Consider the following 72,089-nt stretch of genomic DNA (forward strand, 5'->3'; position numbering starts at 1 on the left):
ACAGGCAGTATAGTGGAACGCAATCGGCACTCTTTATACAAGAAGAGAGCATTTCTCTATCCTGGGAGTATTATTGGTTTAGAGCACTTTGCAATCACAATTTCTCAGAATATGTGACACCAAGGTGCAGTTATACGCAGCAAGCATTTGATTAAGCAACAGAGCAAGCGTTTCGTCTTTCTTGTGGCACAAAGAAAAAGGATAAACATTCACATTGCTGCATTATTGTTGTAATTCCGCAGAAATCATTGGGTGTGTTTTCTTTTAGTTACTGTGGACAGAAGGTGTCCTAGGGGGTCATTTACGGAGCAGGGGTTTATCTGACGTCAAAGCATCCCAGGCAACATTACTGCCACCTGGGCCCTTGCTAATAATGCCCCAGACAAATCGACTAACTCTTATGTTGCCCAGCGCAGGGCTGCAAAAACGTCACCAAAGGCTGACTGTGCCGTCCGCGGGGACTCGCTGATGACGCTCAACGAGATCTGATTTCGATTGTCTAAGATTAGACTGCGTACTCACAGGGAAATGAGCGAGTCTCCATTGAATCGCGATCCCAGCTCGGGCCCTGCTTTTAGGGGGAGAGCACAACAAAGAATATTAAGCGCTACAAATGTTTTAAAAATAAAATGAATACTTTTATTCAGCAAGGACTCAGAGGCATTGCATTGATCAAAGTGTCAGTAAAGACATCTATAATGTTACGAGATTTCAAGAAAAGATTTTCATTTCAAATAAATGCTGTTCTATTGAACTTTCTATTCATCGAGGCAAGGGCGTAACCATGTCTTAGACATGTTTTTTTTGTTTTTGTTTTTTTGCCGCATGTGTGTGTGTGTGTGTGTGGTGGTGGTGGTGGGGGGGTATTTAAAGGAATTAAATGATTAAAGGATTAAAAGGGATTTAAGGAAATAAAAAAAAGAAATAAGAACGGTAAAAGTTCCAGTTCTATTGGAGTTATAAAGTAAACTGTTTTCAAATAATGGTAGTGATATGAATGTAAAAGTAGATATATGCATTTAATTTAAACCCAGATAGCAAAAAATATCGGCACGGCTTCTTTTTGCCGCCGGCTCTAAGCTGTCGGCTATAGGTGCGTCCCGCTGGCGGTGATGAAACGTTTGCCGCCGAATACGTCACTCCCATTTCTTGCGAGATGCCGCGGCCGACTAGCCGGCGGGCCGCCGGCTTCATTTTCTCTGGCGGTTGCCTCCGCCTAATGGACCGCGGCCGGCTGGCGGCAAGCCGCTGTGAAATACAAGGATTTCTACTCTCAAATTCGACCAGCCACGTTGGCTATGTTTGGCTTGTTGGGAAATAGAGTGGAACTGACAGCATTTTAACTAGTTCTCACATTTGAAGCGATTATAAAATCATAATAGCCTATATGTGAATTATATCAAATATTAGTTTTTTTGCTCCAAAGCCATTAGGGTTTATAACAGATTCTTGACTCTTGATTCCATGATAAGGTTAGGTTTAGGAAATTACATTTAAATTTTCACTTGATTATTTGCATGTCGAGTGTGTTTAAACAGTGTTGGTCAATTTGACCCATGAATGTAATACTTTTGTTTTTTTTTAGCATAATAGGAGGGTTAAGAAAGTTTGAAAGTTCATTTTAGGATAACACTTATTTTTGTATTGCCCTTTTTTTCTATTTCTTTTTGGACTGACTTTAAAATAGACATGACAAAAAATTTGAACTAACTTCATGACATTTTACTTTGTTTTCAAAACCCATATTTTTCTGAAAAACAAAAATATATTGTTAATTATTTAGGAAAAATTCTACATTCATAAGACAAGAATAACTCAAAAGAAGCCCTCTAATATTACCTCTTATAAAGCTGATTTTTACAACTTTGAAACCCTCTCAAACATGAGGTCGCAAAACAAAAAGCTTACAAAAACAGAAACCTGAAAGCTTTTCAATTTCATGTGACTGCCTTAATATTATAAAGTATTTTCTATCTCAGAATTCTTATTTTTATGATTTATTTTATATACAGTGTTACATTTGTTGTTATTCTTTGTTCTACATATTCGGAACTGTACCACAATGCTTTATTATTTTTATTTTTCTCTCATTGTACTTTTTGTATTGTACTTGTCTATACATGTACTAATTTAAATAAAAATAAAAAAATAAAAAACAGAGAAGTACCTCCACCGGCCGAGAGGGGCAGTATACCTAAAAAAGGCGGAAGACAAACCGGTAAAACATACAGATTTACCAACAGCGGCCGCTCATCACATGGTTTTAGTATTTGAAGAGAGGAGATCAGAAAATATCCTCGACTACGAGCGTTTAAGTAAGTACATGTTTCCTTTTTGTGTCACACAATATTATGTTCATTTTTGATGTATATACCGGTAGGTTGTTTTAATTAGTTTGTTCAGACACGCACGCTGATATAGTGCACAATGCACAGTGTTGGCTAACACGTGCTGTTTCGCCTTTTTTACACACTGAGTTCAAGCATGTTCTACATGTTAAAATGTATCTAGCTACTGTAGGTAAGTTAGCCAAAGCTTTACATCTAGAAAGACTTAAGTTTAACTTTTGGTGTTTTCTAACAAAACAGAATGATGTATATAGGTTATTTAAATGATTGAGTTAGTCCGAACAAGCATGCTGCTAGGTCAGTTTTAGCAAGTGTTAGCTAACATGTGCTGTGTTGCTACTGTTCTTCTAGCGTTTAAGGTCATTTATGAGTTATTTCTCTGAACTGCTGTACTTTTTATGTTTGAGGACAATGCAGTTTACTTGAATCACTATACTGAATGAATACATTTTACTGTTCCACATTTGGCTGACCAGTTTTTCCCCCCACAGCATAGCTACTGTATATTCTGTATATAACGTTAACAATGCGGTTTTGTTCACATTTTCTTGCAGATACCTTGACCAGAGCACAATCGGTTATCTTCATCCACGAGACCTACTGTTGGACAATCGTTTCGGCTTTCAAGGTAAATAAATTGTTAGTCACAATGTCTAGTTACTGGGCTATAAGGAGAAGAATATTGAAAGGAGTTGAGATGGACAAACAGGAAATTGCAGATGTTGGAAACTTTAACAGTATGGAAAATTGTGCCTGTAGTTGTTGTTTTATATATATATATATATATATATATATATATATATATATATATATATATATATATATATAATATAATATAATATAATTAAAATAAAATATTTTTTATGTAGATTTCCAGAATGAGAACCAAGCCCTGAGGGAAAGCAATGCACAAGCAGGTGAGAACATGCACTCTTTCTTAAATTTTACTTTTTTGACTGTGATATAGGTCCAAAATTACCAAATGCCTTTCATTTTGTAGCTTCGGATGACAGCGGCTCACTTCATGAGCAGGTGAAGCAAGTTGGGACAATGTTGATGACGTTTGCTCGTACTGGGCAATCAGGTACAACTTGCAAACAACACCTGTGGTTGTTGGTTTAATTCCCACTGGGGCCACCTGTACATGTAGTAGACCTAGTTGTAAATGTCATAGTTTAGTAGTTGAGGGACCAGGACTGACTGCTTTATTCTTTTATTCTGTGAACCCCTGTAGGTGCAGATCAGACCCTAATGCTGCGACGTCTTGGAGAGTTTGGCGATGTTGTGCGTAGCATGGACAACAAAATGGACACTATGCTGCAACATTTCAGTGCCAATGTGTCTTTTGGAGAGTTATCCCTGCCAGGGGGCTTGACAACAGTTTGAGGCAGGATAAAGAGCTCCAGGAACGATTTGTAAGTGTGCTGATTTTGTTTATAATGCTTTAGGGTAATCTAAAAAGTAAAATTTAAGATTGTACACTGCATATTCTACAGTCTGAATCCACAGCCTGTCACATTTTTATATTTATGTATGAGAAGCTTCAGAGATATGTAATTTGTAACACTTTTTTGTATTTTCAGCTTCGGTTTTTGGCAATCAAATGTGGGAGGGACCTAAAGACAACCGTGTGGCGAATACTTCAGAGTATCTTCTCTAATCACCTTTCCATTAATACAACCTGGACGGGTGTAGGGGATAAAGCATGTTTTATCCATGTTCCTGAAGACCATTGTTCAAAGTAATATATATAAATATATAAATTTGTTATATATTTAAGTAGATGTGTGTGGCCTTATGACATTCACATGGAATGACAGATCTGTATTTTCTACAGGAGCCATCCGGAAGAACCCGGCAACCCAGGATGCCACTGATGAGGCGGTCCAGGTTAGCGCCATGCGTTACCTGAAAGGAGCATCTGATCGTGAAGGTGGAAAAAGACGCCGCACAGCTGAGAGGGACCCACAGCCGACCTCTTACACCTAGGCTGACTACTGACACCTGGAACCCTTTCTTTATCCTGCAGTCAGTAACATCAAGACCCCTAAAGAAGCCAGAAGTTTCAGGCTACACTCACCCAATCCACACTGTTCACTGTGGAAATTACTTTTTTTTTATTCCCTGTGACCCTGCCTTGAAGGCAGCTCCTTGGATAGATATGGGATGGCGAGGTTGTTTGTCCTTTATATAGGCGCACAAGAAATCACTGAAGATAAGCCAATTTGCGCTGCCTCATTCTGGAGGTCGGGGAAAACCGGAGAACCCATAGTCAGGCTTGTTATAATGTTCTGTTCTACTACTGTTCTATTCTTCTCCAGAGCTTTACTCTAAATTATTACCATTTATCCTATTGTTAGAAATGGCTTGTTAAATGTGATGTTATACCTCGATTTATTTGGTATCCTGCACATTCTTTGGTACCAAATATCCTCATTATTTGATATAATATTTAATGGTAATTCTTTTCATCCCAGAGCTGACCTATTTGTTATTAACAAATATTGTAAGTGTTATAATTTGCTTGTAAGGCTGTTTTTTTTTTTTTTTTTAACCAAAATTTAATTGGAAACATGCAGGTTCTTTAGTAAAAATGTTTTGTTATTTATAGGCCTATTTAAGCTTATTTATTGTCTGTTATATTTCATTTATATTATCTTGTATCATTGACAGTTAATGTACTTTGAAATGTGGAATAAAAATGCCAAATGGGAATTTATCTGGTTTGTTCAATTATTATCCATCATAAACTGCATGTTACAAATATATGAATAATAAATAAATATATATATTATTTATTACACAATAAGCGGAGGCAGATCGCTCGAAAATAGCGTTTGCCTCCGACGGGCCGCCTTTTGGTATAAAGGCGGCGGAACGGCGGTTTGCCTGCGGGCCGGCGGCGGTACGAAGGCGGTAGGAAGCCGGCTGCCGCTTTTAAAAAGCGGCTGCCGCCGGCGGTGCGCCGTCAAACGTGTTTGCGATTACGCAATTCTGACGCTTCTACAGCCGCCGGATCACCGCCGGTGGTCCGCCGACTCATTGCTATCTGGGAAGGTACACTCTAAAAACTTTTGATGAGCAGCAATACAGTATATATTACTGTTTTTTGACCTGTATACAATATTACCAACAGTTTAAACTCATGTAACAAACATTTTAGAAGTAATAATTAAACATTTAAAAGTAATTCAGGTGTAATCAACCAGTCTGTTGCTATCCCATTTCCACCGTATCAACGCTGGTCCTCGAGCCTGAGATGGACTCACGCTCTGCGGGTGGACTTTGAACTTCAGACCGCAGTCCTGTGTCGTAGCCGCTGCGATGCGCCTGACTCCTTAAACCGCCAATAAACAAACAGTGCACAATTCTGAGAACATTTTATCTTCTGAATTAATTATATTAATTAACTTTAGATATAAAGTCGTGTTTTATGCAAGGCATCATCAGGTGTTTGAATCACGCAAAAAGACGGACGAGACACTCGTTTAGGTGACTCACATTGCGTCCCTGTATGTTGTTTTGCATTAAATAAAATAATTTTAAGCACAGTAATGATTTTATGGATAAAATAAAACACACAAACCTGAATTTCACATAGGAAGTGCTTCAATTCTGGAGACAAAATATTGTCTTGAGTTTAAATATTTTATTATGCAAAGCTTCCGCGAAGAAAAACAGTTCCAAACAGTTTTAAGCCTTTATCTATTGCTGAAATTTGAAGATTTGTTTTTACCATACATGTTGAAAAATAAAAATTAGCCCATGATTTACTCATCCTCAAGTCATCCTAGGTGTATATGACATTCTTCTTTCAGACGAATACAATCAGAGTTATAAAAAAAGTAGACACGTTTAAGTTCACCCAAAAATGAAAATTCTGTCATTAATTACTTACCCTCATGTCGTTCGACACCTGTAAGACCTCCGTTCATCTTCGGAACACAAATGAAGATATTTTAGTTGAAATCCGATGTATTTCAAAACACGGCATCATGAAGCTTCGAAGCATTATGAATCAGCGAGTCGAATCATGATTTGGATCGCGTGTGAAAACGGCCAAACTGCTGAAATCACGCGACTTTGGCGATTCAAACCGCTGAATTCACTCACTGAATCATAACGCTTCGAAGCTTCATGATGCAGTGTTTTGAAATCGTCATCACTATATAAATCGTTATTTAGGGTTTTTTGGAGAAGCTCTGAAGGGAGGGTGGGATCTCATGCTTTTAAAGCTAGCTTGCTTTTGCTAGCCTCTCCCAAATTGCCCATTTAAGAGTAAAAGATTAAGGGCCAGATTTACTAAACAAGGCAAGAGTAGCGCAAATTAGCGTCTTGTTTAAGACTTGCTTTTTTGAGGCGGTAAATAATGGTGCAAATACCAGTACATTAACAAGTGCAAACTTAGTAAATCACCTTGCGTGATTCATTTAAATACTCTCCTTCCATAAATGTTGCGTCTGAAAGGGAAACTCTTACAAATGCATACGCAGTAAGGTCAGCTGCAAAAATAACCCTGTCCACGCCTTTTCAGCGCTAATTTTTCACTGCGTGTCTTTAGTAAATCCCGATAGTAGTTTAACGCCAAAAGAGGGTTTGCACTGGCGCAAGCTGTGAGTAAATCTGGCCCTAACTGTTTTTAGCCATTTTAGCTATTTTGCCAACTACCGCCAAACTCTCCAAAATTCCAAATCAAAACTTTAAACCACATTTGCAAACTCAGCATCAGCAAATCCCAAACAGGCAGACACCTGTACAGATACCTGTAAATTCCATCAGCTAAATAACAGTGACCTGTCATCAGATTCTTCTTTGCTGTTTCCAGAGTTTAAAGCTGTCACAGAGACTGGTGTGATTTCCCAGGACACCTATTTCAATGATAGCTATCAGGCAGTGAAGACATTTTATGTGTGGTATTCCACAAAAATAAATAAAATTCACTTCAAACCCAGCAAGACATGGCACAGCAGTCAAAAATGTAACTCCAACACATAAGTACAACAATTATAAAACAAAAATAGCACAGAAAGAAGCAACAGACTCAAAAACATATGTGACCCTGGACCACAAAACCAGTCATAAGGGTCAATTTTTTAAAATTGAGATTTACACATCATCTGAATGCTGAATAATTAACCTTTCCTTTCGTATATGGTTTTTTAGGATAGGACAATATTTGGCTATTACTATCTGAGAGTGCAAAAAAAAATCTAAATATTGAGAAAATCGCAAAAAACTTTTGAAAACAGGTTTCATAGTGTTTTTGAAAACAATATGTCATGCGCATGCATATCACGTGTTCAGTCTATAGGCACATAGTTTTATTTACAAAGTGACATCACCAACTACTGTCCTGGCAGCAGAATACAGCATTTTTAATCATTTTCGCAGATCCGTGTGAACAGGACCATTTTAAAAACGTTGTTGTTTTTACGTGAAAAACATTCTTTGTAAAGAAACCCTTCACGACTATAGACTGAACACGTAATACACATGTGCATGACATCAGTTTTCACAAATTCGTGTTTTTGTTTTTGAGATGATAACGTATTGTTTTTATAAACCTGCACTTTGAAACCCGTTTTCAAAAGTTTAAGTTTTCAGGCCCCCAAAATGGTGTTGTCATGTAAATGAACGGCCAAAACAGATAAAAAGTTTGTTAGAGCCATAACTACATTAATAATTTTGTAATATTTTGCCTTATATTAAGAGTGATTATGTTTTTGATAAATGTATATTTTGTGTTATTTGTATTGTATCACGTGATTTTGACTAGTTTATACGTGTTAAGTGTGCGTAATAATTCTGAAGAAGAAAAATGAAGAAGGAAGGGTTGGTGCTTTTGACCGTGGACAGAATTGGACCGTGGATAGAATTGATGTTTTTGAACATGAATAAGTGTCAATAGTTTTTGAGCTTGATTTCTTGTAAAATGTAACTTGACCCAAGAAAAAAGTAAAGCTTTGCAAGTAAAGTTATGAATTCACACGTCAAATCCTTTGTGCTACACCCTTGTGGAAATGGCTAACAACAAATGGCCATTACAAAGTTTTAAGTTGAAAATGGCGTCATGTAAACAGCCCCTAAATGAACGGTCAAAACACATCAATGTTTTGTTTTTATCTAAAAGCGGTGTTGTGTAAAGGACCCCTAAGTGGAATGCACTATTGGCATGCATGTTTAATGGCTTGACTGGGTGATTAGGAGCTCACTTACAGCAAATCATCCACCTGTGGTTAATTGATATCAAGCATAGCGTCAGTGCTGGCAGGTCACGTTAGTCAAGCTCGCATCAGCCTATAGGAATGACATCTACCTATAGGAATACGACGTCTAACACAGCATGAGCATACATATACACTCTCAGAAAAAAAGGTACAGTGGAGGTACAATTTTGTTCCTTGGGGAACAAAACGTATAACTGTACCTTTAAAGGTACACAATTGGTCCTTAGGGTACAATTAAACCATTGTTTTCCTCTACTTAGAGCAGGGGGGTAGGCAAGTTCGGTCCTAGTCAGCCGCTGTCCTGCAGCGATTGGCTCCAACCCTGAAAGACATCTATAGAAGCTCTTATTGAGAATTAACATCGGTTTAGATGCTGATGTTTTATTGAAAATATGTGGTCACCACCATTATGGTGATCAGTGTTTCATTTAGTTGGCCAGTTTGACTATTGGCTTTTTATTTGAATTTGTGTTTTTTGTTACAGTGTTAACAAAACACATAATCTGTTCAAATCAAAAGAAACCATAAACAAAAATTGCCATGAAGAAAAATGTTTGTCTTAACTCATCACTGACTAAAAATGTTAATACAATTTTTTCGCCAACAATACTTTTTTGCCACAGATCAGACATTCTGCATTTTGATTTTTAAATACGTTCTAGGAGGGAAAAGTTTAGACACACACAGATATCAAGAATCAGCATATGAATCTCAACAATGGTGACATACTTAATGCTGCAATGCATGCTGGGAGCCATGAGTTTTATAGTATGGTGGCTTAGAAGGGGAGAGCAGGGACGAAAGTACCCTTTTTCAGAAAATCGTAATTTTAAAAGATAATGTTTTAGACCGAGATATATTTTTGCTGTGATCAATAACTCACAAGTGTGGTCTATCAATAGCAGGTGGTATTTTGTACAAATGTAGAACGACTACAGTATAATTTCACTTTGAACATAAGCTGCACATTGTTACTTTTGACCTCATTAGGTGGGTCAAAAGTAACACAACAATACAAGCTAGATGTTTTTGGTGCTACTCTTGTTTTTATTAAACATACCTGACTATGACCTTGTTAATATGTAACTGCAAACATATTTTGTCCTTTATCTTTGCAAAAAAATGATTAAATTACATTTTCATTTTAAATGTTAAAGTTCATCAAATGTTTCAAATGTAATATGAAAAAGTAACAAGTGTTACTTTCGTCCCGACAGGAAGTCCTGACATTTAAACACGATTTACTTTTATACTGAAAAACTCTGAAAAGACAAACCTTCAGGGTGTGTAACAGCACTAAATAACCTGTAGATTGATCATCACTGTGACACATGAAACAAGAAACACAACTTGTAATTAGAAAAAAAGTACCGCTTCATTAATTTACTAGCCGTACTTGAAAACTGCATTTCGGACCTAACCGCGGGAAACGATGGCAGAATCACATGATATTTGGCAGATCCATCAAGGGTTGTGTGCTGAACGTGCTGTCATAGCTTGGAATGTAAATGTATTCAGGGCTCTGAGAAAAACACTTTCGTCCCGTGTTACTTGCGCCCCGGTTCTCCCCTAGGGTTTGAGCTAAACTCTGCAGGAAATCAGCTCTCTAGGACCGAACTTGCCTACCCCTGACTTAGAGGTAAAAAAACCACCCCTGTGACGGCCACATGTACCTTAAAAGTTACAATTTTATACTCTTTTTTTTAAGAGTGTATAAGCTCCTTCAGTACTATCAGCAGCTATCGTGTTCTCCAGAGCTCATTTACCCTCCTCCATCCCCAGCTCCTCCTCTCATCCAGTCAGGATTTGGTATTCTGTTTCTCCTCGAATCAGACTAAATTCCAGAATATTTTGTACATTTAATGAACAATACTTTCGGTTCTGTTTACTCTAAGGGGGGTTATTGCTGCTCTCCCTGCTCTTATCCATGCTACGCTGCATGGATGCGCAGGGAGTTCTTGCCCAACACAAAACCATACCACCAATCCAAACTTTATGATAATAGTCAATCAATCATCTTTTAACGATAGTGGTCCTGACAGAAGTGATCTTTCCTTCCAAAAGAAGTTGCTCTGAAGACCAATCACGACCTCCTGGGCGGGGAGTTAAAAGCACACTTCAGAATATGCAACAAGGCAGTCATTTGAACAAGACTAATAAAAGCAAGGACAAATTAGGGTCCTGTGAGGCCATGGGGCTCTTTGGAGGCCCTTTCTTGCCACAATTGTGATGTCATATCTAAAAGCCCGTTTACACTGACAGAAATTAAATCGCTGGAGGTCAGCGAGCCTCTGTGCTGTTGGTTTCTAGTAGCCGTTCATACTCTTCTGTCATGGTTTCCCACCTGTATGATGAATCCCTTTCTGCCACATCATGTTGCTGCTCATTTGCATCAACCAACATTCTGTCCCTCATGTCGCTGGAAATCACCAACTCTCAATGTCGCTGCAGATCGCTGTCAGTCCTATTATAGAATTTTAAAAGAAATGATAGAGAGAATACAAAAGTTGCAGTAAGAATGAACACACCATATGTGTAATACATATGGCAAAAACAAAACATAACAGTTTACCAGACCTACTATACACCATCTAAAATGCAATATTGTGTTCAGAAGGGTTATTTCATATAGTACCACTACCAACAGACATGTTTTACGTTAAAGGAATAGTTCACCCAAAAATGAAAATTCTGTCATCATTTACTCACCCTCAAGTTGTTCCAAACCTGTATGAGTTTCTTTCTTCTGCTGAACACAAAATAACATTTTGAAGAATGTCATTATCCAATCAGTTGATCCAAACCTCATTGCCTTCCATAGTATTTTTTCCCCATTCTGTGGAAGTCAATGGGGTCCATCAACTGTTTAGTTCCCCATATTCTTCCAAATGTAATGTTTTTGCGTTCAGCAGAAGAAAGAAACTCAAACAGGTTTGAAATAACTTGAGGGTGACTAAATGATGACAGAATTGTCATTTTTGGGTGAACTATCTAACTAAAGCTGGTTGATACAGACTAGTTCCTTCAAGATTCAGAGGTGAGTAAACAAGCAAAGTGCATGTGATTGTAGATGCATCTGTGGTTGTGTCTGAATGCAACTCAACATAAAGGGAAACATTTATTTTTGGATTTTTTAATGTAGTTTGAAAATGTTTATTGGATACTAGTAAGTTAAATAACTGTGGTTCTGTTTTGAGTGTCAGGACTACAGAGGTTTTTTTTTTTTTTTTACAAAATGAAACACTGTATTTTATATAAGGTAGCATCTTTTTGTGATTTGAATTGGTTCCCAACTTGCTGGTTTAAGTCTATATAAAAAGGAACATAGCAGACAGCTGAAAAATAAAAAGTATGTGATTTTATTATTATTACTTTTTCTATTAAGTGTGTATATTATAGTAATGTATATTATGTATATTAGTAGTACCTTTCTCTCCAAACATATCTCAGATAATGGTTAACGTTTGTGTGAAGTGAGACAGTGGTGTTACATCGCCACCTAGTGGACAACAGATAGCAGCAACCAGGTATTAACAAATGCATGTATTAAACCGTATTAAAAATATGAAATAATTAAAAATTGATAAATAAGCTATCATGTCACACTGTCCTTATTGCAACCTTTCATAATAAGGCCTGTGCGTGGATAAGTACTGGATAACTAACTGTTGCATTTTGCCCTGTTGTATAATATTGTGCATGTTCTTGCAAATCAACAATCACAATTTTCCAGCTGTCTTTTGGACCCCAACTAAATGTTTGTTAGACATTTAAACTTACTAATAAACGATAGAAAGTATACGTTTTATACAGGTTTACGTTTGATAAAAATATAAAGCTTTAAGGTGTATATGTAATATAATGCAGATATGATGCCAAAGAATCATCACAGGAAAATAAGACACTGCCTCCGGCCGTCTAAAAATGAATGGTTCACACAGTATTTGATTCATCTTTTGTAATTTTAATGTTGTTTTGTTTGTTTGTTTCATATTGCAATTATTTTCTCATCTAAATTCTTGAGGAGACCCTTAAAGGAATTCCAACTTTGAGAAAACATCCTGCGTGCTGTGTGTCCACAAAAATATTAACATGACAAATGATACAATAAAAACAAAAATAAAAATGTACGAAGCACAATATGAATAAATATACTAAACATCATATATAAATATAGTTTCAGTTATGAAGTTGGTTTGGCTATCAAAATATATAAGTTATTGATGAGTACGCAGTAATATTCACGTGTTATTAAGTGTTAAGTGTCATTAACATTGTGCACATTGATTGTACATAGCCTATCTAATAAAATAGAGAACATTGCGGTAGTTTTCTTGTAAGGGAAAGTTTAGCAAATTAGCATAGCATAAGCGCGTTTAGCATAGTATTAGCACATTGCTTTTAGGTTTTAGGTTTACTTGTTAACGATTCACTCACGGGAACACATATTTCGAGTTTTTGGATGTTTTTCCTCTTATTTAACTGCTGATGATTTAACTGTCTGAGACGATATGATTCATCCGAGTGAATCACAGATGACATGAATTTAGAGTTGTTTTTGGAAAAGCTAACCCAGTTTTCCTCTTATTTAAATGCTGATGGTTATGTGTGCACTTCTGAACATGTCTGAGGCGTAGCGAATCATGTGATTCATCCGAGTGAATCACAGATGTGTTCACTTTCCGTAAATTGACTATTTCACCTACTTTGTGAGTATATGATGTGTCTATTCCTATAATACGCTGGAATTATGTGCAAATTGATTGTACATACCTGAAAAAAAGAGAACATTGCGGTAATTTAGTATCTATCTCATGCAGGGCCGGCCCAAGCCCTAATTGGGGCCCTAAGCAGAATTTTATTTGGGGGCCCCTCTGCGCCACCAATACAATTGACTATTGTCAATTCTTGATAATTCGCACATCAATGTTAGTAGTTGTAGCTGTGTTGCTTACATCATGTCTGGCTGTCATGTTTTTACCCTTATACGGTTTTTAATTCAGACAGCAAACCCACAAGAGGGTCAGGTGTTAATATTCAAAGCCTTAAAGTACTACAGTTCAGACTGGGATATGAATGTTTTTAATTATTTTTTATTTATTTTTATTCTTTTAAGTAGCCTAGTCTCTTATGCTGAATATGCTCACTTTTCCCCAGGGTTCTTTGATGAATAGAAGGTTCAAAAGAACAGCATTTCTCTGAAATAGAAAGCTTTCAAAAAAATCCAAAAAATATTGTACACAACTGTTTTTAACACTGATAATCATAAATGTTTGTTGAGCATCGGATCCTCATATGAGAATGATTAGTGAAGGGTCATGTGACACTGAAGACCGGAGTAATGATGATAAATTCAGCTTTGATCACAGGAATAAATTACACTTTACTATATATATTCACATAGAAAACAGCTGTTTTACATTATAATATTATTTCACAATATTTCAGTTTTTACTGTATTTTTAATCAAATAAATAAAGCCTTGCTGAGCAGAAGAGACTTCTTTTAAAAACAAGAAATGTTGATTTCTTTCAAACATTTAACAGAGCTTTTATTTTGGCGAAAATAAAATATTTTTTTTTGCATTCCATTCGATGTGTTGAAAGAACCTTTTAATTTTCTAAATAAAACTTCCAAAATAGGCTACACAACTTATAATTCCAAGGGACGATATAGCACTCGCAGAAAAAACATTTACTAAGAAACTGGAAGCTCTGCTGTACTCCGTCCAAAACATGCAACACATCAGACAAGATATTCACACTAAACCAGCGCATTCTCAAATCCATCCATTCATAAAAAGGTTACCGGGTAACTGACGAGTAACGTTTTAGCGCTGGTTTTCTCGCACTTTGGACTTTGAACCCTGGCTAACAAGCGAATAGTGTCGATGCTTGTGCAGTGCTGTCAGAATAAATCCTTGCATATATTAGGAAACTTAACTTTTTGCAGTTTATTTAGTAATTGTTTAAGGCCATTTCGCGATTTCAATCATCATAAAATAACATATAGGCTACAGCAATAAGTCATTTAATGTGCTCTCGGGGGCCCCCTGGTGGCCAAGGGGGCCCTAAGTAGCCGCTTAGTTCGCTTATGCCTTGGGCTGGCTCTGATGTCATGGGAAAGTTAGCAAATTTGGCAAAAAAGAGCTAAACCAGTTTTTGCTATTAACTGCTGATGATTATGTGCGCTTCTGAACATGTCTGAGGCGTAGCGAATGAGTATGCATATGATTCAATCATCCGAGCGAATCATTGTTTAATTACATACTCGCATATTGTGAGTGATTTTTTCCCTCAATTCTACAAACAATACCCCATAATGACAACGTAAAAGAAATTTGTTGAAAATATTTGCAAATTGATTAAAAATAAAAAATGTGCATAAGTAGCCTATTCACAGCCTTTGCTTGATACTTTGTTGAAGCTCCTTTGGCACCAATTAGGCCCACAGCCTCAAGTCTTTTTGAGTATGACAAGCTTGGCACACCTATTTTTTGGGCAGTTTCTCCCTTTCTTCTTTGTTGGACCTCTCAAGCTCCAGCAGGTTGGATGGGGAGCGTCAGTGCACAGCCCTTTTCAGATCTCTCCAGAGATGTTCAATCGGGTTCAAGTCTGGGCTCTGGCTGGGCTACTCAAGGACATTCACAGAGTTTTCCCGAAGCACTTGTTATCTTGGCTGTGTGCTTAGGGTCGTTGTCCTGTTGGAAGAGGAACCTTCGCCCCAGTCTGAGGTCCAGAGCGCTCTGTAGCAGCATTAATAATACAAAATGATCAGAAATAGCCAATATATGGAGATTTCTGCAAAAACCTTGAAATGTCTGCAGGGAAAACTCCTTTAGAAAATATTTTTATATTGGAATTAAAAGAAAAATTGGAATTCTGTCCTAAATCGGTAAATGTGATCTTTGAAAAAAAAAAATCCTGAAAATCAGACTCTATGTAAGCGACTAACATGGACATATTGTTGATGCATTTAACCAGTCACAGCGTTATGAAAAAATCAGTTGAATCAGTGAACTTTGTCTTCGAACTGTATTGATCATTTCAATCTTTATTTATGCTGCGTCAACTGACTAAGCAAAGATATCAAATCTGTTTGCTTTCTCCTTTTTATTATACATGTTATCTTAGTGTGTGTGTGTGTGTGTGTGTGTTTTCAAGGTTTTAATAAAACTCCACACAGGGGTCACGTAAAACAAAGTATATCATAGAGTAGACCAAGAGTAATCAGGGTAATAATTGACAATACATTATTGTTGTTGAGATAAAGAGCACGTGTCTGAGTTTACTTTAGGTTATTGCAGTACTGATACAAATCTTTACTGTCTTAATATACAGTGACAGTGTTTTGTTCTGGCAGCCAGTTAAACAAATTCACCCTCTATTATGTTTCAGATTTTGTGCATATCTGTACACATGCTTATCGTGTGAAATTACACCACACTTCAGGGTCAGTATTTTCCTCTGATAACAGCAGTAAAGGCTCAGTGTTGTTTCACTGATATGCATGGTTGGGTAAAAAGAAAAGATACTTATACAACTGAATTCGTTTATTCCTTTGACTTTTGTAAAATCAGCATGTACAGTTAAACCTTTTAACGCAATCCAATAAAGGCATTTAAAAAGACATTAAGAAATATTACACTGAATTTGTAACCAACATGACAAAAGCTAACTCATGCAATTGATCAATTAAAATAGCATGTAAGGACGCTAACATTATATCATAATGTTTCAAAGTTTTGTATGTACTTTGTACATATAATATATTCACTGATGGTACCTATTGACAATTGTGATATATTCACTGTAGGATATCATTTCCAGTTTGCAGTAAATACTTTGTACATTGCTACTGAGGCAGATAAAGTTAACTGATATTTTAGCACTGTTAGATCCAGACACTGATATTTATTTTTCATATTTACAGTCAAATGAATGACAATGTCTAACATTGACTGTTTTTTTTTTCATGGGAAGTTTCAGGCCTACAGTGAAGGTATCATTTTATTATGCAATGAGCAATGTCTTGTTTTCTTCAGGTTTATGAATTATATCATTTTTATGTAAATTGTAAAATGTAAATTTAGCTAAATCAAAAAATATACTGTATATTAAGATAATTGGTATAGCAGATATCATGTTCAGAATTTATCTTTTTTCTCAAGGCCAATGTGTTCCTCTACTGGACGTTTATGTTTCTTGGATGCCTTGACAAGTCCGAAAACTAAGAGGACAACAGCGACTGCTGCAATAATGGTGAGACTGAAGAGCACATTAAGAGCCAGTTCAGCATTCGGACCTGACACTTCCAAACCCAAGAAACTGACTGACAGTTTCCCACCAGGAGGAGTAGTCGGACGGATAGTACCTGGTACCTCATCTTCAGGTTCATGGACCTGACATTCATGGGGACTTTCTCCTGGGCTTATGAAGCCATTGCAGTTGATTATTGTTGCATAGTTCCAGACAGATTTCTTAGGAATGCGCGGTAAAGTGGGATCTGACCGATTCACATAGAAAAAGCCAAATTTATCATCATAACCCGTCGCCCATTCCAGATTGTCCATTAGCGTCCAGGCAGCATAGCCACGGATGTCCACACCATCCAGCAAATATGCTAAAGAATGAAATAAAAACAAACAATACTATTAAAAATGCATGGAAAGGCATCACAGAACTGTGTTGTTTATCGCTGTCCTGTGGAAATCTTTACCTTTCAGTGCCTGATTGATATAGTTATCATAGTAGTGGATACGGTGGACGTCATTCAGATCCATTGGCCCTCGTTCTGATACGCCATTCTCTGTAATGTAAACAGTAGGGTTTCCATATTCCTCCTTAATGAAATTCAGAATTTTCCGAAATCCCACAGGAGTTACTTTCAACCAGAAGGATCCAGAGTCCAGCCATGTACGATCCGTTACAGTTCCTGCACCCCTGGAATAGATGGCAAAATAAAAAATGTATTCCATCAAAAAATGTGACTATATTATTACTCAACTCTTTATATAAATTTGGATGTACATGTCCAACTTTATTTGCATACATACATTGTTCTCACGTAAGGCGGTATAGATTATATAGCAGTGGACCCCAACCTTTTTGACTTCAAGGACCCCCACCCCCCCGCTCACAATTTCTACCCGATCAAATAATTTAAAGCTTGACATAACTAGAAAGATGTACATCGATCAGGCATAACATTATAACCTAATATTGTGTTGGTCCCGCTTTTGTTGCCAAAACAGCCCTGACCCATCGAGGCATGGACTCCACTAGACCCCTGAAGGTGTGCTGTGGTATCTGGCACCAAGATGTTAGCAAGTCCTGTAAGTTGCGAGGTGGGGTCTCCATAGATCTGACTTGTTTGTTCAACACATCCCACAGATGCTCGATTGGATTGAGATCTGGGGAATTTGGAGGCCAAGTCAACACCTCAAACTCATTGTTGTGCTACTCAAACCATTCCTGAACCCTTTTTGCTTTTGCTTTTCAAGTTGCTTCTTGAGCAACTTGAGCTACAGTAACTCGTCTGTTTGATCAGACCACATGGGCAAGCCTTCGCTCTCCACGTGCATCAATGAGCCTTGGCCACCCATGACCCTGTCCCCGGTTCTCCACAGTTCCTTCCTTGGACCACTTTTGATAGATACTGACCACTGCAGACCGGGAACACCCCACAAGAGCTGCAGTTTTGGATATGCTCTGACCCAGTCGACTACCCATCACAATTTGGCCCTTGTCAAACTCGCTCAAATCCTTACGCTTGCCCATTTTTCCTGCTTCTAACACATCAACTTTGAAAAAAAAAATAAACTTTCTGCCTTATATATCCCACCCACTAACAGGTGCCGTGATGAAGAGATAATCAGTGTTATTCACTTCACCTGTCAAATAAAGTTGTTTTAGCTAATTTTTATGCTTGTTTTATCTTATTTTAAATCCTTTTAAGTCATCTTGAGGCTCCCTTGGACATTTGTTGAGGCCCACTGGTTTAGAATCACTGCTATATATATAGGAAATCTCAACTGTGTGATTGCTTGTATCGTTGCAAAATGTAAACTATATTATCACCCAGCTCTATTTTATTTCTAAATGTGACTATAAGGCATGAATATATTAAGATATTATAAAAATTAACATCATGATTTTCTGTGAAGCTGCTTTGAAACAATGTGTATTCTTAAAAGCGCCATACAAATATATATTGATTGTTTTAAAGAAATTGGGCCTACAATTATGGAAGCTTCACTGAATAAAAAAATAAAAAAGGTAATTGCGACTTTTTGTCTCACAATTGCTAAAAAGTTGAAAATCTTTGTTTTATTAGGGGCCAAGCACCGAAGGTGCAAACTCCTCCTAGGCCGTTTCTCCAATTTTCACAAAAATTTAACCAGATCATCTTCAGACCATGCTGATAAAAAGTTATGGAATTCAAGTTGATTCGTCAAATCGTTTTTGATAATCGCGCTAACAAATTTTACGTAGCGGTTGCGAAAATACACTTAAGGCTATATCTCCGCAACGCTTTATTGTATTCAAACCAAACTTGGTACATGTCATCACAAGCATGACCTGAGGCAACCTGCAGCGTTTCGGCATTTTTGCTTATAACTTCTGTTTATAGGGCGTTTGTCCTAAAAGTGGTCTCATTAGATTCAGGACGGCATGCCGAGTCGACTGATATCCAATTGTAGCATATCGACCATTTTGGCTGTCGGCCATTTTGAATTATGTGCTAAAATGCTGTATTTTAGGAACGCATGAACGGATTGTCACAAAACTCTGTATGGGTCATCAGCACGATGCCCTGAAGGAGCCTGAGAAGTTTCTCTTTCAAGGTTATCTTCAAAACCGCTAGTCCGATCGAGACGAAACAGCATCAGAAGTTCGGAAACATAGATCGATAGCTTTAAGATAATGCCCAAATGTCAAAATATTGATAGTAAGGGGTAGTAAAATCCAATCAAAGTCAGGTGTCAGTCATTTTTTACTTGTTTTTTCATATAAATGTCTATAACTCCAAAACGAAACAAGATATTTTCACCAAAATTGACACACACATGTATGTGCTCACTCCGAAGACACATACAACAAATGTAGGATTGTGCCTCTTGGTGGCGCTATTAAACAAAATATGAAATTGGCTCTATACAACTCATTTTTTCAGTTGGTCTGCTGCTAGCTTCCTTGTTTGCTTCTGTTGCGCTTGGCCCCGGTATTGCTGCTTGCAGCTATATTTGTTAAATGGTTTTATTCTGTGGCAGAAACAAGCTTCCATTTGAAACAGTTTGACTATGTGGATTAAAACTAAAAGTCTACCTGTCTGCATCATAGTGCTGGAGGTCTTTGTAGTCCATGTTATAGGCTAAGACAGTGGTGTAGTGGTTGAATCCGAAATAATCATGAGTCCCCTTAATCCTTGCTACTTCCGCAGGGGTAAATTCTGGAAGCCTGTTAGATTTGAAATGCAAATGTAAAAGCATGTATAAGTACAGACTCTTTTGAAATGCAAATCTTTAAATTACTCACAAACAATATAACATCTTACCTTGACTGAGGTCGGCCAGCCTCTAAACTTCTCTCTCGAATGATGTTTTTCATTAAATCACTGTAATCTCCATTGAACACAGGATGAGCGAACCAACCAATCTGGAACTGTTTCGAGAAGAGCGGTGGCTCATTGTTTATTTACGCACATGGTTACAGACATATTCATGTGGTTGAACTACAAATCTGTACCTGAATTATGCGCACGGCAGCATCCACATCTTCCTGTTTGTATGGGTTTCTTGGTTCAGCCCAGTCAGAGTTTATAGTGATGCCAACAATGCCACCATGTTTTGCACGATACTTGTCATTATACAGATGCCAGGCCTCAGCATGAGCCTTGATGAGGTTGTGTGCCACGATATATGGTGCAGTCCCCGGTCTGAAACTTATACCTGGACACAAATAGATCATCAAGAAGCTTATGTTGCATTATTAACTGTTAACACTGATCAGATAAATCAAAAAGTATCATTTTTAATGCGGACAATACCTGGTGCCGCACTTCCATAGCCATGTCCGATCATTGCAACATTGTAGGGTTCATTTATAGTGATCCAGAATTTGACTTTGTCCCCCAGACTGTTATATACAACGTCAGCATAGTCTCTGAATCTATCGACAATAGTGTCATTCTCCCAGCCACCAACATCCTGGAGTGCTTGTGGGAGATCCCAGTGGTACAAAGTCACCTGTCAGACAAAATGATTAAAAGACTGTCAGAAATAAGTAAGTTTTAGGTTACCAGTGCAATTTTTTGCATGCAAATTATTTCAAAATAGTCTACCTGTGGCTTGATATTGGCTGCCAATAGAGCATCTACTAGTCTATGATAGTAGTTAAGTCCGGCTTCATTAATTTTCCTGTTTGTTCCATCTGGCATAATTCTGGGCCATGAAATAGAAAACCGGTAGTGGTTGACCCTCAGTGTTTTGAGACTATTGATATCCTCATCGATCTTGTTGTAGCTGTCACAGGCAATGTCACCATTTTCATCCAGCGATATCTTTAAAGCTGTGTGTGTAAATGTGTCCCAAATGCTGAGACCTTTTCCATCTGCTCTCCATGCGCCCTCTATCTGTGGTGTTGGAACAGAACACGAAACAAATGTCCTCATTTGAAGCAAATACATTATTATAAATATGATCAAATAATAATACAAATATATTTGTTTAAATGTATTGTACCTGATATGCAGCTGTTGCTGTGCTCCATATAAATCCCTCTGGGAAATGTCCATATAACATTTCTTCCTCAACTGGCATTGGAAAGCCGTTATTTCTCATTATATCGAAGTAGAGGTGTGCAGAGCGTTTTGGAGTTCTCGGCCGATTTGGATGTTTAAAGTTCACATGGTGAAGTCCATAGCCAACAGTGTAGCCATTCAGCCACTCAAAGGAGTCCATCAGAGAGCTAGCAATGTAACCCCTAATACGTACTCCATCCAGGTTATGCGCTAAAAAGAGAATACGTAAATGTGCAACAAAATTACTATTACAAAAATGAAGGTCCCTATTTTAATGATCTGAGCACATGGTCTGATCCGCATGGCGTAGGTGAACTTAGGGCGTGTCCGAATCCACTTTTGCTAATTTAACGACAGAAAAAAACATTGGTGCGCCAGGCACGTGGTCCAAAAGGGTTGTACCTAGTCTCTTAATGAGTCATGGGTGTGTTTTGGGCGTAACGTGCAATAAACCAATCAGAGTCTCACTTCCCTCCCATTCCCTTTAAAAGCCAGTTGCGCTTTCACCATGGCAGGAGTCACTATTTACATGGCGGAATTTGCGAGGGGAAAGACTGAACACTTCTCAAGAGAGGAATCCTTTTATTTTTAATATTTAAAAATGCAAATTTGGCCAGGATGCCGGGGTTACACCCCTACTCTTTATCGAAGGACATCCTGGGATTTTTAATGACCACAGAGAGTCAGGACCTCGGTTAAACGTCTCATCCGAAGGACGGTGCTTATTGACAGTATAGTGTCCCCGTCACTATACTGGGGCGTTAGGACCCACACAGACCACTGGGTGAGCACCCCCTGCTGGCCTCACTAACACCTCTACCAGCAGCTACCTAGTTTCCCAGTTGGTCTCCCATCCAGGTACTGATCAGGCTCAGCCCTGCTTAGCTTCAGTGGGAAACCAGTCTTGGGCTACAGGGTGATATGGCTACTACTGCGCTATTGACTTTAGACCAGGTTTTTGTTGGTCAATGGCGCAGTCGTTTAGTTGCCACAAAATAGCAACGCCCAACAATGCGCATGAACACACTAGGTTTTCTGACCAGCATTCCCATGGGCGAACAGATGGGCGCGAGTGCATTTGCTATTTAAACAACGTGGCGCTGGATGTGAAAAATGATAACTGCGTCAGGTTGACACTAGCAAAAAACACTTGCGCCGCGCCTAACATCGCAGTGCATTGGGTGTATGACAGGGCCCTAAGCCTCATTCATTAATAATTTTGTACAATTTACGAGCGCAGAAAATGTTTATGCAAGTTTTCTACAGGATTAACAGGTGCAAACACACATAAGTTTGCTTTTACTCTCGTTCGTTAATATGTTGCTGAATCTGAATTATTCTAAATGAGGGATTGTGTTAACACAGATAGTAATTTGCATAAAATATGCCTAAATAAGGGCTTTTCATACGACCTCACTTTAGAACAAGCATGATGTTTGCACAAAGCATGTTTTTCTCAGTCTGCATACAGTCTGCATTTTGCAATATATTGTTTTTATTTGATGTTATTCCATTTATACTTCTAATAACAAATATTTCTTAGAAGATAAAATATAGTTAAAATATAAATAAATAATAATTCATTAATAATAATAATTTTTGATACTTTTTTACTAGTGGGTGCAGGACACTATAGTTCATTTATGTAAGCGAGGATAGCAAAATAAAGTAAACTGTGACATTTTATACCCACAAATTCTTCATACAGTGGACTACCAGTAACATGTATAGAAATTTGGGACCAAAATGATTCAGACACTTTGACCTGACAATGTTTTGCTTAAGTGTTTTCTTTAATTGCTAATGCGACCTTTTACACCACAGACTGAACAAAATTAAGCATTGCTTGGTCTGTCTATCTAATTGTGTACTTAAATTTAAAAGCTGACAGCTGATTGGTTGATTGTAATCCAACATTATCAAGATGAATTTGTTCTGACACAGTTTAAGTTCATGTCATATTTTATTACCATTTTCTAAACTGAATAAACTGTGATGTGAGAAATGTTGAAGGTGACTGAATACATTTTGGTTTGACTGTATATATATATATAGTTTAGAATACATTTTTTGTGCAAATGTATTAATGAATCATGAATCATTTGTAAGCAGATTACATGCACAAATACATGTGTAGTCACCAGTGTTGGGCACGTTACTTTAAAAAAGTAATTAGTTATAGTTACTAGTTACTTCTGACAAATAGTAACTGAGTTAGTAACTGAGTTACATCATTATAAAAGTAACTAATTACCAGGGAAAGTAATTACTGCGTTACTTTTTTTTCAAATATGTCAAATAACTTGGATGCCCCCAATATTAGATATGTTAAATGAATGAATTGGACACTAAATAGAATAAATTATTATTATAAAACATTGTACATTAATGTACACTATTGTAATGTTGCTGTGGGACAATGTAAGAGACACCTATCAAATTCAATATATTATTGTAAATATTATCAGTAGGCCTACTATAGTGTAAATATTGTGTAAATATTATCAGTACTATACTTTCCTTTGGTAGTGGAGCTCACGTTATCACCTGGGTTTTTAGGGCTGTTTTTTAGCCACTATTTTATATTTTAAATTATAATTTTGTGGCATATGATGATGTGAGGCGCTTCAGAATCACTTGCCACCGCCGTGGAGAGACTCTTTCTTCCTGGGCATAAGTTGCATGTTACATAAATATTCTCACCTTTCACCTCAACGAGGGAAAAGTAGCGCTTATACTTCCAGTTTGCGAAAGCTACCTTTGAAGTCGTTGGACTGCCATCGCTGAATGTGCGTATGCGTGTGCGTCATTGGTGTGTGTGTGTGTGTGTGTGTGTGTGTTTGAACCAAAGACCGTGAAAAAAATAGGCGTGACCTCAACCTATCAACTTCAACCTTGTCTCCCACCCACCAATCATCATCAGTTGTGTGCACCACCGCACCCACCCCCAACACGCATGGCTGGTGCGCGCGTACACACACACACACACACACACACACACACACGTTGCAGGTCCGACTGAGAGAGCCTGTTCGGATGAAAAGCGCTTCAGTGAGCTCAATTATAGTAACGCGACTAACGCCGCATTTTTTCCCCTCAGTAACGCTAACGGCGTTGTAACGGGAGGAACAGTAATTCGTTTGATTACTCGTTACTGAAAAAAATAATTCCGTTAGTAACGCCGTTTATCTGTAACGCCGTTATTCCCAACACTGGTAGTCACTGTCAGAACCATTCTTAACATACCTTTAAGAGCCTCATCAACATAGGTCTTCAGGAAGAATATTCGATCCGTGTCATCAACCGTTATGGCAGTGCTTGTAGCCACACCATTTTCTGTTATATAAATCTCAGGGTCTCCATACTCTTCCTTTAACCAGTTAAGAAGTCTCCTGAGTCCCCAAGCAACAGCCTTCTGCTCATTAACAGCGGTATTTTCAGAGCCATCTGCATTGTCCTTTTCGACGTCCTGGTCAGTCTGATAAGACTCAATATTAAGCCTGCTGGTCACATGGCGCACAACTTTGGTAGTGTATGTGTTAATACAGAATACATCAGCTGTACCTTGGATGAAGGCTTTGTCTTCATCCGTAAAAGAAGGCAAGCGGGATCCTGCCAAGCCTTGAAGTTCACTCTTGTTGCCAACCTGCCACTTCATGGCATCAGGGTAGTCACCATTTTTAAAGATGGGATGTGCAAACCAGCCTAGCTGGAACTGAAGGGCTCGATCAGCTGCCACCACCTCTCGAGGGATGTTGACGTCCAGGGGTTCTGCCCATTCAGCATTCAAACTAATGGATACCAGACCTCCTTGAGATGCCCTGTATTTCTCATCATAAGTGTGATACACTTGTGCATGAGCTTTTAGGAGGTTGTGTGCAACCCTGTATGGAGCATCTCTTGGTTGCTTCACGTTAGGTGGAATCTGACCTAGTCCATATCCTGACCATGCAATTGTCTGGGGTTCATTAAATGTGATCCAAAACTTCACCCTGTCTCCAAATGTTGCATAACAGAAGTCACAATATTCATTGAATATGTTAATCATTTCGGGGTTGTCCCAACCGTTGATGTTCTGTAAAGCCTGTGGCAGGTCCCAATGATAGAGAGTCACCATGGGTGTGATATTGTTTGTTATAAGACTGTCTATGAGCCTGTTGTAGTAGTCCACACCCTTCTGGTTAAGAGAAGATTTATAGCCACTGGGAAAAATTCGAGACCATGACAAGGATAATCTATAAGTCTTCACTTTTAGGGCTCTCAACATGTGTAGATCCTCATCTATTTTATTGTAGCTGTCAGATGCAACATCGCCATTGTCACTGTTTGGGATATTACCAGGTCTTTGAGTGAAAGTATCCCAAACACTTGGTCCTTTTCCATCTGCATTCCAGCCACCTTCAACCTGATATGCTGAAGATGAGACACCCCAATGGAATCCCTTTGGAAATGTTCCATAGTGATAAAGCTGTCTCTCAAACTTGGTCTGAGGGGAGAACTTTTCCCAAACTACCTTGGATTTTGAAGGAACTTCAGATGGTGGCAGACTAGGGAGTCTTGTGCTCTCAATTTTATTTCCATAAATTTGCATCTTAGGGCTTGCTGCAGTCTCAGGGAATCCATTACTCTCAATCACCTTTGAATAGTAATATGCTGATGCTTTGGGAGTTCTTGGCCTGTCAGGATCTTCAAAGTTCACATAGTGCAATCCAAATCGTTGACTGTAGCCTTGAGGACCCTCAAAACCATCCATAAGAGACTGGACTGTAAACCTCTGGACGACAACATCATCCAAACGCACAGCTGTTTAGACAAAAATAAGTAGTTAGTGGACTTTAGATAGTGATCTTGCAATACTGCATACAGACGGATGTTAAGGTTTGGCAAAGGCTTTGTTACATTGGTAGAAGATTGTTTTAAGGTCAGTCTGTGTCTAATCCGATAAGGCTATGAACAAATCCCCTGATTTTGTTCATAGCTTGCTGCTTTGTTGTTGGTGACCTTTAACCACGGTCTGCAAAATTATTGCAGATTCTAACATTTTCATAAATGTTCAGACCCCTGAAGAATTAATTATTTCCAGACCAATACGTTCTTATTTGGGAAGCCATGTTTAGTATATTTCATAGAAATTGATGCATACACAGACAAACATGATTCCTTCAAGTCTACACAGCTCAAAGTTTCTCAGGGTACAAATATTTTCAGAAGTGGCCAATAAAATAAAAAAAGTTAAACATTTCGAGATTTGGAGGCATTGTGGCCATAATTATATCAATAAAAAAACCAAGTAAATGCTCTAAGCTTAAAAGTTCAAATGAGTAAATCCCTATTATGATCGAAAGTATATGGTACAATATATTTCTCATTTTTGAGAGACTTAATCGTACCCTATACATGGCTTCCCAAATAAGGCATTTTTGGCCTGAAAATAATGAATACTAAATAGTGAATACCTCAAATGTACAGAAATACCTTAAAAGACATTGGTTTTAGGCCACCAAAACTCTGATTTCACACAGACTAAGACTGACATGGTCTTCATTTTAAACACTGACCTCTCTCTCCCACGCTTAAATATTTACCTTTCATTGCTTCATTAATGTAAGCTTTGAGATAGTCAACACGCCGAGTGTCATTGAGCAAATCATCATTGTACTCAGTTGGCATTCCATTTCCTGTGATATAGATGGGCACCTTTGTTATGGATGTGTACTCTAAAAAGATGTAGTTCAATAACCGCCGAAGCCCCCATGGAACTGACTGGATCTGGTCAGAAGCTGTGGAGGGCCATGTGGGTTCAATATGAGCCTGGAAGTCCCCGACATTATTTGGCCCAGCGTCACAGCTATTCAAGCTCTCACTAATCAGTCGCGAAGTGTGATGGTTAAGTCCGAAGAAATCAGCTGTGCCTAGGATTCTTCGTTTCTCAGCCTCAGTGAAGACAGGGAGTCTTGCCAGCTCTTTACCACAGAACTCTTTCTTTTTCTCAATTTGTTCCTTTAGCACGGCTGGATAGTCTCCATCTACAAATATGGGGTGAGCAAACCAGCCCAGCATGAAGTTCAGATAACGCTCAGCTGCTGCTACATCCTGATCACTTAAGGGATTCCTCGGCTCAGCCCAATCAGAGTTAAGAGCAATGCCCACTTTTCCACCATGCAGTTTCCTGTATTTATCATTATAAATATGCCAGGCTTCAGCGTGAGATTTCAGAATGTTATGCGTCACCTGCGGAAGCAAGCAAAGAATTGCCAATATACACATTATAAAACCATAAAATATATAGTACTTTCTGAGATTGACAGTCACACCTTGTAAGAGGCCATTATTGGGTCTTTCATACTTGGGGGATGTTCCCCTGTTCCATATCCCAGGTTGCTCACTACCCAGGGGCTGCCGAAGGAGATCCATGTTTTGACTCTGTCTCCATAACGAGAGAAGCAAAAGTCGGAAAATTCTTTGAAAGCTTCCACAATAGAGTCGTTATCCCAGCCGCCTGAGTCCTGCAGAGCTTGGGGAAGGTCCCAGTGATGCAGGGTAACAGTGGGCTCGATGCCCGATTGTAGAAGTGTGTCAATCATCTTGTCATAATAAGCAGCCCCCTTTTCCACCAAACTTTCTCTGCGTCCAGTGGGGAAAATGCGAGCCCAGGAAATTGAGAACTGATAATTAGGTGCCATCATGCCCCTAAGCAGATACACATCATAGTCCACCTTGTGATAACTGTCACAGGCCAAATCAGTTGTCTGGTTTTCAAAGACGTGACCCTCATGGCTAAAACGGTCCCATATGGTCTCACCCTTCCCGTGTTCAGCCCATCCACCCTCCACTTTGAAACTCTCACTGGAGACGGACCATTCAAAATCAACCTGGAACAAGCCACTCAGGAACTGATCGCGCTCAGCTTCGGTTTGACTTCTGAATTTCTCCCAGACTTTCTGGTATGAGAATGTAGAAGATGATTTCTGATGGACAACAGTCTTTGTATTTTCCTTCTGCAAACTGAATGAGGGCATGCTTATTATGTTCACTTAAAAATAGTCATTATGTACTGCATATATGTACCTTTTTGGTCTTAACTTTACCTTTTGAGTGTTTCTTCTTGATCTAGCTTCTCAAAGAGGTGTGTGATGTCACAGCCCATAATGTGAAGATCTTTGTTCTGTAAAACTGACATTTATACATAATACTAGGTTAGCATGTGGTATTTTAATATCATAAACAGTGTCTTGGACTTTGGACACACAATTTAAAGAAATATGATAACATTTACCTCCGAGAATTGTAGTAAGTGGCTGGAAATGATTTTCATATCCATCACAGTCCTTGGCTGTTAACTGATATATAAGGATGGACTTTTGACCACCGACAATCTGAAACAAGAGTGTCAAGTGTCATTTTGATGACCTCACGTCAGGCAATTTAAGTTATCTTTAAATATATAAAAAAAACAGTTCAGTTATGAAGTCTTATGAAATCTGATGACTATTTACCGGGCTGATCTATTATGAAGATGATTATATAATCCTTCAAGAGCCTTATAAATCACTTGCCTGTAACGTCCTCAATTCCTCAGTTAGAGGTCTATGCAATTTGCAGTTGCACTGCATGTGTACAGTCAGAAAATCCACATATGCCTGAAGGCGAGATAAGAGATAAGTATATGTGATACATTAAATGATATAAACTTTATATATATATATATATATATATATATATATATATATATATATATATATATATATATATATATATATATATATATATATATATATATATATATATATATGATAATCTGCCTTGAACTTTTACCATGATTTGAGAAATCAAGTTAACATCATTGGCTCTGATCCCAAGAGACAAATGAAGTGCTAAAAAAATAAAAGGAAAAAAATTCACTATGAGTGACCATCGTTGCCCTATTATAAAGAACTATGTAATAACGAAAGATGCTAGTTGTCACACTTTTATTCCAATAAATTTAATTATAATAATATAAAGTTTTATAAAATATATAAATATTTTGAAAGTAAATTTCTGTTGCAACAATGTAGAGTCTTGCCTACAAAAAGCTTTTGAACATTTCCAACACATTTCCGTTGACCATGCACATGCTGTGGGGTATGTTGTCACAATGGACCATAAAATGAGCTATTTAGTGCTTTTTTTTTTTCAGATACATTTGAACTATGAAACAATTTCGCACATGCTATTTATGCATGCTATGCACATGCTATTTTTGTATGTACCAACTTGTTAGTTCACCCAAAAATGAAAATTCTGTCATTAATTACTTACCCTCATGTCGTTCGACACCTGTAAGACCTCCGTTCATCTTCGGAACAGAAATGAAGATATTTTAGTTGAAAGCTGATGGCTCTGAAAGGCCTCCATTGGCACAATGGTACTCTACACTCTCAAGACCCTTAAAAGATACTAAAGACGTCATTACAAAGTCCATCTCACTACAGTGGTTCTACAATAACTTTATGAATCGGCGAGAATAGTTTTTGTGCGCAAAAAAACCCTAAATAACGACTTATATAGTGATGACGATTTCAAAACAAGGCATCATGAAGCTTCGAAGCGTTATGAATCAGTGAGTCGAATCATGATTCGGATCGCGTGTCAAACCGCCAAACTGCTGAAATTTGGCGATCCAAACTGCTGATTCGACTCACTGATTCATAACGCTTCGAAGCTTGATGCCTTGTTTTGAAATCGTCATCACTATATAAGTCATTATTTCGGGTTTTTTTGCGCACAAAAACTATTCTCGCCGATTCATAAAGTTATTGTAGAACCACTGTAGTGAGATGGACTTTGTAACGCGTCTTTAGTACCTTTTAAGGGTCTAGAGAGTGAACCGTGCATTGTGCCAATGGAGGCCTTTCAGAGCCATCAGATTTCAACTAAAATATCTTCATTTGTGTTCCGAAGATGAACGGAGGTCTTACGGGTGTCGAACGACATGAGGGTAAGTAATTAATGACAGAATTTTCATTTTTGGGTGAACTAACCCTTTAACAGAAATCATAAGTAATAATTTGAATAAAACTAAATTTAACATTTTACAACCTGGGGTGCGTTTCCCGTACAACAACGTAATTGACTTCTTAACTACCATAGTACGATACATCGTTGAAGAAATCAACTAGCTACTGACGACTGTTTCCCGAAACCGTATTGTCGCAAATTTGTCGTTCAACCACATTGGTTAATGATGTCACACAGGTGGTGGTGGACAAAGTACACAACTCTATTACTTGAGTAAAAGTAAAAGTACTACAGGTCAAATATTACTCCGTTACAAGTGAAAGTTCTAAAAACTGATTTTTTACTTAAGTAAAAGTACAGAAGTTTTTGTTTTTAAAAGTACTTAAGTATCAAAAGTAAATTTCCTTTTTTATGTCAATTCATTATTCTATTATTGTTGCATTGTTGTATAAATGCACAAAGCCAGGCAGTGATGCTCCGTCCAACATGCTAGCATATAACTACCTTAAACTCATTTCAATACTTGAATAAAAGTTACAACGCTCGTTACAAAGCTGCTGTCACTTTAAGGCTGAATGCATGGACCCTATACACTGATACACATCCGATATTCTCCCAACGGTTTACTTTTCTCATTCTCCCAGACATTTACATTTTTTTAACATTTTATGAGACATGTGTCAAGTGTATGTCAACTAAACTAATCTTTAGAGAAAACCGAAACACACTTTCTAAGTATGGCTATGGACGCACACACTGTGCCGGGGAACCGTCTTCTTCCATTTTGCTATAAACTGATCAGTGTTCAAAAAATGTTGGGAAACTTCACATGACCCTACAAGAGTGATTACTGATAGGCTGTCTGTAAAAACAACAACAAAAAAACTTTTAAAGAAGAAAAAAATCATCCACTGACTTTCAAAGCTGCTACAGAAACGACTTTCGACTTTGAGGACCTTGATAGATATGTAGTGGATTAAAAAGTATGATATTTGTCTTTCAAATGTAGGGAAGTTAAAGTCATAAGTTTCCAGAAAAAATAATACTCAAGTAAAGTACAGATACTCAAAAAGTGTACTTAAAGGGATAGTTCACCCAAAAAGGAAAATTAGCCCATAATTTACTCACCCTCAAGTCATCCTAGGTGTATATGACATTCTTCTTTAAGACGAATAAAATCGGAGTTATATTACAAAAGTCCAGGCTAATCCAAGCATTAGAATTGGATTAATAGTTGCTCTGTTTTTGAAGTCCATAAAAAGTGCATCTGTCCATCAAATAACGTGCTCCACACGGCTCTGGGTGTTAATAAAGGCCTTCTGAAGCGAATCAACGCGTTTGTGTAAGAAAAATATTCATATTTAAAACTTTAACAAGTAAACTTTCGACCGACCGCCTTCCATGGAAAAGTGTTGAATGTTGAAAATGAAACTCAAGATGCGTACGTGACGTCATGACGAGCGGACCTGGTCGCGTTAGTCTTTCAATCGGCAGGGGAACTTTCAACAATTTTTCCATAAATTGAACAGGGAAGGCGGTCGACCGAAAGTTTACTTGATAAAGTTTTAAATATGGATATTTTTCTTACACAAACGCATCGATTCGCTTCAGAAGGCCATTATTAACACACAGAGCCGCGTGGAGCACGTTATTTGACGGACAGATGCACTTTTTATGGACTTCAAAAACTATTAATCAAATTCTAATGCTTGGATTAGCCTGGACTTTTGTAATATAACTCTGATTTTATTAGTCTAAAAGAAGTATGTCATATACACCTAGGATGACTTGAGGGTGAACTATCCCTTTAAGTTCTCAAGTAAATGTACTTAGTTACTGTCCACCTCTGAGTAACAAAAGCTTTTAAGGAATCCGTTTAAGGTTGAATTAATGCTAGATTTTTTTTGCAATAAATTATGAACATGGCATCTGAGTACTAATTCTAATTTTTCTCAGTTATGTTGCTTAATTTCCACATTCAATCATTGGCTCTTCCTTATGTACTAGAGCACGTACACACATGCACACTCTTTAAAAACAGTGCTTTAAATCTCTTGACGAACTAAAATACGTAAATGACATTTGTATGTATTCTAAATAAGATATAGATTGTACTGAATGTCAGCTTGCTTATTTTGCTCAAGATAAGGATGTATTAAGTCCACGTAATGCAAACAAGAAACTCTGCTTCTAACCACAGATCAAGAGCTGTGATTAATCCAATCACACAAATGCTGTTTGCGAATGCTCGTTGGAACTATGGTTTCGGGAAACACGACTCGTTGAATTATGCTGATAACAACGGAACTTGCGACCAAAGTTGGCAAACGTTGCTTTTGGGAAACGCACCCCTGATTGGGGACCTAAGAAACTTCTCAAGCTTTCATAAAAGATGTGTAAACTTTGAACTCAAAACCTACTGAGTTACTGAGACAACTAACCCTGTTGTATTGTGTCCATACATATTAAACAAATGACTAAACTCGAGTCTTACCTTTGGACGTTTGATGATAGACATTGTAAACGTTTGCATGGGACTGGAGAGCATTTTGAAGTTGCACTTCATTATGTAGCTCATGCAGGTGACTGAACGTGACAAATGTGTCCACAAGATCCCTAAATGCATTGAACACAAATCCCGCATACTGCTCAAACATCTGCACCAGTAATGGATTCTCCCAGCCTCCATAACTGGCTCTGAAGAGTTCTGGTACAGCGGAATGGTGGAGAACCAGCAGAGGTTTGATTCCCGATTCAGTCAGCTGCTGCACAAGCGTCTTGTAGCATGTCACAGTGTCCTCATGTGGCTGGTTGGGGTCACCTATGGGAAGGATGTGTGACCAGGAAAGGGGGACTTTAAAGTGGGTCACCCCTCTGCTCTGAAGGTACAGAAAGTAGTCTCTGGATTGCTCTGGCAGAGGACCTCTGCAGTTAAACACATCGTCTTCATCTGAAGGTCCCAAAGAAGAAGTTTGTCTGGTGGTCAGAGGGCCTGCAAGTAACACAAAGTCCTGTTGCTCTGCATTGCAGTAGCTCCAAAAAACAGCCAACAAACCTAGGGAAAGAAATCCTTCTAGGACCTTCATCGTGACTGTGTTGCAAGTGGAGAAGAGTTCTTTATATCCACCTCTGCTAATCGAATAGTGAGGCATACATATCAGTGTTACAATCATGCAGTTTAATAATCAAACTATTAGTACAGTTTATGACAGTCATTGAGTTATCATATAGACTCTGGACTAAGATAAGTGTGTTATACTGTAAAGTTATCTCTGAAGAAATCATGGGGTTACACAAACTCACGTCAACGTCTGCTACATTAATCTTCCAGGAAGATATTCCTCCGTTCCGTTTACGCAAAATTTGCTGTGCAACAAGCTTCTTGTGAAGTAATTGTGACATCCACAAGTTATGACAATCAAAAACATAAGAGAAATCACAGAAGATAGCAATAGATTCAGTGTGGGCAAGAACAGAATCCTTTACTGGCAAAAAGCGATATTCAAGTACATTGTACTAGAGTGACAAACAGATGTTCACAGTTGGCTAGTGGACGGATTAATGGGACGCAACACGGCAGAGTTTCCGGTGAACAGGCAATGGCAATAACATTAAACTAACCAAATAATACTGTGGCCTGTTGCACAAAGCTGGTTTTAGTTGCTACTCAGGTAAGTTCGAGATTAGTTTGAGAAAACTCTGGTTTTTCTGGCTCAAGAAGGTGGATTGGTTTTTAGCAGTGTTCATCACCATAGTAACTTACACAACACGGCTAACCTGCTCTGGGGCAGGATTTCTTCTGGGTTAAAGATCGCAAACACAAACTGGACCAATCAGCTGCAAGTAAAGATGCAATAAAGCCACACCCCCTGTATCTCTCGTTCCAAATGAAAGCAGTTTATAGTGAAAAAAACTTTAGAGACAAAACTGCTCATCTTTTGGTGCTAATTATGTATTATATTTATATTAGGCTATATGAATTATAATTACTTTTAATTCATACAAAGTCATATAGTTATTATATTAATTGACAACTAGCCAAATATTAATATAAATATAATACATGCATTCATAATTCTTTTAAACAACGTGTATTCATTTGAGCTCTTTGTGAACCTATAATTATTAGGCATATTTATTTGATTCACATCATGCATTGATATAGTCAGATATTCTCAAACTACCGCCACAGCAGCAGTGTTTATTCCTGCTTTGTAAACGCATTTAATTTCGTGATAATTTTCAAAACGATTTCTCAATCTTCAAATTGCGCCGCCTCTCTTGCGAGAAGTGAATCAAACGGACACTGTGATTGGCTGTTTGCCGCAAGCGACACACTTTCAGGTGCATGCGCTTCAGAGTTAATCGCAAACTCGGGATTAAACCGGAGTCGACAGAGAACGTTTATACCAAGCTTTGAGAGACCGTTGAACTTGATCTAAAACAGGTTGGATTTATCAACTATAAACTTACAATGAAACTTGTTCAGCTAGCTTCATGCAACAGGCCTCTGGTCGACTAACCAGCATGGCCGATTTATCAGTCTGTCATCATTCTTTTTTTTTTTTTTTGATCTTAAAGAGTTGTTTTTTTTTTTTTTTTTTTTTTTATTGAACAGATATAAGAACAAATAGTCACAATTCAAAAAAGAATTTAACAACAATAACAAAAAATTATGAATATTAGACAGGTATTAGACCATACGTCACACTGGTTCAACTGCGCATGTCGGTTGCAAAAAACGATCTGTGTTATAATGTATGAAACACATTGGTTTAAATTGTGCTTTAGGCTAAACATATAACAACAGCTGAATGATTTCAGTAAATAAGCAGTTAAATTTGCTTAAATGCTTGATTAAATTGCTGACACTGAATGAAAATTTTAAAGAAATTTGAGAAAGTTTAAGATATCGGGTGAAAGATCTCAAAACGTATGAATAGCTATAATATGTTTTCCATGGCTGCGATGTAACATTTAATAGCGAACCGATTATTTATTTTGTAAATAAATGTTTGTGCTTCTCTCATGTCATAATATTCACGTAAAACAGCACTCACATAAAAAAGTGTTTTGGCCGCCTACCGCCGGTGATACTCCGCCGCCCGTGGTGTGGTTGTCACGCACAGCCCTATTGCTGGGTGACAAAACTATTGTAATATGCGGAAAACATCTTGGAAATAACATCTAATATAATCTATAATTAGTAATTTATAAATATATACATCTATAAATAATCTTTTTAAAATCTAACGATTTTGCACCATATCCATGTAATTTTCAATATGTAAACGCCATCTCCCCCCTGGTTTTCTGCAACCTAGCTGCGCGCGAATCCTGTATGTTTACAAACAGTAAATTGGTCTAGAAGCATACAAGCACAGAAAAAAAACACCACAACAAGGCATGACTGCATTTTTTAGACCAAAGGTTTATTTGGCATAGTACAAAATATTTTACAAAACATTAGAAAATGTAAAAAAATTGAGATGCTTGGAAAAGGTATCAAAAGATGGAAAACCTGGCTATTAACAGACATTGGTGGATTACACTCCTACACTTTAAACGGTTTCAAGATGGCAGATTGCATTGGTACCATGTATAAAACTTTAGGCTTTATGGCTTTCCTTATTGCTATTCAAATGTAAACTGCATTTGGACCAACTTACGATTTGCATTTGCATAAAGGAGGCAAAAAAACTAACAAAACAAAAACACTAATCTGAACAGAAACTATTTAGAGAAAGGATGAAAATGAAAACCAATTAAATGAAACCTTTATTAATGCTTTCAAATGTGTAAAGACAATCTCTGAAAACTGAGTTTGCCTCTCTAACAGTTGGTCAAATGAAACGAAAGCCAAAGAAAACCAAAACAGCTTAAAGCCTCACAAAATAATGCAGAAGTAAAAAAACAAAACAATAAACACTAAAGACTGAAATTGTAGCCTACTTCCTCAAAATAAGAGGGGTACCAAAATACTACTTACTCATTTACATCTAAAGCACACAATATGCCAATATAATAATCACAAGCCCCTTTGTAGATCAATAATTGATTTACAAGTATTCAAGCATTTTCCAGGTTTCCATTTTGTTCATTACAAACATACACAAATGATGGTCCACTACTCAAAACACAGAACTATTCTCAATAACTAAACTACATTTGTGATGTGGCTTTACACTGGCTCATCCATCTCTTTTTGGAATGGCAAAGGTAATATGTAAACTCCAGTTTAAGGCATTTGAGATGTAACCCTTGGCACTTCATTAGAAGTGTGGTAAACAAACGGAAGAACCACTTTTTTAATTTTCCCTATGAAAAAAAAAAGGAAAAAAAAAAAGAAAAGAAAAGGAAGAGTTTGAGTGAGAGAGGGTGCGAGAGTGAGAGGACATTGATGACCAGAGACATTGCACAGTCGCCTAGTGACTGAGGAGTATAACAAACATCATCCTAACTAGTTTTCGGGCACTTTGGAGTATCAGGCAGACTGGCTGATGTCAAGTATAACTGGCTGGCGAGATGCTGCTACTGAGATTTTTGCCTTGGCTTTCACTTGCCATAATACTGCACAACACATTATCACAGATTCACCAGTGTGCGTACGGACACAGGTTCCACTCATTCTCACGATGCTTCACACAATGTTCAGCAGCCAAACAAAAAAACAAAAGAAACAATGCACACACATTCAGACTCTTTCCACTTTCCAAGATGAGCAATTCCAACCCCAGTTGGCGTGCTTCGTTGCACAGAAAAGCAGGTGATAGTCTTTGGGTCTCAATCAAGCACGGATCCCTATGGGAAAGAGAAAAGACAATAGAATTAAAACATGTACACATCTTTAGTCGAAGAATATAACATTAATCTCCATTTATTTGGACTTTTCTCAAAGTTTGGGTTTCTTAACACATTGCGGTCTTTGGGTGCTTTCTTTTCAACCAATTAAAAATCATAAACTACAACAGTAAGCTATTGTGAAAATTAGGGATGTCACGGTACCAAAATTCCAGTAGTAGGTACCAATACCATAATATTTTTACAGTACTCGGTACCACAGCTGAATGTTTTTTTTTTAAACTATATAAAAAAATTATTAAATGTATTAAGTTTATTATTTATGATGATAATCATAAGTGAATAATACAAACATTTAAAGGCTGTATGCTTTTTAAAAGAAAATAACAAGTGAAAAATAACCAACCATCGAAGCATAATTATCATTATTAGTAGAGACGTATTACATAGAGACGTAGCTAAATCTACTGTAATCAGGGTTTCTGCAGGTTTCACCAAGTCAAATTTAAGACCATTATGAATTAAATTTAAGACCTATATCACGCAATAAAAAAAAAAAAAAAAACGTACAAAGGAAATGCAGAATCACAAAATGACTTACTTTATTAGTAAACTTGCACTTCCTCATAGCTCAATCCCACCAGGATTAAAATATATATATATTTTATTTTTAATTTTTTTATTTACTGGTTTTGTGGTGGTCATTTCCAGAAATTTGCATGTTTTTTTTTTTTTTTATAAACAGGATGCCACATTTACCATATTATGTTAGATGCACAATAGTCACACAGGACAATAAAAGGTCCAGTTGTGTCATCTAGCTTTAACATGATCGCTTAAAGTGGGAAATATGACCAAAATCTTACAAGTAAACCACATCAATAAGCAACTGCTTAATATAAGTAAAAAGTTCTCAAAGTAATCAAGTAAAGGGTGTGTATTTATGTCTGTGTGCATTTAATCGTTCAGGGCAGTGTTGCCAACTTAGCGACTTTGTCGCTAAATTTAGCAACTTTTCAGACCCCTTTAGCGACTTTTTTCTTCAAAAAAAGCAACAAATCTAGCGACTTTTTGGACAAACGTCAGCTACTTTACAAATGTCGTCAGTACGGTCCTGCGAGCGCGAGGTCTTGTTTTCTCCCTGCGTCGAACCTGTTCAGTGAATGGCTGAGGAGCAGCAGCGCATGCCGGTGAACGCACACAGCAGCTGACAGACGTGAATGAGCGAGCTACACATGAACACACAGTGTTGCCACGGATTTATCACTTATTTGCTTCCTTTGAATTTTAAAGATATGATTTCCATTCTTCTCGTGCTTATCACTTACTTTACTCACTATCACAGAGCTTTAGTTTATCCAGGTTCTGACATCTCTCAATTCAGATTATTTTACACCTTAATTTTGTAATTCACTATATCATACTCGTTCTATTGTATGGCAAAAAGATATAGGAAATGAGAACATTTATTGGACAGTTGGCTGCATTATATTAGTTTAAAATACAGTATGTGAGCGGATAGGGAGAAAAAGCACATTAGGCAGGCAGAATGCAAGGACGACGAGGTGACGTCACGGATATGCTAATTGACGCACTACGTCATCTAGCGACATTTAGTGACTTTTTGGGCAGGCTTTAGCTACTTTCCTTGGAAAATAGTTGGCAACACTGTTTCAGGGGCTATAAGCCTAGAAATAGAACACATTTGCGCGAGCACATAATCCACAGTCATTCTGACATCGGTCAGTAACGAACTGAGTTTGTGGTTTATTAACTTTTTTTTTGTGCTACAGGCATATCATACTTTTATTTTGTCATTATGCGAGATGGCAGGTGAGAGAGTCGCCATCGATCTCACGATCGCATAGCTGGAAGAACTGGAGAACTGTCAGCTGAAGAATAAAATCTGTTTAATGTGTCTGTGGTACAATCCGAAAGAGACTTGCGTCAATAATACAGAAGCTGATTGGCTGCAATATAAGATGCATGTTGGTCTCATTTGTAGTTGTAATACAGCGAACTATAGATGGACTAGCGAAAGAAAGAACTACAACACCCCACACACACACACACTAAAGCGCTGCGGGAGCATTTCAATGAGCAATAGAGCTAGCGTTACATGGACGTAGGAAAATTAAGGCCCGTTTCAAATGATTTAAGACCTAGAACTCAATACTTCAGCAAATTTAAGACTTTTTAAGGCCTAAAATTTAGATTTTTTAATTTTAGACTTTAAGACCCCGCGGGAATCCTGGTAATATATTCTGTCAATTAATATTTTTTAAAACCAAACTTTAATTTTGACGGGTTGCTGTGAAGACCTTTGAGTGTCTGTGTTCATGATATGAGTTTGTGTCCTCATATAGTGACACACGGCAGAGACTACAAAGACAGCGAGCGTCATCTGCGTCATCAGGGTCACATTTTTGTAATTTCAGTACCGACTTGGTACCGAAGTACCGGTACTTGTGACATCCCTTGTGAAAATGATACACTTTTCGGTCTTACCTTTTTCACATGTGCTCCCCTGCTTCTCCTGAGCGAAGTTAAGTCTGTTTTGCTCGACAGCGGTGCCGTTGGACTCTGGGCTGCTGCTGCGTAAAGGACTGTTCTCACCGTTCTGATAGGCCATATCTATATGCTGCTGGGCCTGCTTCAGGTGTCTACGCACACGGTCAATTTCACGTGATGACTCGTCACCAAAAGACTCTCGACAAGTGTCCAAGTTATACTCCGGTTTCATTCCCATGGACAGCTTGTCTTTTTTCAGGGCAGTGTGGTACCCTGGCGGGGCAGTGGGCACCTGTCTGCAAATGGCACCACGCTGGCGTGCAACTCTTTGGTGGCGCGCACGTCGCTGGAAAGCATCACGGATTCCACTGAGGCCCAAATGAAGAATCTCCAGCACCGTGAGAGACAAGCAGAGACAGCTCACGGCATACATGATCAGCAGGAAGATGGTTTTCTCAGTCGGACGTGAAACAAAGCAGTCCACCGTGTGCGGGCAGGGGCTGCGAGTGCACACGTACGAGGGGGCGACCTCAAAACCATACAGGATATACTGGCCAAAGAGAAAGCCCACCTCAAAAACGATCCGCGATAGAAGCTGCAGGATGTACACCTTCATGAGCCCATCACGGTTTATTCTCCGTCTCCCATCGTGTTTAGGTGCTGGCTTCTCAGGCGCCTTCTCTTTCTCTGGCAGGATCTCCTCCGTCATCATAGGATCTTCCTCTCCATTGTCCTCAGCCTCCTCATAATCCCGGTTAGCCCCGCGGTTGATCATGGGCATGCGCTTCCGGTTCCTCGGTCCGTACTCGTCATCATTCATGCGAGCGATCTTGTGCATAGCAAAGCCCAGGTACATAATAGTAGGGGTTGTGATCATAATGATCTGAAAAACCCAGAATCGGACATGAGAGAGCGGCGCAAACGCATCATAGCAGACGTTCTCGCATCCAGGTTGCTGGGTGTTACACACAAATTTGCTCTGTTCATCGTAGTATATCGATTCGCCGCCCACAACAGTCAACACAATGCGGAAAATGATGAATAGCGTAAGCCAGATTTTCCCCACAAAGGTGGAGTGGTTGGAGATTTCATCCAACAGCCGTGTAAGAAAGCTCCAGCTCATGGTGCTCCCAGAAGAACCGCCGCCTCAGTCCTGCACGAAAACAAGACAAACTATTAGTAATTGAAAACAGGATCAACTACACTACAATTAAAAAATTCAAGGATTCTAGCAAAATGTTAAGAAAATGAAGCCTGTAAAACAGGTGGGGAACATTGATCCTGGAGGGCCAGTGTCCTGCAGAGTTCAGCTCCAAACCTAATCAAACACACCTCAAGCCAATCAAGGTCTTCAGGATTACTAAAGTTAAAGGCAGGTGAGGGTTTTTTTCAGGGTTGGAGCTAAACTCTGCAAGAGAGCGGCCCTCCAGGATCAGCACTCCCCACCTCTGCTGTAAAAGGAGCTTTCATCCATCAGGAAAAGTTCGAAAGTTCACATGAGCATGAGCTTGGATTAACCAAAAAGATCCCCTAGATGGAGCTAAAGGGTTACTTTTCTAACAAGGTCTTTCACATAAACCAGGGGTGTCCAATCCTGCTCCTGGAGGGCCACTGTCCTGCAGAGTTTAGCTCCAACCCCAATTAAACACACCTGTACGAGCTAATGAAGATCTTATTAGGCACACGAGAAACTTCCAGACAGGTGTTGAGGCAAGTTGGAACTAAACTCTGCAGGACAGTGGCCCTCCAGGACCGACTTTGAACACCCCTGACAAACTATCAAAATTGGAAAAATAAAAAAACTCACTCAACATTAAATTGATTAACTACAATTTAAACCATTTGATAAATGAGACATTTTAATAACTATAAATTGTGCAAAAAAAAAATGCTCTTACATGAAGGAATATTTCAGATTAAATGTGATTTAAAAAAACAAACCTCATTTAAAGTTTGATGCTTAAATTCCCCTCACATTGTATACAGGCCTTCAATGAATTAACTCCAAAATAAAAGAATCAACCTTCATTTAGGGCTGTCACGATTATGAAATTTGGCTGACGATTAATTGTCCAATAAATTATTGCGATTATGACGATTAATTGTCTGTTTTAGGGCTTTGGCGATTGATTGCCTGTTTTAGGGCTTTGGCGATTGATTGCCTGTTTTAGGGCTTTGGCGATTAATTGTCATACAAATTGTTGTGATTATTTAATTGAATCCCTTGTAAGTTGTCACTTGCAATAACACATTAATACACTTAAAGCCTTTAAATATTAAAGTAATTTAATCAATGAAAAATATGTATCTTTCAGAAATGTGTACATTAAAAGAAACATTGTAAATGTATATGAAAGTATAAATAATAGAAACAATCACCATAAAGTTACCATAACACAAAAAGGACTGTCAATCTCATTCCAAACTAAAGTAAAATATAAATATATTTTACAAATTCTGTAAATAACAGAAACAATGAATCACAAATAATAACAGAACAGGCCATAAAAATCAAATTCTGAAATAAAAACAATCATGCTCCTTAATGGCTTAGATTACGGGAAAGAAACACTAGCATGTTGACTTTTTCTGGCTTACTGGGGTGACAATGAAAGTAGGCTTACAGCTACTTTCTCGCCAACTTGGAAATTAAAGGAAACCTATGTATGACACGCCAATTCACTATGCCATTTTGGAGTGCTATCAAGACACATAATCGCTTTTTAACGTGTTTATCAACGCCGTTTCATTCTATCCCCCTACACTGCCCCTACCCATCACACACACACACACACACACGCACACACACTGCCCCTAAACCTACCCATCACAAGAAACATTCTGCATTTTTACATTTTCAAAAAAAACCATAATTTAGTATGTTTATAAATCCATTGACATTCACGCGGAATCACACGGCGTAGACATACACGCGGAGATGATGGTTCGTTTCGGCGTACACATACAAGCGGAATCACACGGCGTAGACATACACGCGGATAGCTCAAAATGCGTACAGATAACACGCCATTTGGCTTTAGAAAGTGGCGTGTATGTTTAAGCAAAGTCATGATGTCATGTTGATTGTCGTTGTCGTTTTCGGCTTTGAAACTAAATCCATCTTTGTTGAATAACTGGGCTGCTCTAACTCAGGATAGAGAAATCAACAGGGCAATATAATTTGAACGTAATGCTCAGCGTAATGAATTCAGAGGGAGACCGGTAGAAGTAGAGTGCTGCAGGTACGTCGTTCATGAACGAATGATTCTTTAATATGACTCGGGACTACCGAGTTGTCTCAGAGAGTGATCCGTTCATTTTGTTGGCCGCGTTTGTGCGCAAAATCCCATAGGTTCTGTACATGAAACAGAAAATATTAGTTCATCCCTCGAGTCTTTCGTTCTTCCTGTCAGTCCTATAGTAGACTATGCTGTCAGAACCGGAAAGAGAAATGATTCGTTCATCTTTTGAGGTTCGGGTTCCGCCAGGTCCGAGTCTTTCGTTCTTCCTGTTATGCTGAAATGACTCAAAATTTTTTTTTTTCATTTTGCTGAACGAGATTCAAAGATCCGAGTCTGTAAAATGATCCGAACTTCCCGCTACTAACTACAGGGCCCCCTTGTGTCTTCTAATAGTGGGCAATAATAACGATCACCTGTAATGACCGCGATTAGACCAATTAATCGCGATCAAACGATTATTTTATAATCGTGACAGGTCTACCTTCATTACATTTGGATAACATGGAACACACACACACACACACACACACACACACACACACACACACACACACACACACACACACACACACACACACACACACACACACACACACACACACACACACACACACACACACACACACACACACACACACACACACACACACACACACACACACACACACACACACACACACACACACACACACACACACACACACACACACACACACACACACACACACACACACACACACACACACACACACACACACACACACACACACACACACACACACACACACACACACACACACACACACACACACACACACACACACACACACACACACACACACACACACACACACACACACACACACACACACACACACACACACACACACACACACACACACACACACACACACCTTAAATGAGGCATTTACCACCTTAGTGTTATCTGACCTCTAGTGTGTAACACGTACTTGTCAGCAAATAGAGCAGTGGTTCCCAAACATTTTAGAGTGGCATACCCCTGGAGGCATTGCCACTTAAACTACACCTTTTACATTAAGAGACAATATGTGCCTCTTAAATTGATTTTGAGGTGCATTATTTACCTTTATAAAGGCAAGGTTTTTCTAACCCTAAATGTATGCGTCATGTCTGGTCAAATTCGGAAAATTCCATTAACGTATCAATATGAAAGCAATAACAAATCAATTTCAAATCAAATGAAATCAGTACCAAAGCCATATTTGCACTGCAGTGGCACAAGCTGCACATTTACACACCGTTTAATGCTGCTTAGAGGTGGTCTGAATGCAATTACAATGACACGTTATGAGACAGTATTTTAAATATTAAAAAAAGAGAAATATGAAATAATGGTAAAAACAAAGTGATACGTTTAATATAAACTAAACTTTGCATGCAACCTACCAAATGTGTAGATGCAGTCAGTTTGGACTGTAAAGGACGAGGCAATTTGATTGGAATCATGCATTTAACCTTTTACAGATTCTCTTTTTACACTAGATGCTGCATTTTTTATTTTCTTAGAAATACATGCTTGGTGTTAAGAGTTATTTTAAAGTGGGCTAGAATGAAATGAATGGCTAAATTCGGTTAGGAAACCACTGAAATAGAGCATGGGAGTTATGTAGACCTGACACACAGTTTTTTTTAGGACAACCAAAAGGCCTGTGGAATTGGCAGCTCTAACAAAGTAAATTGGAAACAGGCGACCAGTTGAAAATGGCTCGGTCACAAACTGGAGTAGAGCTACTTTAAGAGAGGATGGGGTCATGCACAGGTCTAATCAAACTGTGCAATCCTCACCGGCTACATCAAGTAAACAAAAGACGTTTCAGGCATGGCTGTGACTTGATTTTTCCACAAAGTTCAGTGTGTGAACTTACCAAAACATCTGTAAAGACACTGGGGTTCTCACCCTTACTGGATGTGGATTTTCAAAAATAAGTGCTACTACATAATTTTTAGATTTTAATAAGGTTTTTAAAATGGTACACTATACAAATGTCTCCAATAAGACCCCAAACAAACAGGAATCAAATAACTAGAAAAAAAAAAAGAATTACATTTTGAATTTCTGTTTTTCCCATGACCGTGGGAACCGTGACTCATTCCAGCTTAATTACATAAATTCTAATAAAATTCATAGGCACTGTTGGATGACATGCTACCAATGGCCACAACTTCTGTCCAAGGGTTTATTAGAGACAGTTGCATAAAGTGAGGGCCACGCTGTTGTGGTGGAGAACAGAGATTAAGAGTGCCATTTAAAGGCGTCAAATCACTGTAATTTGTACTCTGTACAAAGGGGCCATATCCGATTGCCCGCAGCAGTACAACTGTGTGGTTGTCGTTTGGAACATTCCACAGCTGGTGCCCAGTTGACCCTCAAATTACACTTCAGCAGGGCCCCAAAAAGGCTCTACACTACACATAACACACCTAGCTTAGAGATCTTATAAAGGTGTGATCTTACAACAGGGTAATGCACTTTTTCCATGCTACTTATAAATACTAGACAAGGACTTTAAATCATATATATATATATAGTGCAGAAGATGAAAAAAGGGCATAATCATCAGTATGGTAAGGTTTTTCTAAAGACTAGTAGAATGAAAGGCTGTCTATGTGTAGTTTTAAGGGATAATAAGGGATATAACCCAAAAAAATCTGTAATTATTAGGGCTGTACCAGACTAAAGATTTTTCTAGTAGCCTAATAGTTGCTCATTTAAGCCATTAGTTGACCAGTCGGGCATTTATATTAATTTTAATTACTTAAATATGTACTTGGGGATGGGCATCAGTAAATGGTTTTAGTAACAGGGCTGAGAAAGAATATTTTATGTATTATTGTGAGAAATACTAAACCATAATAATGAGCATTTAAAACAAATTAAGCTGCTTTACATGTGCTGCTTGCCAAGAAAAAAAACCTAGTTATTAATAAACTAGTGATTTCTGAGTGATGCTGGCTGCAACGATAAAGAGGGCGCTGACCCGTCATCTCCACAGATGGACGTGCATTTAGAGAGAAATTAACATTGGGAAGTGCCTAATATTCACAATCTAGGTTAACGTCTGAGCGAGCGGCCATAAAGTGGCGTACATTAGGCTACTACTTAAATACTTCAAATGATAGGCCATGCCTGAGGTCAATTAAGGCGAACATTTGAATTTCCTGCCCGGCGTAATTACCACATTGACCAGCCACGTTAATGATCTATCCGTCATGGACTTTGTCACTTCCTATCGAGTTCTTTCTTCAGCGAATAACCGACTAATTAAAATTTGGTCGACTAAGACAGATTAACGTGTGAAGGCCAAGTATAGCAACACATACTCTGAATTTGTTCTCTGCATTTAACCCATCCAAGTTAGTGCACACACATTAGTTGCAGTGAGTAGTGAACACGAACACACACACACCTGGAGCAGTGAGCAGTCATTCACTGCGGCACCCTGGGAGCGATTGGGGGTTAGGTCCTTGATGGCACCGCAGTCATTTCCTGCTGGTTTTTAAAATCGAACCCGCAATCTTCGGGTTACAAGTCCAACTCTCTAACCCAGGGGTCTCCAAACTCAGTCCTGGAGGGCCACTGTCCTGCAGAGTTTAGTTCCAACCCCGATTAAACACACCTGAACCAGCTGCAGGACAGTGGCATTCCAGGAACGAGTTTGGAGACTCCTGTTCAAACCATTAGGCCATGACTGCCTCCAAAGTTGGCCATTAGTGCGCAGCCCTAGTAATTTTGAAGAATTACCAACATTGGATTTATTGTATTGACATCAACTTTTTTTCATATTCAATTTACGCAGAAAGTGTAATGCCTCTCGCATTTCAAAACGCTTGCGCTACATTCTAGTGATACATCATGCCAGTTATGCTTTTTTCGAAATTGAATACGGATGTGGTCTACCGGAAGCTAGATATTTAACTTTTAGTTTTAAATATGGATATTTTTCTAACAAAACCCCATTGATTCACTTCAGACAGCCTATATGAACCCCCGGAGCCGTGTGGAGTACATTTATGATGGATGGATGAACTTTTTTGAGCTTCGAACTCAATGGACCGCATCACTGCCATTATAAAGCGTGGAAGCGTCAGGATATTTATTAATATAACTCTGATTGGTTCATCAGAAAGATGAAAGTCAAATACACCTAGGATGGCTTGAGGGTGAGTAAATCAAGGGGTAGTTTTTATTTTAAAAGGGAACTAACTTACTCGTTTAATTTGTTAAAAGACTGAGACCCTCAGCAATACCTCAAACCTAACCCTGACCTGAGTCAGGCAACTCCATACGGAGCAGCCATTACCACGTCAGACATTAACTTCAAGGAGAGAGATCAGAGTGGCTTTGTGGAGACATCTGAGAAAGTAGTTATCATTCCAATCCAGATTCCTTCAGCTCTGGTGGAAGGACAGTAGGCTGGTACTTACTTCAAAACAACATCTCGGTTTCAAAGAAGTTTGAAGCAGACAGACTTACTTGGCCCTTGGCAAATTAATTGATAAATAAAATGAGTCACAAACATGTGCATTCGGTGTAAAAGTTAACTCTATGCTTGTCTTTTTAACTTAAAAAATAAATCACATCACTTCCCCCTATACCTAAAGAAATTCACAGAACATGAACTTATTAATCAATGAGGCCGGATGATGGTAACTGGCTTTTAAAACGTTAAAGACTTGGCTTTTAGTTAAATTACTTTAATATTCTTGATAAAATAAACAAAATGCTTTAACCGTCCTGATATGTTTATAGTATATATAGTTTTTACAGTTCGAGGTTTAATTTATGCTACTAAAACTAATGGGTTACAACCAGTTCACTATATCGGTTAAGTGACCAGAGGCAAAATAACCTGTATCTTGTCTTTTATTTAATAAAAACCGAACGACAAGACCATATTAAATATTATGAAGCATATTGTTTGAGAATTCCGCTGAGAACATATTTGATAAGTATTTCTTTCATCAAACGCAACGTGTCGATGACGGTGGCGCGCTTTTACCTGAGGTTAATCTTATGCTCCTCTCCCAAGTAAAAAAAAAAAAAACACCCCAACATCCCACAAAAAAACCCTAGCGTGGCTGTTCAACGCCACTCACAGAAGAATCTGATAACGACTTAATATCGACCACAGAGACGTCTCGTCGTACAGTTACGAAAGGTTTGTCGGTTATCCATGCCATCCAGCTGCGCAAGTTTACTATTGTCTCCGACTGACGCAAGACGCGACAGCTTCTTATAAAACAACTTAAAGGCACTCGTTTAAAACTAATAGTATGGTTTGTGGAAAAACACGCGTATAAACTTCTCACAAACCAACCTAGAGGCAGATAACTAGTTATTTTGCTCTGTGTGAACAAGATGCCACCAAAAATCCGTTGGCCGAGTCATTGTCGAATTTCAGTCAGTTGAAAAGCTGGGGAAAAAACATACCTCTTTGAGTAACGTAGATGTCCACCGTTTTCCTCAGCTACGTCCTTCGAAACAGTTGTACGGGCTTATGAGATATTACCACATCTCACAGCTATCTTTGATAAAAGCCACACTCTTCATTAACCCATTCGGAATATGGCAGCCTCTGCGTTGGGACAAAGAGGCCCCTAAAATGCACTGCCGCTGTCCCCGCCTTCGTCTGAGCAGCACCCCACCCCCTTCTATGTCTATGTGAGTATGAAATCTGTCTCACATACCCAATCACATCCTTGATTTGAATCCCATTTTGGAGAAATGTAAAAAAAATAAATGAATAAAATGAACGAGTTCCGCATTACATTGACAGAAATTTGTGGCAGCATTTGCCTCATGGTATTTTTTTTTTCAGTTTCTTGTTAAAGACGGATTTTTTGCTAACTATATAGTCACATATGAAATGTTAACATTAAGGCATTTATGTTGTAAAATTGATCCTCACACCAATATCAGTGCTAAGTGTTTTATTATTATTTATTTAGCATGAAAATGGATGTCAGAAGTTGAGTAGGACAGGAACTTATATCCCATTCAACATTGAATATGTACTGTTCAAATGCATGTTTTTGCTGAATTTTGATTAAACAAATATGGTAGCAGAGCATTAGCTTAAAACACATAATCTTTACATACATTTATGTAAAAATACGCCAACCTGATGTCTTATGAGGTTGCACTGGCATGAATGTGATTAGTAGCTACAATTTTTAACCGATCATACAAAAACATACAAATAAGATTGTACGAATTTAGAATTATCCACCAAAATAGTTAAAAATAGTAAAATAGTTACAAATTGCCATAAGAGTGTGTTGATGATTCAGATTATTTCCCATAATCATATGAAGGAACTACTTTGATTAAGATGTTTTACGACTTGGGCAGATTATGTTCTTTTGTGCTCCATAGAAGAAAGGACGTCATACAGGTTTGGAACAATGTGAGAATGAGTAAGTGAATACAGAATTGTCATTTTTGGGTGACCTATCCCATCAATCGCAGTACTTAATCGCATTACAAGGGTGTATGATAACATAGCCAGTATGAGACGTTGTACAGGATTGCATTTTGGTGACTAACTATATATATTTTACAGGTCCTATCACTCTAAAAAAAAGGTTCTATGGCACCAAAAATGGTTCTTGGCTCGGAATCATAGGGGAACCTTTTTTAGTGCTATATAGCACCAATTTTGGTGCTTCAGTGGTTCTTCAGCGGTTCTTCAGAGGTTCTTCACCGGTTCTTTGACTAAGGTGCTATATAGCACCTCTGAAGAACCTCTGAAGAACCACTGAAGCACCAAAATTGGTGCTATATAGCACTAAAAAAGGTTCCCCTATGATTACGAGCCTTTTTTTTTGAGTGTATATGGAACCTTTTTTAAGTGCTATATAGCACCAATTTTGGTGCTTCAGTGGTTCTTCAGCGGTTATTCAGAGGTTCTTCACCGATTCTTCAGAGGTTCTTCAACGGTTCTTTGACTAAGGTGCTATATAGCACCTCTGAAGAACCGCTGAAGAACCACTGAAGCACCAAAATTGGTGCTATATAGCACTAAAAAAGGTTCCCCTATGATTCCATATATGGAACCTTTTTTAAGTGCTATATAGCACCAATTTTGGTGCTTCAGTGGTTCTTCAGCGGTTATTCAGAGGTTCTTCACCGATTCTTCAGAGGTTCTTCAACGGTTCTTTGACTAAGGTGCTATATAGCACCTCTGAAGAACCGCTGAAGAACCACTGAAGCACCAAAATTGGTGCTATATAGCACTAAAAAAGGTTCCCCTATGATTACGAGCCTTTTTTTAGAGTGTATGGAACCTTTTTTAAGTGCTATATAGCACCAATTTTGGTGCTTCAGTGGTTCTTCAGCATTTCTTCAGAGGTTCTTCACCGGTTCTTCAGAGGTTCTTCTCCGGTTCTTTGACTAAGGTGCTATAGCACCTCTGAAGAACCACTGAAGCACCAAAATTGGTGCTATATAGCACTAAAAAAGGTTCCCCTATGATTACGAGCCTTTTTTTAGAGTGTATGGAACCTTTTTTAAGTGCTATATAGCACCAATTTTGGTGCTTCAATGGTTCTTCAGCGGTTATTCAGAGGTTCTTCACTGGTTCTTCAGAGGTTCTTCACCGGTTCTTTGACTAAGGTGCTATATAGCACCTCTGAAGAACCGCTGAAGAACCACTGAAGCACCAAAATTGGTGCTATATAGCACTAAAAAAGGTTCCCCAATGATTAAGAGCCTTTTTTTTAACCTCTGAAGAACCGCTGAAGAACCACTGAAGCACCAAAATTGGTGCTATATAGCACTAAAAAGGTTCCCCTATGATTCCATATATGGAACCTTTTTTAAGTGCTATATAGCACCAATTTTGGTGCTTCAGTGGTTCTTCAGCATTTCTTCAGAGGTTCTTCACCGGTTCTTCAGAGGTTCTTCTCCGGTTCTTTGACTAAGGTGCTATAGCACCTCTGAAGAACCACTGAAGCACCAAAATTGGTGCTATATAGCACTAAAAAAGGTTCCCCTATGATTACGCGCCTTTTTTTTTAGAGTGTATGGAACCTTTTTTAAGTGCTATATAGCAGCAATTTTGGTGCTTCAGTGGTTCTTCAGCGGTTATTCAGAGGTTCTTCACCGGTTCTTTGACTAAGGTGCTATATAGCACCTCTGAAGAACCACTGAAGCACCAAAATTGGTGCTATATAGCACTAAAAAAGGTTCCCCTATGATTACGAGCCTTTTTCTTTTTAGAGTGTATGGGAACCTTTTTTAAGTGCTATATAACACCAATTTTGGTGCTTCAGTGGTTCTTCAGCAGTTCTTCAGAGGTGCTATATAGCCCCTTAGTCAAAGAACCGGTGAAGAACCTCTGAAGAACCACTGAAGCACCAAAATTGGTGTTATATAGCACTAAAAAAGGTTCCCCTATATGATTACGAGCCAAGAACCATTTTTGGTGCCATATAGAACCTTTTTTTTAGAGTGAAACTGTCACGTATGTTTAAAGATCATTCAAATGTATTTTCTTTGATACGTTTATTTCAATGAACCATTGTTAATGTGGGTTTTTTATGGCATTGCAAGTCATTCTTCCCCTTTCATCTTAAGTTTTATTGTGGGTGTAATTTTACATTTTGCTTCCTTCTTTCTTCACTTTGGCCCAGACAATAAACAATAAACTGAAACGATCTGCACTAGATTATAAATCACCGCCGTTTTCAATGTAATAATTTTTTTCTGCCAGTTTGTGTGATGACAATGATTATGAGGAAACAGCTTAATCATACCACCATTTATTTCCTCAATGCACGTTATGTAAAGACATTTATTGTAGACTGTTCATAAAAAAAGAATGAGGAAAAGAAATATCTTATAAACATTGCCAATGAAACATGTCATTTTATGTAACAGCTTTCCTTTTTCCCGTCGAGGATGGTGCTCGGAAGTTGTTGTTATTGGAGATCTTTCCTCCATTGCGTTTTCCACAGGATGTGGCTTTAAGGGGGGCTTCCCTTTCTGGGTTCTAGGTATGTTTTTAACAGATCATCACATATTCAATACTACCAAGTGTGATTTTATAGACATATAGCTGCTTGTAATCTTCAGTTAAAACTTTAGAGTCAGTCAGTGCATCCAACTTTAGTGGTATTTTGAAGATAAACCAGCTGTGGCTTCTGGAAGCATTAACCACCAATCAGATGGACAAATGCAAAGAATTTACATTTGTAAGGCAATGTGAGAGATGTTCACACATTCGCACTGCCTAAACGATTTGGCGTTTGATTCTCCCATAGAGTTGTTATCACGTTTCGAAATCCAATCCAGGTGCAGATTGTTTGGTAGCCAGACAGTGAGAATTAGCATTCTGTCCCTTTTGGAATGTGATCTCTCTCATAAATATGCATTACTAGTGCTATTCGGGCTATTCGATTGGTCAAGCAGTATTATTGCTCATAGGGTTCGGGGGTTTGTTCTAAGTGTTGCCAAAAGTGTTCAATTTGACATGCAACTCATCCTGCATCATTTGTGCTATGGACGTGAATGCTATTATTTCAATCAGTAATGTCTGTAGTTAACATTAATTGATCATTTCACATTTGATTCACAAAATTACAGTCTTCAAAATTGAACTTTGTAGCCACTTGGTTTTATGAAGCTTTAAGTTGCTAAACAAAGGCTACACACGTTAGTTTTCATTGTCGACGGATTAGACGAGCCTTGTTTGTGATGCTTATGAATCACATTTGAGGAATAGTTTAATTAAAGGAATCACTTTAAAGAAAGTCACTCCAAGCAATATTAATCTTAAAAGTTGTCCCACAAGCTTTTGTATCATTCTTTTCATCTTTATCTTTGCAGAAATGGTAAACAAACTCTCAAGGTTCTAGATAAAAAGCCAAATAGTTTTCACCATTGTAGTATTTTAACTATGTTTTCCATTTTAAGTTAGGAACATTTGAAACCATTTGCTGACTTAGTACTTGTTTTTAAGATTTTAAATGGTTTTGCTCCACCTGTTTTTAAAGATTATATTGGTCAGATAACAGGACGGTATACACGAGCCGGTACTAGGGGTGATTGTAATGTACCACTGCGAAGAACTACTTTTGGTCAGTTATCTTTTTCTTTCAGAGGAACACATGAGTGGAATAGACTTCCAACGGAGCTTAAAGAATTCAAATGTATAACAGGTCATTGTTGTTTCTTAAAAAAAACGTAAAAAATGGTTACTGTCAAATCAAAATTGTGATAATTTATAGGCATTTGGGTACACTATTTTTGTTTCTTTTGTTTTGTCTTGTCCCTAACATCAATCTGCCAAGGGACTTCGGATGAAAATTAGCCAGTGTTGGCTAAATCTGGCGCATTTTTACATATTTTATGTATTATTAATGTGTATTGTCCCCGATTAAAGAATAAAATGAAAAAGAATAAAAAACTACAGAAATCTATTTAAAACATAGACAACTCCGAATTTTCTTAATTGTTATCCCAGTGCCATACCCACAGAATGACCCACAGAAATACCCACACATTTTTCATCGCAAACTACAACATTCAAGACATAATCAACCCTAAACAAAACGTCAAGCCTTTTATTGAGGCTTTGTCCTAATATTATCTACGCTATATCCGTTTCTGTTAACTATAGACCAGCAGTGATTTCACAGAAGATTTTTTGGCTCAGGGATCTTTTTTCTTTTGCCAGAGCAATACAGAAATCTATTTCAAATAAATCTATTATAGTGCCGGGTCATAGAAGAATCTGATAGCCTGCCAGTCAGATAAATGCAACTTTCTAATGTGGTTTGTTTCATGGTATTTTTACTGCTAACCACAATGCTTTTGACAATAAAACAGACTTGCCTATTCGAAACATGTGCGGATCTAATCACTTGCATCCTAACGTGAACCTCCACTGCAGTTTTTCCAGAGGTTGCTTATTATTTAATAAACACACATGACCTAAAACACCTTCAGTTGCAGTCATGGTGCCATTCAACGCTAGTAATTAACTAATGCCATAAACATACACACAGTTGTTAGAGCTTCATTTAGAGTTCTGCAGGGAAGGTGCCAACTGCCGTAATGTTTGCCACCTGTGTTGTAAAGCCTCATTTGTGCTTTACCAACCACAGATTACTTTACTGTAACATAAAATACTTTTACAGGTCCCTCAGACTTACACCTGTAATCTTTCTGATTTGACAATTTCTTATTTTTAAAGTAATCCACTCCTGAATTAATAAGTGCTTTGTATTGTGTCTTAGCCCTGTTGACTTTGACATTGTGGATGTAATTGCAGACATAATTTTTCAGTGGGACACAAGGAGATATTTTTAAGAACCCTTTGTGTAAGGATCAAACTAAAAAGTTTGCATTCACTAATAATCCTCCATTCTGCCATAACCTTGTTTGTGTTTAAATTCAGGTATGAAAAAAACACATCGATTCACCAGGGTTGGCGTCATTGATGATTGCATTGGTTTGTATTGCATTGTTGAGAGATTTATATGAATGCCAACCTAAAATTTCTATATTATTTTCTTTAGAAGACTTTGAATGTTTTTTTTATGGTGTTTCTCTCTCCTTTTTAAAGACAGCTGTGGTCAATGGACTGTCCTGCCTTGTGTGTTCCATGGAAAAAATAACATGATTTTGAAACGGGGTGAGTAAAGAATTTTATTTTTAACTGAACAAAAGAATGTCAACATACTCATTAAACAGATAAGAAGGTTGGCCAAGAAAATGGAATGGTTGCCGTCTGGCAGGGATTTTCAATGTGACTGCTTAACCATTTGGGGGTTGGGGTACAAACCTACAAACCGGTGGATGGGGGTTGGGCACTCTGTGCTGTTTCAACCTTGTGTTAGATGACGGACGGGGGTGGTGGTGAATCTCCTATTTCAATAAAGGTAAAGGGAGGATAGAGACAAGTACTTCTTGGATAGAAGGTGAAAAAATACAGGACTTGAAACCCCCCAACCCTTTAAGTAAATGGGCAGGGTATTGCCATTGAAACAGACAGATCTGGTGTCAAACTCCCCCGACATTGTAACAGATGGTTGGAGGAAGAGCCATTTGGGGGTGGATTAAACAAGCAATTTCTCAAAGATCTCCATTAAAAGTTTCCTTCTTGTACAGCTCTTCTGCCATTTAGTCTATTAATTACCTGTGAAATGGGAGGAACAAAATAGAAAGAATTAGTAGGCTATGTAGCAAATGGGACATTTCAAAACCAGAACATTTGGTGAACAATAATTAAAACAATTATTTGCATGAGTTACCCAATTTCAATGAAGGTAACGATGCTATTAACCTGGAAACACATAATGCATGGACAGTCATCTGTGCTGATTTTTTCCTAAATCTTGTTTGTGCTATGGAACAAATATCATCACATTTTAGCGTTGACAATCATCTTTATTTCCCTCTTACTTTTAACACTGCTTTATAGAAATTTAGTCATGCTAAACCCTGCCCAAATTGCACATAATATGGGTGTATAGTGGGATAATCCGCTAATAGTCAGTATTTTGGATGTCAAAAAGCTTTGTCTAATCCGTAAGTAAATTATGTGATCACCATCACAAAGTCCTGAATTTGTTAGGGATTCTTCAGAGTGTCCCAGCCCAGTGTGATTTAAGTGGCTTACAATAATGCAACAAGGAAAGAAAAATAAAAAAATGAGATCTCTTATCTCAAACGTTGCTTTAACATCAAATGGAGACTTTTGCTTGAGTCGCCTGCTTTTCACACTTGTCTCCTGAGACAAAAACTCTAACACTCTCACAACAGTCTCCTTTAATGTTTTAGAAGAGGTCTCAACAACATCACACTGTGCTAAATGTGCTCCTTACCTAGAGACTCTGGAGGTCTCACATATGTCTCCTCTAAAGATTCAGAAGATGACAGAGATCTCAACAACGTTACAACTAAAATGTCTCAGTATTTGTCCTGAGATGTCACATCTCAGTGAAACAGCAGCATGATCGTTGTGAGATTTACAGTTCAAGAGTGGAAGTGTGTAATGAATTTACTTAGGTAGTAGACACTAGCTGCGTTTCCATTACCCTTCGAATTGTGCAAATTGAAATTGCGAATTGAAAATACGCCTAATGGAAACACACATCAATTTAGCAAAAACTCCTATATATTGCAAAACGTTTTTACCGCTCGCATGAGGTGGTTTTTCAGGCAAAAAAAAATTCTAAACAATAAAGAAATGCCACAATTTATCAAGACCTTGAAGCCGATATGAGAGAGAAACACCCAGAAATACCTCATATGTGGCCGCTCCCACGTATAAGGGGCTTTCCTTGCCATTATTGCTTGGATAACTCGCCCACGACTCCTTTGATTAAAAATAATGGCTTGTGCGGTGCCTGGGATATATTGAAACCTACTTACATCCGTTGCCATGAGTTTTGGAATGACTTATCGCGAGAGGAAAAAATGACATTTAACGCCGTCATTTCACAATAGTGTTTTATCGACATTTAGAAAATCTCGCAAAAGTTTTGCGCAAATCTCTTATGGAAATCCGGCTACTTTTATTAAAAGCAACTTACAAATAAAGAACATCACAAACATTTTGACAACTGAAGCCAAAGGCTTTCCTTTGAATGTACAATAGATCTGTCTAGTTTGTTTTCCAACTCGGCCCAAATGTGCTCGATGGGGTTGAGGTCTGGACTTTGAGGGGGCCAGTCCATAATTTTCAATGTTCCAGCAGATTCCTTCCATCGCAGGTAGTTCCGGCAATAGAAGAATGTTTTGGGTCATTGTCCTCTTGGAAAATAAATCCCTGCCCAATAAAGACAACTCCCAGATGCCAAGTGTTCAAATAATTTCGGCCACCACTGTATATATATTTTAGTCAAATTAATTAATATAATATATTTGTGGGAAGTGTCTTAGATTGTGGCTGTGCTTTTAAGGTAAGAATAACACACGTCATATCAAATAATTGTAAGAGATATGACGTATAATAGTGTAATGTTCATAAATGTTGTCCTAATTTACTCACCCTCATGTTGCTCTAAACATGTAAAACTTTTGAAAAATGTATCTTTTTTGTCATAGTGAAAGTCTATGGGATCCAGTATTGTTTGAACCCCAGCGTTCTTCAAAATATCTTTTGCGTTCCACAGCGGAATAACATCATACAGGATTGGAACAAATAAAAAGTGGTAGAATGTTCTTCTTTTGGGAGAATTATCCCTTTAAGTACCAAGTAATAGCATCAACTATGAAAGGTTTTTGGTATCAAGAGAACCAGACTATCTAACTCATGTTTGCGTGATGATGTCAGGTTCAGGCTTCTGTCAGTGAGTGGGCAGCGAGGGGCCTCACAGAAGCCTTTAGTTACACCGTGGTTTATAGGTCAGCTCTGCCTGGAGCAAGAGCAATCTAAGGAAAACATTCACACACACAAAGCACCTCTGTTTTAGGAAAAACAGTCTCAATTTCCAATGGTATTTGGAATTTCTAGAGAAAGGGTTACATCTTATGGACAACAAGACAACAGTGTAGTGGCACGTTATTTGCAGTTTAAAATGATGCATCTCAAAAATACTTGGACAGAGAAAGTGACTGTGCATGCACGAATGGAAAATTTGATGACTTCCATCTGGTACACAGTGTGCCGAGGGGGTGGGTGTGAGTTTTGGGCTTGATGGGTTGTTTTGTCATGCAATTGCTTAAAATTAAATGTCAACCAATTTTGATACGAGTAGTTTTCGTAAAGATTTAAGAGACCCTGAAGTTTACATTTCAATTCAAATAGTAGAAAAAATATTATTACATGTATTTGAATTGGCCAAGAAGAGATACACAGATGTATTTTTTGTAACATTTTTTGGTCATGTCGAAAACTGCGAAAAGGAACGCGCCTTGATTTTCTCTTCAGTGTTTTACTTAACTAAGTCTAATGTTCATTAGTAGGCTATTAAAAAAGCTGAATGAACCGATCTTGTCAAAGAAATGTCTGAAACAGTCATGTTGTCCAACTGAGCAGCCATAATAGGAGGAAGCACGTAATTGGTCAAAGAATTTACACCTCAGTGCTCATCGTTCACACCTGCTTTGGCAGACAACGATCCCCTTTTATGCTTTTGCAGTTTAAAGGCTGTGCAATCACATACGCATAACAGAAAGCCACATGGTGCAGATGCCACACTTTGCAAACTTGAACTCATGGGAGGACAATGCCAGCACAGCATTCAGTGTCATGACCTGCTTTTGAGCGCACTGAATGTGGAGGAGGAAGGGCTGACGTTTTAACAACGCAAAGAATCTTGACAAATGTTGAGGACCCCTGTTCAATTGAAGAGGTCACTTTGGGTTGAGACTTAGCACCTTTTACCCCCACTCCACAACCAGAGGTTTGAAAGCCCTGTTGCTCCATAACTTTTTAATTTGCACAGTGAAAAGAAATACCTTTGAATTTTAGCACCAGACTGGAGCTTGTATAGCCTTTAGAAGCGAATTGCTCTGTGTTGAGGTGTAAGAAATGTATATAAACCAAATCACACCTACTTTTCATTGATTTTCATATAAAGTCTCAGGCTTGTCTTAAACTATGGGCATTACTCTTATCAATCAACACCATTATTTACTTTGTCCTTTTAATTGACAAAAGTTCAAGTTCAGTGCTTACTAACACATATAAAGTTTATCACATTCTTACTTTGCATTGTCTGAAATTTGGGCCCACTCTAAAGCCAATCTGCTGAACTTCCTTTCAACATTCATCCAATAAAGTTTAATGACCAGTCTGCAAGAATCTAGATGAATAATGCTCTCCACGGGTCTTCATTCTAACTACTTTAAGGGCTCTCAGCTCCTAAGGTTTTAGTTCCCACTGTCCCAACAAATTCCAATGATTGTTACGGTTTGTTGGATTAGTGTCGTAATCCAACAAAAAGCTGAGGCAGTGTAAACCAGCCTTTAGTCAGTGTGATTTCTGTGGGATAAATTTAACAAAGCTATAATTAAAACAGTGTAAAAAGGAACACCTATGGGTACGTGCAAATGTAGGTGTTCCTTTTTACATTTTTTTTTTTTTATTATAGTTTTGTCTATTGTGTTTTGATAAATATATCCTTTAAAGGACAACTCCCGTGAAAAAGGAACCATGGGGTAATTAACACATGGTTGCCAAGTAGATCGTTCTCTGGGATGCGTTTTCATGAGAATCGAATGTAAAGAGTTTTATCTCTAAAAACAGATTAGCTTATAATGCTAGTATATGGGGCATAGAATAAGTACAATTAAATTGCTAGTTAATACCACTAACAAGGCTCAAAATAGCCTCACACTAACATGGTAGCATAATGAGGGTCCCTACATGCAAACCGAAGCATTGAGAACTTTGTAAGTCTACAAACAGTTTAATAAGAAGATACTTTATAAAGACAGTACATTACGCGTATACAGACAGGAGCCATCTTGGAAAACAGTCTCGACAAGTCGAGCCACGAACGCTGTGCTAAGTGATGAACTGTGACTTGGAATCTCATATGGTCCACTGAACGCAACACTGAACGCAACAGAGAAAAAAAAAAAAAAAAAAAAAAAAAAAAAAACCTGAACGCAACAGAGACTAGTGCTTCCAAAGGATACACACTAAAGAGATGGCGGATTATTCAACCGTGGCTTGACTTGTCGAGACTGTTTTCCAAGATGGCTCCTGTCTGTATATGCGTAATGTACTGTCTTTATAAAGTATCTTCTTATTAAACTGTTTGTACACTTACAAAGTTCTCAATGCTTCGGTTTGCATGTAGGGACCCTCATTATGCTACCGTGTTAGTGTGAGGCTATTTTGAGCCTTGTTAGTGGTATTAACTAGCGATTTAATTTTACTTATTCTATGCCCCATATACTAGCGTTATAAGCTAATCTGTTTTTAGAGATAAAACTCTTTACATTTGATTTTCATGAAAACGCATCCCAGAGAACGATCTACTCGGTAACCATGTGTTAATTACCCCTAGGTTAATTTTTCACCGGAGTTGTACTTTAAATTTAGACTTAAATTATTAAAAAATATATTATGATATATTAAACATGTATCATCATTTAACAAATAACATGTGAAAACTTGAGAATTCTTGCAGCATCTTTTTTGCAGTGCAAATAGTCAACCTTCTTGGCAAAGACTATTTTCTCAAACTCCGCCCACCATTGCTCAGTTTTTTGTCTTTAGTACAAATATTCTGTTTACAGTTTGTGTGAATAGCATTTAGCATTATTTGCACAGTGTAAACAAGATGCTATTTGTTGCCATTTGTAACTGTCAAAGGACATGTTTTTTGTTGAGATGGGTATTTATGTTTTTGTTATAAATTCATTTCAATTTGAGTTCATTCAATTTAAAAACAAATGTATTTATAATGTAAGTCCTTTGAAATGTTTGAAGTTGGGGGTTCTTTGGGTGGGATTTAGGAGACATAATGTGTCACATGTGGGGCATGTTCAAGCTCAAACCGGTGCGCAACGTTTTGCTATACGGTTTCTGGGTTGAACGACATGTTTCCTGGAAACGTTGTGCAACGAGTTTGAGATGCGTTTTCTCTTGTTTGGTGGGTGTGTCAAATATGTCAGCCCAATCAGCAGCAACATGTATATAAACCACGCGGTATTAAAGAGACTGTTTGCACAATGGGTCCAAGTAAATTCGTTTACAAATGTGTCCGCTGCAGCTCAGTATACGCAACAATTGAAGATATTAGAAGACATGATTGTCGTAAGAGTTTTATAGTAAAAATATAGCATACCAACATGATGTAGTTGTTTATATTTTTAGCTTCAATGCAAGGCAAGTTTATTTATATACCAAATTTCATATCACAATGGTAAATAAGTGCTTAACATAAAAATCAGAAAGAAAATAAAAGGTATTAAAAAAGTAAGAACTAGAAATAAAATGATTTAAATTAGAATTGATTACCAAGAGATAAAAAGTTAACTAAATGTTCTCTTTTATGCTGGATGGCAAGGGCAGTGAATGTAACATTGAGCGTATATTTTGCAGTATTAAACACGTATTTATATCGATTTCATCAGGCTCCGAAAGCACTCCAAGCACCGTTTCCGTTTGTCAGGCTTAAACGCAGCCCTGCTTGAGTTTGGAGCGAGTCGAGGATGGACACAGAGAAATTACTTAAAGACTGAAGAGAGTTGTTTTCTCTGCATGGTCTGAGAGGCGCACATGGTATATATATTTCCTAATGTCTATGATGTTGTTTTGTATCGCTTTATGTGCGCAATGTGATGTGTTAATGATGTTTATTGGTCGTATTTCTGTTGTGACATTCTTTTGAATATCGGAAGACGTTGGACGAGAGAAATGTATATTTTGAATATTATGTGTTTTATTTCTTGTAGTCTTCATGGTGTCTACTGAAGAGAGAGAGACAAAAAATAAACAGAGAAGACATCTATATGAAGTGGGGCCATTATTTTATTAGACCAGTGCAGCTACATTTTTTGTACTGGGTGCAACCACTATTTACATTCGGTATAAATATAATTTAAATGTTTTAGCGTAAATGGCCACTACAATTATTTATGCTGTAGTTATTCATTGTCCTTGGTTTAGATATGTTTTATTTTGTTGTCATGGAAAGGGAACATTCACAATGTGACTTACACATTCGGACTTGCACATGCCTTAGTTCAAGTTTAAATGTACATTTCTTTCATTTTCATTAGATTAAGTTATGTTTATGTTGTCTGTATTGTTGGTTAAATTTTAACGCTATCTCACGACCAATTAGTACGTATTTGTACGAAGCGGCTAATTCGTACGACCTCACTCGTATGAATTCGTATGATTTTGTCTATACTGCAGTGATGGGTAGGTTTAGGGGCGGGGTTTGAGTTTAGGTCATTTATACGAAATTATACGATATTGACCTAATCATCTAATATATACAATTTAGCAAAAATCGTACCAATTCGTACGAGTGAGGTCATACAAATTCGTACGAATTAGCCACCTCGTAAAATATGTACGAATTGCAGTGAGATCGGGTTGTTAAATTCATATGGGATGTGTTTGGGTGATCAATTAATTCGGTAGAAAAGCACTTTATTTTACCGGTGTTCATTTACGGTTCAGCTTCAAATCACACAGCTCATTCAGATCAATTCCAGACATATTAACTTTGATTGAATCAATTGAAACAATATTCATTCTAGATGTTTCTTAGAAAATATTGTTAGTGCATTTTATGGCATTGTTCAAGCCCTTCGCTAGTGAGTTCTGGCATTATTTTAATTAATATTATTTGTAAAATTGCACATTTACTTTCCACTATAGTCTATTTTAAACATGCTGTCATGATCCCAGCCTGTGTTTCCCTGTCTTGTGAGGACTTTAGTTATTTCCTGTCATGTTTTGTAGTTCATTGTAGTTTTTCATGCTGATTTAGTTCTCCAGGTGTTTCCCATCTGTCACGCCCCCTTGTTACCTTGTTTAGCTTGTATATTTATAGTGCTTGTGTTCCACACGTGTTTTGTCAGTCGTTGTACGTATGTATTGTTGTGGTGTCATGAGTTCCTTGTTTTTTGTTCTAGTTTTCTCAGTAACTGTTCCTGCACTTAGATCCGCTTCCGTGTCTGCTCATTCCACACTCATCGTTACAGAACGACTGACCTAAATATGGATCTATCAGGATCATACCAGGACCCCTTGAGGGCTCTTTGTGCTGTTTTTCAGGACCGCCATCAATAGAATATTATGTGGAGGAGTTTTTGGCTATCTGCCATCTCAATCACTTGGAGGAAGCCACTCTAATAGACTGTTTTTGGAGCGGGTTAGACAATAACATCGCCCAGCTGATGCTGTAGGAGACCGTCGGCTGGACCCTGGCCCAGTATATTGATCAGGCTTTGCAGCTGTGTGGATCTTCATTCACCATGGCCGAAGTGGAGGAGGATCCACCTCATAAAACATTGTTTTGAGCGTAGTCTACCGCAGCATCAGTCAGCGACACCGTGACTGGATCCATCCGAGGGCGGAGAGGATTGGTGTCCAGTGTGGACGATCCACCGCTGACTTCAGCAGGAGTAGCTGCCATCCCAAGGCCTTCATTAACCTCTGCGCTCTGTAGTACCCAGGCTGTGACGCACTCAAGCACACCAGTCTCGGTGCTCTCTAGTTCCTCAGTTCCAGCGCCGCCTGACTCGGAGGTAGACTTTTTGATTATTGGTCTCCCGGTAATGGCTACAGCCATTTTGTGTGTTTGGGTTGCACACACGTCACCAATTTCCCCCGAGGCAACGGTGGCAGGTTTTTCTCAACTCTCTTTGTTTCCAGATTTTTCTGCTGTGAGCACTATTTTGGGAACTCGTGTGATCTCTGATGCCTCTGTTATGGCCACGGACGTTGTTGCTGAACTCTCCCTGTTTCCTGATGCCTCGGTTTTGTCTACTGACATGGTTTTTGAGTCCTCTGAACTCCCAGTTGCCTCTGTTTTGGTCGCGGGTAACGTTTCTGAACTTTCTGTGTTCCCTGACAGCTCTGAGGCCATGGAGGCTATTTCTGATTTCTGTGTCCCCTGATGGCTCTGTTTTGGCTAAGGAGGCTGACTTTAGTGTATGTCCAGCTGCAACCACAGAGATCACTTATGAACTCCTTATCCATTTAGAAAGGACTATCTCTCCTGAACTTTCTGCCAACTCTGTCATGACCTCCTCGCCTGTCTCTCTTTGGCCTTAGGAGCCAATACTAACCTGCCTGTTCCTTCTGTTCTAGTTTTGCCAGTCTTTTCAGATCTGCCGTGGAGGGCTCCAGCCCTTGTCCAGAGTCTCGAGGCGGCTCCAGCCCTTGTCCAGAGTCCCTGATCCGCCATGGCCGCCCGAGACCCCTGACCCACCATAGCCGCCCAAGGCTCTATTACTTCCCCTGTTCTAACTCCTTTCCACTTTCCATCTGGACTTCCTTATAGTTTTCTTTGAGCATCAGGAAGCCACTCTTAAGGAGGGGGCTCGGTCACCTATTCCCTGTGTGTTTGTGGACTTTTACGTTATTTCCTGTTGTGTGTTTTTGCTTTGTAGTTTTTCATGCTGATTTAGTTCTCCAAGTGTTTCCTATCTGTCACGCCCCCTTGTTTGTTACCTTGTTTAGCTTGTGTATTTATAGTGCTTGTGTTCCACCTGTGTTTTGTCAGTCGTTGTACGTATTGTTGTGGTGTAATGAGTTCCTTGTTTTTTGTTCTAGTTTTCTCAGTAAATGTTCCTGCACTTAGATCCGCTTCCTTGTCTGCTCATTTCACACTCATCGTTACACATGCCTTGTTCTATAGAGCTCTGGAGGTTAACGTCCCGCAATCTAAACGCCGCCATTTTGGCAGGCAATCAGGGGAGCGCTAGAGCGGCTGTAACATTGATATCTATGGTGGTCGCCTGGTCGAGCAATAATTGAAAACCATACTGTTTAAACCTTACTATTTTAACATGGTGGACAGCTGCTGTGCGCCAGGATGCCAGAACAGATGGGGGAAGCAATGGGGAAATCATTTTATCGTAGTAAGTTGTTGAAATGCCGTGAATTTCAGTTTATTCTTCATTCTAACTACTTGCATTCTAAGTGCTTTTATATATAAATAACATTCAGAAACTGTAGGCTATTTGAAACGAAAATAAGGATCAATGAATAAATAGTGAAACAAAAAAAGAAATGACATTTATTGATTATGACTGATTTTATATGAACAACATGGACCAATGGGACAGATGCACACAGCGGTGCGCTGTTTTGTACGAGTGCGTGTTAACTGCTAACATAGTAATCTATTCATATAATGTTTTCTCTCTTAAAATGTAAGCGAGTGTATATGTCAGCACTATCATATACGTATAAAGAATTGAAGTTTGTCATGTAAAACAAGAGCAGTTATTGATGCAGTTCAGTCTGCCTGCTATTTTATTCTATCCGTTAATATTACTCCTGATCGGAGGCTTCCGTAAATATTCAGTTTATGCATAGATTTAGGCTTCAACTAAGTTTAATGGTGCATTGCAAAAATATTTAGTAGTGCATAAGTTGTAATGTAGTGCCCATTTATGTCAAAACTAGGCTAGTTGTAACTTGCCCACCGCTGGTGCAACATGTGTCCTGACAGGAAAGCTATCCTTTCCTTTATCCATTCATGTGAAAAGCACCCCGGGGGCATTAAAGGGATCTGTTATGTTTAATCTATTAAGTTTTGCTATGTACAGGTTTATGTCTTTTGAATTAAAGTGCGCAGTGAACTCTGTTGCCTTGAAACTCATGCTGGCGTCATTCATTTCATATTCGCTCCCAGCTGTTCTTGCCTGCCAATATGGCATTGTAACCAGAATGGGTCAGGTGACGTCCGGAGCTCTATAATATGACTGTATTTCAAAGGATCTTAGAAATAGACTTTTATTTTTTTACATTTTCTTTAAACTACTCCCGATTACTTTTCCTAGACATGTATGAACTTTAGCCCAAGCCTGGAGAAACAGCTGCCTTGGCTGTATCTTACCAAATGCTAAAAGTCTCCTCAGCCTTTAAATGCAAATTAAGAACAAGTCAGATGTCATCTATGTTCACGGCCTAGAGCCATGCTTTGGTGTTTCACATTAGTTTAGGCTCACGCAATCAGGTCTGCTGCCCAGAAGAATGGAGCACTTTGCCAAGACCACTATTTAGAAGAGCTCAACAGTGCAATGAATCAGTGTCTGAATGTCCCTGTCTTTGCCGACAGTTGGGGACAACCAGTAATGAGGCCAAATTACTGCAGAGTCTGTATATTTATGGTCGCTGTTGACCTGAATCATCCATGTGCAACACTTCATGAACAACCCTGAACAATTAGTTGCTCATCACTAGAGTTTAATGGGAATGTGTTTGTCATTCAACAAGCAGAGTAAAATAGCACAATTGCCTAAAATGCATAAAAACCACATCTTCTCGGTCAAAAGAGAGAATTTCAGTGTCTGCTGTTGAGACGGCAGTGGTTAAAGTGAATTACTACTAAGGCATGTTACTCTACCCATGTGGGATGAAGCTCGCTCTTGGCTGCGTGATGTATGGTTAAAGTTCTATGTTTGTATCCCAGAGGTTGCAGGGTTCAATTCCTGGAAGGGAAGATTTATGGCCTGCATTTCAATACACTATTTGCTGACTGCCTGATGCATATTGCACAAATGTCAGAAAATTGCAAAATTGCACAAAAAAAAAAAAAATCAGTTTCTTTCAAAAAAAACATTCTTGCTAAACCTTAACTTTTGAATGGTAGTGCATGTATGTCTGTATTAAATCAGTTGTCTGAATTATAATCTGTACATATGACTTTTGGATGGACAGCAATTCAAATTAAAAAGTCTACACACATTTCTGCTATAGTTCCTGCAATGTTTGACTTTTGTGAAAATGTTCTGACACTGTCTAAACAATTTAGATTGATGGCCAATTCAAATGAAAGTCTACTTCATTGTATAAGATGTTTGTATAGGATGGTGTTTAACTTTTAATCAGCACAAACACAGCTACTAAACTGACAAGATGATGCAAACCTGCAATTGCTCATGTGAAACAGCAAATGCTTGAAAATAAATGCTTGCTTCACTGGTTTCAAGGGCTGGGGATGAATAAATGGTGTTGAATGCAAGGGCTCATATTCACTTTATCCTGGATCTGAAGTTACCACGAGTGACAATGCAGCTCTAAGCCTTTGTTACGTAGGGACATTCGTGGCATAGGTGAGCTGAATTCCCTGAAGCACTTCATCTGAGGACTGGTAAATAAAGAGCATAAAATCCACATGCACTTACCCTGCCAGTGAAATATTACCAACACATAACACAATGCTCTTGACTGAAAACCCACCCTCTTCTTTCTTCTTCTTTGCTGTGTTCCAGGTCACTGTAACTGAAACGAAGGCTTGTACAAAAGGTTTAAGAAATAATCTACCCCAAAAATGAAAATACATAATTTACTCACTCAGGCTTATGCATGCCTTCATTAAAACTAGGTTAGATTACTGTAATGCCTTGTTCTCTGGCCTTCCAACTAAATCGTTGAGCAAGCTTTAGTATATACAAAATTCTGCAGCTCGTGTGCTCACTCGTACTTCTCCTCGTGAACACATTACACCGGTTCTTTCTCAATTGCACTGGCTTCCCATAAATGCGTGAATTGTTTTCAAAATTCTTATTTTAACATACAAGGCACTTCACGGGACTGCACCTGAGTATCTTTGTGATCTCATCAGTCCTTATACTCCATCACGCTCTCAGCAAGAGCCTTTTCATACAAAGCCCCCAAGCTATGGAATGTGCGTCCTCTGCCCATCAGAAATGCACCAACATTGGGTCATTTTAAAAAGTTGATTAAGACAGTTTTTAAGACTGTTTTTCTCAAATTAATTGTTGTATAGCTTTTGTTGTTTCTGTTCTATATTTTGACTGTAGCGCTTTGGGTTTAAGAAAAGCGCATTATAAAGAAAATGTATTATTACTATTATTATTATTACCTAGCCTAGAAATCTAGACGCACCCTAGCGGCAGCAAATCTAAATGATGTTTTATAAACAAAGTTTGGGAGAAGCACGTTCAGATAATTGACACTGGAGAGCACTCAGCTAATCAACAATAGAGGTATATATATACACGCAGCAGTCCTACCTCCGTTCGTTGACAGTTCTCAGCAACCCTTACACCACCCCTTCGCCACACCTTTTAACTCTAAAACCACTTACATATACGGGGGGGCGGGGGGTACTCTGGGTTCGGGCCTAATTCCGAGCTCGAAGCCCTCCCCCCGGACAGTATGCCAAATACGCATTGAATTACTCTCTATAAATTATATGTAAGTGCGAACTTGTGAATTTGCCGCAAGTGTAGTCTAGCAACTCTCAGTACACCTCAAGCCGGAAAAACCAAACCCTGGTCAGGCCAATCACATCGTGTATAGAGTCGGTGGGCGGGCTTTACATAATGATGGCACATCACGGCAGAGTTGCAGCGGTTCCGAGTGCTACCACGTGCTACTCGTAAACAAAGAAGCTGGCGAACAGCGGTCTTTCGAATCGGCTTTGGCCGCAACTCTGAAAGATTTGGAGTTAAGCTTTTCTTTGAGAAAAGAACAAAGAACGGCACTGAAGTCATTCTTAAGAAAGGAAGATGTGTTCTGAGTTTTGCCGACCGGATACGGCGAAAGTTTAATTCATCAACTAGCTCCACTTCACGTTGCTCTCTGGTTGGTTGTATTGCTATCCATTTGAAATACAACCGTTTGTGCCGCCCCTTGGATTGAGCCCTGTCAATGATGAGTTTCCAGACCCAACATCTTGATGTGGGTCTGGCTTGTCAGGCTAATTATTACCTTCATGTTGATCTAAACCTGTATGACTTCTTCTGTGGAACATATTTTAATGGCGCTTTTTTATTATAATATAAGTGAAAGCTTCAAAAAGGATGCAAAGGCACATAAAAGTGTCATAAATTAGCCCATATAGATTTGTGTGTCAAACAGACGGAAATTTAAAGGTGGGGTAAGTGCTTTCTGGTAACCGATGTTGATATTTCAAATCACCAAAACAAACACGCCTCTACCCCAAAAGGGTCTCGCCCCTATTTTGATAGCTTCACCCCACACATACATACGCAATGCAGGCAACGACTATGGCGGAATCTGCTGTGCCAGCCGGCCACTTATGTCATCAATAAGTGAAAACAATGTGTGTTACTATGGTAATCCAGTTCGAATTTTCAATGAAAAAGTCATCCCTTCCATTCCAAAAACACTTGATAACTCGATAGCACAAACATATTACAATTATGACAAGATTAGAGGGTTATATCGATCACGAAAAGAGGAACCAAATGAAAAAAACATATATTAGGAGTACACTCTAAAAAAAAAGGCTCGTAATCATAGGGGAACCTTTTTTAGTGCTATATAGCACCAATTTTGGTGCTTCAGTGGTTCTTCAGCGGTTCTTCAGAGGTGCTATATAGCACCTTAGTCAAAGAACCGGTGAAGAACCGCTGAAGAACCTCTGAAGAACCGCTGAAGAACCACTGAAGCACCAAAAATGGTGCTATATAGCACTAAAAAAGGTTCCCCTATGATTACGAGCCAAGAACTATTTTTGGTGCCATATAGAACCTTTTTTTTTTTTTGAGTGTATATTATCTCACTTTTCGGACACACTTTTGGAGCTGATGCTTGAAACAGACAGTGAGGAGGTTTAGACGTTCCAGGCTTAACTTATACGGTTTGGAAATGAAGGGGTCTTTATCATCGCTGAAGTGAACGACAATACGATTGCAAATGGACAAACAAGCGAACATGACACACATGCATATTCATACAAAAGCCAGCATATATTAGTTGTGTGAAACAAAACAAAATCAATGTTACTGCCTATCGAGAAGAAATAAAGCAACCTCAGCGTCCCATTGCAGGCCTTAGCGCTCCTTTAGTTCTCTCCAGCGCTGGAAAGCTGATACTTCTTGCCTGATCGTAAGTCTTCTTTTGTTTCATAGACATTTTCGACATTTGTTTTTTATCTGCCATCTCTCTCTTTCTGTCATCGCTCAGTTAATGTCCTGTATGTCGTGTCTTTTGAATAATGACGTGCACTGAGCGCTCTCATCATCATTAGTCACGCCCCTTACTGCTGATTGGCTACAGGTTTGTTTTGGTACTCGGCCCGAGACACTTTTCTAGAGCATTTTTGAAATATCACTTACCCCACCTTTAAGTGATTATTCACTGATAATCTTCCCCTTTTCTGAAAACTGCTGTGACCAGATCATTGAGTCAGTGAGTTCAATCTAACAACCGAATCAATTTGATTCATAAACTGCTACATCTCTTATGATAGCTGGAGGTGGTTCAATTTCTCTGATGCTTTATTGTTGCTTTTGTCCTTTTCGTTTGAAAAGCCCCATGCAACGTTCCTTCCAAATTTTTCATTTGTGTTTGACAGAAAATATAGCAGAATATGAGTGTGGAAAGTTTTGAGGGAGAGTAAATGATCAAACTATTCTTTTTAGATACGGTTGAGGTAAAAGGCAATGAAATGAGCAATGAGAACAAGATCTTCTGGCTCATACATATAACATTTATATTACCTTTTTTTTTTTTCTGTAGATGAGAATGCTATTTTCAAAGGGATTTTCTCTGCTGGCTGAAAACACAAGAGAAAACACAGATAAAGAGAACTCTAGCCAAGTCTATTCTTTCTTGATGAAAACAGATATGTCCTGGAGTCGAGGAATGGGAGTAAAATAATAAAAAGTGATTCCCTGAAGAGCCTCTCATGAGAAGTGCATCGTGGGTGATATTATTCTAACCAGGTATGATTACATCCAGGTCTACTTTCACAGGAGGAAACTGAAGCTGGACCAGAGTAAAGCAGCCGAGCGTGAGAGAGAGAAAAGGCATAATTGATTCTTTTTAAGATGTACCATTTTAATCTCACTGGTGCAAAATTGTACACCTCGATCTTCAAAACACCTCAACCCAAAACCAGTTCTCAACAAATCCAGTACCCAAATAAAGTTTTGAATTTACTTAAAACAGAATTTCCTTTAACCTCCTTTAGTTTTCTACCCTGCAAAATGTACCTACAGAACATGCAGATAAAACCACTTGACTTTACTATCAAGGATGTCTTTTTCTAGCATCCAATACCTTTATTTATCAACCGTGTTTATCATTTTAGGGTGTGTTGCATCTCTTTGTTCACTTTGTATAAGAGCTTATGCAAGTGAAAGAATAGAAATTCTTTCTCATCAGTCAAGTAGTTCCAGTTTGAACATTTTTGATGAAGATTTGCTGAAGTCAGCATGAGACGTACATTAAGAAAGTAAATAGGTCTATTTTGAGTTCATGACGACTCAAAATGTTGATTTAACAGAAACACCATGTTCAGCCAAATAGCTTACTTTTATCATAATAAACTGTGGGGAATATACTAAAAGAAAGAGATTCCTCAAAACCACAGACTAATTTACGGCCTCAATTTGATACCAATGCTTTACATTGAGCAATAATATTCATAATAAATTAAAACAATGACAAATAGATTTTTATTTTGGCTTGTAGAAACTCTCTGCAAACAAACCCCTCAGACTTCTGACTCACTGAAAAGAATTCAATCTTTTTTAGTTGTTGGCAGTGAAATTATCTAGCGCCGCCATATTCTGATTTATCCCATTTGTCTACAGCTGTTTGACTGACACTAAAAGCCATGGGAGGAAAAGCTGAATAGGCTTGTCTCCGCTTAAACGCATGACGCTCTGCTTGTTTCCTAATCCTCAATGCCCGGCACCACAGCAAAATATTCCCTCATAGTTCCTTATCAGCCGAGGCACTTTCCTGAAATCAGACCAAAGAAAGAAATAACACTTCCTTTTGGCCCTGAAACTTTTTCACCAGTCAGGCAACATCTGCAAAGGATCACAGAAATCAGGCACCCAGAAGACTAAGAGTTTTGTCACTGTCCTAATAGATAAATATCGTAACAGCTGCACATTAACAACGCTAGCATTCTGAAAATGCCACTCATGAATGCATGCTAAATTGTTTTGGATAGAATGGTCACACTCACACTACAGTGGATGTATGCTGGCCTGGTTGTGCGCCATTCAAAACTGAATTGAGAATGGCACACTGATAAAATGATTATATGGTGAAGTAAATATGACAGAAAAAACAAATGTAATTTCTACATGAATAAGTTAGCTCAGACAAGAAGTAAATTCTATATTAGTACTCAATTCAAGCTTGTAGAAATTAAAGCGTACATATCAACTTTATAAAATTAAGTAAAACTAGTAAATTTTTCTGATACTGGTGTTGCCATCATCCACTGGGGTTTCGAATAATTAATGAGGTTGATTTTCACTGTTTTCCAGCTGCATACACTGTTTTATCATTGCTTTTGTTGTTGGGTTTAATAACCTGACATTTTGTTCTCAAAAACTCATTCACACTCATAAACTCTGATCTCTATATACCCTATTCATTAATGACATGAATTCTTATTTCTGTGTCATAGTTATTATATTGATTAATAATAGATAGTTAGCTAATCTGTGTGCTTTGTATATGTGCATCTCTGAAATGCATTACATGTACAAATCAATTTAA

General features: G+C 38.3%; 3 protein-coding genes across 3 annotated transcripts in view; 1 reads left to right on the plus strand and 2 right to left on the minus strand.

Annotated features, from left to right (window-relative positions):
- Positions 1 to 5,065, plus strand: part of LOC307128776 (uncharacterized protein) — a gene marked incomplete at its 5' end in the record, with an annotated part of 8,372 nt that extends 3,307 nt beyond the window's left edge. Inside the window, 6 exons of the mRNA XM_079820719.1 lie at positions 2,840 to 2,976; positions 3,218 to 3,265; positions 3,349 to 3,432; positions 3,583 to 3,763; positions 3,932 to 4,089; positions 4,186 to 5,065. Coding sequence (XP_079676845.1) covers positions 2,840 to 2,976; positions 3,218 to 3,265; positions 3,349 to 3,432; positions 3,583 to 3,734 — 421 coding nt within the window. The 3' untranslated portion in view covers positions 3,735 to 3,763; positions 3,932 to 4,089; positions 4,186 to 5,065. The remainder of the gene's footprint in view (positions 1 to 2,839; positions 2,977 to 3,217; positions 3,266 to 3,348; positions 3,433 to 3,582; positions 3,764 to 3,931; positions 4,090 to 4,185) is intronic.
- Positions 5,066 to 16,721: 11,656 nt separating this feature from the next.
- On the minus strand, positions 16,722 to 33,462 carry LOC307128777 (lactase/phlorizin hydrolase-like; the record flags this gene model as incomplete). Its single annotated transcript, XM_079820720.1, has 16 exons — positions 16,722 to 17,197; positions 17,294 to 17,517; positions 19,903 to 20,034; positions 20,132 to 20,238; positions 20,323 to 20,525; positions 20,624 to 20,822; positions 20,918 to 21,208; positions 21,318 to 21,586; positions 24,623 to 26,179; positions 26,962 to 27,607; positions 27,691 to 28,381; positions 28,465 to 28,549; positions 28,653 to 28,752; positions 28,933 to 29,016; positions 29,192 to 29,250; positions 32,871 to 33,462. 16 exons carry the CDS (start codon positions 33,460 to 33,462, stop codon positions 16,722 to 16,724), a joined length of 5,715 nt encoding a protein of 1,904 aa, XP_079676846.1.
- A 2,325-nt stretch (positions 33,463 to 35,787) lies between these two features.
- Positions 35,788 to 48,679, minus strand: gjc4b (gap junction protein gamma 4b). The gene is made up of 3 exons (XM_079822517.1): positions 48,404 to 48,679; positions 39,686 to 40,841; positions 35,788 to 37,177 (listed from the first exon to the last, which is right to left on the minus strand). Exons 2-3 carry the CDS (start codon positions 40,809 to 40,811, stop codon positions 37,164 to 37,166), a joined length of 1,140 nt encoding a protein of 379 aa, XP_079678643.1. The 5' UTR covers positions 40,812 to 40,841; positions 48,404 to 48,679; the 3' UTR covers positions 35,788 to 37,163.
- Between the last annotated feature and the right edge of the window lie 23,410 nt (positions 48,680 to 72,089).

Source organism: Gobio gobio, assembly GCF_949357685.1.
Source record: "Gobio gobio genome assembly, chromosome: 7".
NCBI lineage: Eukaryota > Metazoa > Chordata > Actinopteri > Cypriniformes > Gobionidae > Gobio > Gobio gobio.

Excerpts from the sequence above, each read along its gene's own strand:
- gjc4b (XM_079822517.1), bottom strand. The coding sequence starts at position 40,811 with ATGAGCTGGAGCTTTCTTACACGGCTGTTGGATGAAATCTCCAACCAC.